We start from the raw sequence: 72,089 nt of genomic DNA on the forward strand, positions 1-72,089 counted from the left end.
AGACAGGAGGGGTGGGTGTGGAGTCCTCCCAGCAGTGCCCTGAGACAGGAGGGGTGGGTGTGGAGTCCTCCCAGCAGTGCCCTGAGACAGGAGGGGTGGGTGCCTATCACTCCCAGCAGTGCCCTGAGACAGGAGGGGTGTGTGTGGAGTCCTCCCACCAGTGCCCTGAGACAGGAGGGGTGTAACACATGTGTGTGAGGCCAGAATTATCCACATGCATACTGGCTACAAGGGAACATGTCCCCATGAACTCATGTCAACAGACTCCACACACAAGTACAGTGATCATCAAGGATGCCACGATTTTTGCAGGTGGAGACATGGCCCTGCATGCATGGCCAAAGTAGAAGGGCTCCGTCACACACACAGCTCATGTAGACACAGCTCTGCGCTAAACATTGGGAACACCCTGCAGGGAAGAAAGGTGGGTACACAGAGGAAGGAATACACCCTGGGACAAGTGCACCATGCAGTAACTGCTTACATGAACAAAGAAAGTTAGCCAACACCTTGTGATGGCACACAGATCCCAGGGTCCCACCAATGAGCAGTACACTACTACATATCCCACACACCCAAACCCTTACACACCACCAAAAACCATGTAGCAGCCCCACCAACACCAATACCAGCATAGCAGTAGTGTGATAATGAAAACAAAATTAAGCTTTATTCAGCATGAGCACAATGTCCGTGGATCGCAGGCAGTTCAATCTTCACAAAGCCCATAGGGCAGTCAATGATTCTCAGCTGGATGGGGGACACAGTGGGATGCGTGTCCCCTACCTTGCCTGCACAGTCAAATGGCATCGTCTTCCACACTGGTGAGGGCATCAGGGGGGGGGAAGCAACAGGCACCGCAGGGACATCAGGGCAAAGGGGCGGCGTTGTGGGTGCAGGGATGGAGGACTCCACCACAGGGGGTGGGTCAGTGCCAAAGGCGGAGGCCAGGATGGCACTACACACCTTTGCAAGGTCCTCCAGGGAGTCCCCTGCACCCGAAGGGACCTCAGGCCCCAAGGAGGGGGGGGGTCAGAGGGATGGGTCGCAGCGCCACCGGGGGAGGGTGGAGACAGGGGGGGAGACTCAACCACCCTGACCGGGGACCTCCTTGACCGCTTGCGTGGTGGTGTAACTGTGGGGCTCAGGGACAGAGCGGCCATGAAGGAGTCCTTGGGGGAGATGTGGCCAGGAGAGCTGAGGGGAGGGGATTTGGAGGGAGTGGACTGGGTGGAATGCGGACTCCCACTATGGCTGCGTGTCACACGTTTGCCCCCCGACCCAGTGGGTGTGCCTACCTCACCCTGTGTGTGCGTGTCAGGAGGAGTGCGGTGGACCTTCCCTGCTGGTGTGGTGCCCGTGTCCGTTGATGTGGGTGCATGCCGACGTCTGGGTGTACGTGGGACAGGCATGGGAGTTGGAAGTGTGGATGGGGCAGGGGTAGGTGGGGGGAGGTCACGCTGCAGGAGACCCACTGCTGCAGTCAGTGTGGAGTCGATGGACCTCAGCAAGTTGCGTTGGTCAGCCTGCGATGAATGAATGCCCTCCAAGAAAGCCTCGATGTTGGTGAGGGTTTTGCCGTGGGCATGGAGGACATTAAGGATCGCAGCCTGACCAACCTGCAGTTGCCGCTGGATGTCCACAGACTCTGCATTGGTGGCAGCAGTGGAGACAGGGGCAGGGGGTGCGGTGCCTGGCAGGAAGGAGACATGCTGTGACCGGGCACGCTGGGAAGGGACACGAGCAAGTGGGAGGCGGGTGGTGGGAACTGAGGGGGCGGTGCGAGGTGTTGTTCCACTGTCAGCTGCTGGTGCAGCCACCGCCCACTCGGAGACATCCTCCTTGGACCTGTCAGCTTCGTATTCTGACGTGCCAGTCGACAGGTCCTCGGCTGCACTATCCTCCACCTCTGTCCCACTCGATGTGCCAGCCCCGATGTCACGGCTGGCACTGGTGCTCGGTCCCTCCGCCTTGCCTGTGTCCATGTCTCCCTCTGTGTCCCCCGACGATGCTGTGGGCAGGGTGGAGAGACAGAAATTAATCAGACAGCTGTACACATCAGTCACATGAGTACAATCGACATAGGTAACACTGCATAGCCTGAAAAGGAAGATCCCTAACATCTACTGAACAAGGTACCGATGTAGGGCATGAAACACACAGTTGGTTGAGCCACCATGCCACTGAAATACCATGGAGAGCATGAGACAATAGCTAAACACAGGAAACGGAGTCTGACATAGCACCCAGGCCCTGGGGACAATCCAGCACTGCATCTGCACCACACAGCGTTGGCGAAAATACCGATGACCAGGGACCATATCCATGAACTTGAGACACATGCTGCATAGGTAATGCTGAAAACATGCCCAACATGACTCGGTCACTGCACATTGCGTGTGTGTCCAGACACATCACACACTGCCCAGACCCAGCAAGTAGAAATCAGGATTTGACACATAGGCATTGCCCGCACCAACAAGACCCTACACGAGGCAAATTGTTGAGACACAGGTGGCACCAACATCTCATAGTCTGGCTGATACACACAGGGGCAGGCAAAAAGCAAGAGTGTACGCCAAACAGCCAAGGTGCGCCTGTACAAATAATGAGGTACCAGTGCCCATCCTCAGATGAGTATAACAAGACACACAGGCACTGGCAACTGTGAGTATGAAGAAGGACAATCAGGTCAGGCTGCACAGTGGACACCTGTACAAAATAGCACCTCTATATACATGGTGACAGGGGACAATGGCACAGAGCACAACCTACGCTGTAGACACTGAGATTGTCCACGTTTATGATGACACATACACCACTGAGGAAAAGGTGCCCCAGGGGACAGTAGTGGGCACGCAACTACATGCTACTGAATGGTAATGACTGCAACACACGTCACCATCCCTGCACTATGTGTATCGCACACTCATGCACATCATGTCACAGGCCACTACATAGGACATGCGCGCAGTAAGGCATGACACATGAGAGACCAACTCCCATGTCTGGAGTCAGCATCAGTGCCAACTGACATGGAACCCACATGCAGTGAACTTGACAGTGCACAGGCAAGGTCCCACAACCTGTTACACACCACCCCCACACATGATGCTACAGTCATTGTTCTCGTGGACAAAGCGCCAGCCTACATCACCTTGTGAAGGAGTGACTACACACAGACCAGGGAACACATTGCAAGGAGGGGAAGGGTGGCAGGGGCACAGCGCTATACTGGGGCAAACAGGATCTGCACAGCACCTTTAAACCCTGCCAGTGAATTCATGCTACTGTGCCCTTACAAATGCCGGTGACACACAACAAATACACATGTACCTACCCCCTTCCGGCTGCTGCATCGCCTGTAAGCGCCTCTCCAGGTCTGGAAAGACCACCGGCAGCACACGCCTGTGGAGGTGGCTCAGACGGCGGCGGCCGCGGTTCTTGTGGCTCTCAGGTGAGTCCCCCAGCAGGAGCCGTGCAATCCTCCGCGTCCAGCACCGGATATCCTGCCAGCGTTTTCTCACCTGGGGCAGGCTCCGCCTCCGACCATCCACACCCCTCACGGCACTGACGGCGGTCAGCCAGATCTGCTCCTTGGCAGTGGCGCCTACCTGTGAGGAGGAACAAGTGACACCACATCAATACACCAGCCACATGTCACAGAGAGACATATGGCTACAAATTAGCTGGTTACAACAAGGCATGTCATGCAGCCAACGCATTGCACCTTTGTCATAGGGACATCATCCCCTGGTGAGGGAAAAAGCAGTACGTGCCACAGTGGGTACACAGGTGGAATGATGGCAATGTCACAATCAATGATCATGGCTCACACTGTGCATCACACCCACCCCTCCTGTCTCAGGGCACTGCAGTGAGTGATAGTCCCCCACCCCTCCTGTCTCAGGGCACTGCTGTGAGTGATAGGCCCCCACCCCTCCTGTCTCAGGGCACTGCTGTGAGTGATAGTCCCCCACCCCTCCTGTCTCAGGGCACTGCTGGGAGGACTCTGCACACACCCCTCCTGTCTCAGGGCACTGCTGGGAGGACTCCACACCCACCCCTCCTGTCTCAGGGCACTGCTGGGAGGACTCTGCACACACCCCTCCTGTCTCAGGGCACTGCTGTGAGTGATAGGCCCCCACCCCTCCTGTCTCAGGGCACTGCTGGGAGACATCTGGCACCCCCCCCCTGGGACCCCCCGACAGTACATGGCATGTGTGTTACACCTGGACGCAATGGCAGAAGTCACAGTCACAACATAGGGACAGTCTGTGGCAGTGGCCTATGCACTCACCTGATACCCTGGTCGCCCATACAGCATGGAGTACTGTGGGAGGATCACATCCAGCAGAGCCATGTTCTCCTCCAGGGTGAATGGCTGTGTCCTCTCCACAGCCCTTGACATGGTTCCAGGGAATCAGTAGCAGCAGCTGGGTCGACGAATGCAAAGATGTGCAGGCAAGTGCTCCCTCATGGGACCTGGCTGCCTTATATGTGCCCTTCTGCCCAGTCTCATGCACAGGAGTACAGAGTGATTGGTCACTCACATTTGCATCCTATGTTTCCACCAATCCCTTCAAACCTAGCAGTCTGTGGGTTCTCTATCGGTTTCATTCTCCTGCATGATGTCAGCCCCACAAACACATTGCAACAAAGTAGAAGAATTCCAACTGACTTCTGCTGTGCACCTTCCAGAACAATTTCTAAATTTGAACTTGGTCTCCATGACAACCAGCATGCATGTAGGCCTTAATACTTGTCCCCTATGTAATTTGGAGCATCACACACAGGTACGGTGCGTTTCGGGGCCCTAGGGCACCCCAAATGCATGGCAACGGCCCGTACATGCATGCCTACGTTCACTATCACTATGGGTCTGCACGCGTATGCGTACCCGTAGTGTTACGGACCGTACACACGCATGTACGCTCTCTATCACTATGGGTCTGCACGCGTATGCGTACCCGTAGTGTTACGGACCGTACACACGCATGTACGCTCCATATCACTATGGGTCTGCACGCGTATGCGTACTCGTAGTGATAGTGAGCGTACATGCGAGTGTACGGTCCGTACCACTACGGGTACGCATACGCGTGCAGACCCATAGTGATAGTGAGCGTACATGCGAGTGTACGGTCCGTAGCACTACGGGTACGCATACGCGTGCAGACCCATAGTGATAGGGCCGTACACACGCATGTACGCTCACTATCACTATGGGTCTGCACGCGTATGCGTACCCGTAGTGGTACGGACCGTACACTCGCATCTACGCTCACTATCACTATGGGTACACATACGGCAGCACTACCACAGTGATTTGGGAACATGCACAGGCCCTCTCAGCAGCAGTACGGCGGTTTTTACACATCACTGTGGTGATAGGCGACACACATGTAGGAATAGGGCGGACATACTTGTCCATGGATGGACATACTTGTCCAGGAATGGACATCAAGGCATCGTCTGTGCATTACTACATGTGTGGGGCACAGGTGTCACAGGCTGTGATGTGGAACATGCCTCCTGAGTGGAGAAGGCACCAGATGTATGATGAGATGTGTACATGTGTACTGTGTGAGGGTGCAATGTGTGCCAGGCATGCCCTTGACTCCTTTGACATGTGTGCATGTGGGACTGCGCACTTGGGGTGAGCGTCACTGGCATGGCACGGACACCAACACACGGAAGTGTCCCATGATGCCCGGTACAGGGGTCATGACACATGACTTGTCACTACCCACAGTGCACAATGTGACTATGTCATATATGTGTCCGGGATTTACATCAGGTTGATGTTGTAGCACCCTCAAAAGCTGCAGCCGTTGCAGCAACCAACATGTGGCTGTGTGTAGATTGTCATTGCACACTGTTCCGCACACCATGCCACATGTGTTATCGGATGTGAGGTGCACATGTATGCATGGGACACGGAGTAGCGTGACAAGGCCATGTCAGCATCCTCACAAGGAATGTGTGGTGAGTCATGACATGTGCACCTTCATGGCAAGGTGTGTGGGCTGGACTAGTGTAATGTCATGTGACCTGTGGCTCCAGTGTTCTGCTACCAGTCTCTGCAATCGGCATCCCACTTCTGCTGATGTGTGGGTGTATGTCACTCCTGTCTTGCGTCGGGCTGTGCACTTGCACTGGGACACAGCTATTTCCATGGCGTGGCATGGGGAGGTTCTCAATCACCGTGTGTAGCTGGGTCTTGGAAGGAGTGTCACCTTGCATCCATACGTGTCCTGGGCATGTAGCACATGCCTGACTCCCTATGTGGCATGTGTGTATTGCCAGATTTACATGTGCTCAGTAGACATGAGTTGTTCTCGTAGTGCACTCACTCTTCCTTGTCACTTCCAAATTACTGCAGAGCGCCTCCTGTTGCCCGAAGAATTCCAGACTTGGCTACCATGCAGGAGAATGACAGGATCCGGCTCTACCGCTTCACCCAACCGTTGATTCTGGAGCTGACGGCGAGACTGGCACCACACCTGCAACCGCAGCACAGGTATCCTACGGCACTGACACCCCAGCTGAAGGTAATGGCTGCCCTACATTTTCTTGCCACGGGTACCTTCCAAAATACCATAGCTCATGTTGGTGGCATGTCCCAGAGCATGTTCAGCGGTGTGCTGCATGATTTCTTGGAGGCCATGTTGATTCACCTGGATGACTTCATCAAGTTCCCAACCCCTGAACAGATGACTGAGGTCAAGCGTGGATTCTATGCCCTGGGAGGGATGCCCCATGTCATTGGGTCCATAGATGGGACACATGTAGGTTTGGTACCACCACACGCACGGGAGGTGGCGTACCGCAATCGGAAGCACTACCACTCCATCAATGCCCTTGTGGTGTGTCTGTCCAATATGGTGATTTCACATGTCTGTGCACGTTTCCCAGGATCAGCACACGATGCCTACATCATGAGGCGTAGCGGGATGCCTGACATGATGATGCAGCTGCGCAACGAACGGGCATGTGTTGTTGGTGGGTACAGTCTGTCTGTCCTGTATTCTGTATAGCCGACCAGCACGACCGCTACACCAGTTCTAACGATGTCCATGTGCTTCCCATGTAGGGGACGCTGGCTATCCCAACATGCCTTGGCTGCTGACACCTCTCCGCAACCCCATCACGCCGGCCCAGCTCCGCTATAACACCGTCCATGGCCGGACAAGGCGAGTGATAGAGAGGACGTTTGGCATGCTGAAGAGCCGATTCCGGTGCCTCCACAAGACCGGCGGTGCACTCCCTTATGCCCCGGCGAAGGTCTGCAAGATCTTCATGGTCTGCTGCATGCTGCACAACATGGCAGTTGAAAGAGCTGTGCCACTCATCCTGAATCTACATGACGAGGACCATCCACCCGTGGAGGACGAAGGGCTTGGCAATGGGGCTAGTGATGTGGAGGATGTGGAGCCGCAAGAGGACATCCGGACTCGGCTCATACGCGACTTCTTTGCTTAGTGGTGAGTACCAGGGTCTGAGTGTGCACGCATTGGTCCCCGTGTGGCATGCGTTGTGATGTGTGTCTCCACCTGCATGTATGGCACGTGGGTCAGAGGTGTGTGTGGGTGTGTCACTGGAGTGATGGTGGCAGTGATGGTAGTATTTCCCCAGTCATAATTGTGACCTAGCATGTTGTCATCCATACATGTGTCGAGTAACTGCACATGCAAGTGGCTGTGCTTTTTGTGGCTGACTTCTTGTGTGTCTCTCTTCCCCAGGTACCTGCGCATGCCGTTTGCTGGTTGCATTGTTGTGGCACTGCTATTCCTCATGGACATGACATCGTGGGCTGACTCAGCGTTACAGGCACGGACACGTTTGGAAGTCTCCATGGGGTAAGGGATGCATCTGGGGTGTATTGAGTGTGGCAGTTGTTCACGATGTGTGCACACTGCCCCGGTCGTGGTTTGGTTCCTCTGCAGACATGTGGCATCCCCATGGGACACGACATGCAGCTGGGTACACCTGAATAGATGGGCTGCCTGGTTGTCAGTCATCAGTGATGGGATAGTGGATTGTGATGATGGCATCAATGTGTGTGACACTGCCCTCGGACACATACGGTTAACATTGTCTTGACATGGCGTGGGACTTCCACATCAGCGGATCTATGGTGTATGGCAGGCTCTCCGTGAGCAGCTGTGGGTGTTTAGCTGTTAGCCGACGCTTGTGTGCCAGTTCCATGGCTATCACGCATTTGTGCTGCAGAAGGGGGGTGCCAGTGTTGGAGCCACATGTTACTCCACATGATGTGTTCATGTGTACTTCAAGTTGCCTCTGCAACCCCAAAAACATGACTAATAAAGGTGTCCCTATGCCTCCAAGGTGCCTCTTCTCAGTCAATGCTGGTGTGTTGGCACGGTGCATCCTGCATGTCTGGCATGGTATTCCCTGATTGTGGCTATGTGTCAATGTGTCGAGTGGCAAGATGCAAGCTTTGTGTGTGTGCTGAGACTGTGTATTGGGCATGATGTCCATGACTGTGTGGGTATTGTGACATGTGCCATCCCCATGCATCCAACGTTGTCCATGACCCCATTCTCTGCATCCACCGGACTCAAGCTTGCAGGACATGGTTCTGCCACCTGTCTACACATACCTGGGTGCCCCCCAGGACACTGGCCAGGATCCCTGACCTCTGCGCATGACTGTTGCTGTACTCAATGTGTCTGTCAGCACGGTTGTTCGGCCACCCCCTCAGCTGGTTCTGACCATCACGGGTGTGTATGGTGCTCCATGTCTGTCTTGCCTAATAAACTGTGACCCATGTGTCCTGTGCCAGACTCAGGCCCCAGGGTGTGGATGGTTGAAGTGAACAGATGACTCAGACATGTTTAGACTGTACAAGACACATGTTAGGTAATAATGCTACCAGCAGGCATCTACTCTTAATAGTGTGATTTATTATTGGGGGGGGGGATCAAAGTGAGGGGCTTTCCGGGATTAGGGAATCCAAAGTTCAGTAGGGGAGTTGGTGTCCTTGCCATTGGAAATCCTCAGAGTCCATGCCACAGTCTTTGTCAACATTGGTCAGCCAGTGACCAGCAGGGCCATGTGGCAGAGAATGTCTCTTGATGCTGTGATGCTGTTGCTCCAGTGGGCCAGGTGCCAGGCCAGGTGTCCTGGGAGATGGTGATGTAGCAGCCACCCTCACGGTCCTTTCCGTGGACGACCCGGCTTCCTACGGGGAACCTCAGCAGCAGGCCGTGACGACGTCTGGGATGCTCCGTCGGATGTTTCCTCCTCCTCCTGATCCCTCCCTGTGGGTGGTGATGTTCTCCGCCTTCTGGCACAGGGAGGGTCGGCCATGGTGTCGGCCATCCGACGGAGTGTAGCGTGAATCCCCTGGGACGCCGTCACTTGCTCAGCCTGTCTGTCCTCCATCCTCCGTTGGTGTACCTGTAGACAGGCTATTAGCTCCGCATGTTGCTGGGCCTGCTGGACCTTGATCCCCTCGAGGACGGACACAACCTGGGCCATGCCCGTGGTGTCCTGCCGGTATGAGTCCAGGATGTTACGGACATGGGAAAATACCGGATCCCCAGCCAACTGGTCAGGCTCGCGCCTCCGCCGTCCTCCACTCCCACCACCCCTGCCCACTTGCGTCTGGCCTGCACTTGTGGGCACATCGGGTCTCCGGGAACCCTGAGGGGTGGCATTGGCGTTGTCGCCTGCCTCCTCCTGGGTGCCCGGGACACCGTGTCCCTCCTGGCGAGCCTGGCTGCATTGTGGTGTTGGGGCAGGGATCCTGGGTGTCTCCTGGGATGTGGCAGGAGTGGGGGTGGTGGTTGGCACGGTTGTACCTGACGCAGGTGCTGCAGGTGGTTGGACACCAGAGGGGCCAGGTCGGTCGGGGTCGTCCGCAGAGTGGTGAGAGTGGTCGCTGCCGGTGGGATCGGTCTCCTGCAGATCTGGGTCCTGTGAGTGTTCCCCCCCAGTGTTGGGGGGTGCAGCACGACGTTGACCTGTGTGTGAGAGAGAAAATGTTAATTTTGGTCCATGCAACATCCATGTTTCATCCGTTTCAAAGTTGGCACATTTCCTCTTGGAATTAGGATCTGTCTTGCATTCCACTCACAGTGCACTTGTGCATGGGTGTGTCCCTTGGGCACCAATTTGGCCCCTTTAACTATGTGTGGCACAGTCTTACTTGCTGCGTCAAGTGTGACTGCAGTCAGCAGTGGAGTGTGCAGGTGTGGCGAGCCATGCATTTGCGCCTTCCTTGTAGCACTGTACATGTGCACATGGAGTGGATCCACACACTTATATGATGCAGGTGGCTGTCCTTGTGCTCGTGTACAGGTTGTGACATGGCCCTGCGTTTTGCCATGATGAAGAGGGGGGGTTCTGGCACTGGCCACCCTTGTCTACATGCACGCAGTCCACCTGCTGACGAGCAGACTTTCCCACACACCAGAGGACTGATTTGCTCTCCCTGTGTCTCCCTCCTTCTCTGTCCCCCTCTCCCTCCCTCTCTGTCCCCCTCTCCCTCCCTCTCTGTCCCCCTCTCCCTCCCTCTCTGTCCCCCTCTCCCTCCCTCAGTGTGTCAGCCTCCTCCCTCTGTCCGTCTTCCTGTGTCTCCCTCCTTCTCTGTCCCCCTCTCCCTCCCTCTCTGTACCCCTCTCCCTCCCTCTCTGTCCCCCTCTCCCTCCCTCTGTGTGTCAGCCTCCTCCCTCTGTCCGTCTTCCTGTGTCTCCCTCCTTCTCTGTCCCCCTCTCCCTCCCTCTCTGTCCCCCTCTCCCTCCCTCTCTGTCCCCCTCTCCCTCCCTCTCTGTCCCCCTCTCCCTCCCTCCGTGTGTCACCCTCTGTCACCTTGGCCCAGCTTCCTGGGCACACACTGTTGGCAGATCTTTGAGTGGCCCTTGGCCTGTTGATGTGAGTTTGTTTCTGATCTCCAGGCACCCATTTTGTCTGCTGTGTGTCTGTGCGCTGCTGCTGTGGTGGTGTGTGCTGCCACTCTTTCACAATGTTGGCTGTTCATTAGCTGCTGTCATGTGCAAAACAGTGCCTTCACCCCCATGTGTTGATGCAAGGCGTCCGCCATTTGCTGGCAAGTCATTCCTGTGTTGGGACACAGTGTTTGTCTGGCTGTGACCTAGGCCATATGGGCAGAGGGCATTGTTGTCTGCTTTGGAGTCGCACTATGTGATTTTTGGTGCCCAGCCTCCCGCCATCCGGGTTACCGTGTCATGTGTTGTTGTCTTCTGTGGCCTGTGACTTGACATTGTCCAGCTGGGTGCATGGGGCATGGTGGCAGCAGTGGCATGTGCCTGCTCATGGAGTGTGGTTGAGTCATGCGATGGCTTGTGGTGGTTGCGTGCCTGTTGGTAATTTTGGTTGTGGTTGCAGTTCCCCCCATGTGAGGTGCGTTGTTTGTGTACTCACCTGGGTCTCGGATTCCTTCTACTCCTTCAACTGCCTCCACCGGCAGTATGGCCATCACCCTCTCCTCCCAGGGATGGTACTGTACGGCTCTGCGGGAGGGCCCTCCTCCGGTGGCGTTGGCCTGGTCGTGTTCCTCCTGCCTCTTGGCTCTGACCCTCCTCCGCAGATCGTACCACCTGTTCTGGCAATCCTGCTTGGTCCTCCTGGTGTCCGCAACGGCATTCACAGCATCGACGATGGTCTGCCACATGGCTGTTTTGGCTGCCTGGCTGGTGCTTCTGACCAATGTTCCAAAGATCTGTGGCTCGACTCTGAGGATTTGATCAACAAGGACCTCCAACTCTCGGTGACTGAACTTTGGATTCTTGGTAGTGGGCATGGTGAGGGGTGTGGGTGGGGATGGTGTGGGTGTGGGGGGTGTGTGGATGTTGGGGGGGGTGTGGATGGTTGTGTGTGTGTGTGAATGTGATGAGAGGGTGTTTGTGAGGGTGGTCGTGTGAAGGTGTGCAAGTGTAAGGTGTGGTGTAGCTTGTAGTCTGGTTCTGTGGTGTCTGGCAGCAGTGAGTCTGTTGCAAAGGCTCATGGTTTGTGTGTGTGGGCCCTTTTCATTGGTCCATGGGTGGGTGTGGCAGTGTTTGAATTTTGGGTGGGTGTGTTATAAGGAGTGGTGGTGTATTGGGCCTCTGTTTGTTTTTGACAGTTGCAGGTCAGTGATTGTGTTATTTTAGTGGTTGTTGGCCATGTTTAGTGGCTGTGTGCCTTTCGAATGGTGTATTCTTGTGTTGTTTTGTTTTGTCCTTGTTGTGTACGTGCGTTTTGAGCGTGTGTACGGTGTGTACATGGGCCATTTGGTTGTACGATTATGTCCTTGTGTGTGGCTTTGTACGACTCGTACATGCGGTTGTGATGTTGGGGCATGGGGTGCGCTCCGTACTTAGGAGGTTGTGTTGGGGGTGCGCCAGGAACTACTGGGGTGTACATGGACGGTAGTACGACACGTATAGGGGTGGGGGGGTGTACATTGACGTTGGTACGACACGTACAGGGGTGGGGGGGTGTACATTGACGGTGGTACGACACGTACAGGGGTGGGGGGGTGACATTGACGGTGGTACGACACGTACTGGGGTGGGGGTGGGGCTCGAACGTACTGGGGTGTAGGTTCACGGTGGTACGACACGTACTGGGGTGGGGGTACGACTGGAACGTACTGGGGTGTACATGGACGGTGGTACGACACGTACAGGGGTGGGGGGGTGTACATTGACGGTGGTACGACACGTACAGGGGTGGGGGGGGTGTACATTGACGGTGGTACGACACGTACTGGGGTGGGGGTACGACTGGAACGTACTGGGGTGTAGGTACACGGGGGGTATGACACGTACTGGGGTGGGGGTACGACTGGAACGTACTGGGGTGTAGGTTCACGGTGGTACGACACGTACTGGGGTTGGGGTACGACTGGAACGTACTGGGGTGTACATGGACGGTGGTACGACACGTACAGGGGTGGGGGGGTGTACATTGATGGTGGTACGACACGTACAGGGGTGGGGGGGTGTACATTGACGGTGGTACGACACGTACAGGGGTGGGGGGTGTACATTGACGGTGGTACGACACGTACTGGGGTGGGGGTATGACTGGAACGTACTGGGGTGTAGGTACACGGGGGGTATGACACGTACTGGGGTGGGGGTGGGGCTCGAACGTACTGGGGTGTAGGTTCACGGTGGTACGACACGTACTGGGGTGGGGGTGTGGCTCGAACGTACTGGGGTGTAGGTACACGGGGGGTACGACACGTACTGGGGTGGGGGTACGACTGGAACGTACTGGGGTGTAGGTACACGGTGGTACGACACGTACTGGGGTGGGGGTACGACTGGAACGTACTGGGGTGTGGGTAGACGGGGCTATGACACGTACTGGGGTGGGGGTGTGGCTCGAACGTACTGGGGTGTAGGTTCACGGTGGTACGACACGTACTGGGGTGGGGGTATGACTGGAACGTACTGGGGTGTAGGTACACGGTGGTACGACACGTACTGGGGTGGGGGTACGACTGGAACGGACTGGGGTGTGGGTAGACGGGGCTATGACACGTACTGGGGTGGGGGTGCGACTGGAACGTACTGGGGTGTACATAGACGGTGGTACGACACGTACAGGGGTGGGGGGGTGTACATTGACGTTGGTACGACACGTACAGGGGTGGGGGGGTGTACATTGACGGTGGTACGACACGTACAGGGGTGGGGGGGTGTACATTGATGGTGGTACGACACGTACTGGGGTGGGGGTGGGGCTCTAACGTACTGGGGTGTAGGTTCACGGTGGTACGACACGTACTGGGGTGGGGGTACGACTGGAACGTACTGGGGTGTACATGGACAGTGGTACGACACGTACAGGGGTGGGGGGGTGTACATTGACGGTGGTACGACACGTACAGGGGTGGGGGGGGTGTACATTGACGGTGGTACGACACGTACTGGGGTGGGGGTACGACTGGAACGTACTGGGGTGTAGGTACACGGGGGGTATGACACGTACTGGGGTGGGGGTACGACTGGAACGTACTGGGGTGTAGGTTCACGGTGGTACGACACGTACTGGGGTTGGGGTACGACTGGAACGTACTGGGGTGTACATGGACGGTGGTACGACACGTACAGGGGTGGGGGGGTGTACATTGATGGTGGTACGACACGTACAGGGGTGGGGGGGTGTACATTGACGGTGGTACGACACGTACAGGGGTGGGGGGTGTACATTGACGGTGGTACGACACGTACTGGGGTGGGGGTATGACTGGAACGTACTGGGGTGTAGGTACACGGGGGGTATGACACGTACTGGGGTGGGGGTGGGGCTCGAACGTACTGGGGTGTAGGTTCACGGTGGTACGACACGTACTGGGGTGGGGGTGTGGCTCGAACGTACTGGGGTGTAGGTACACGGGGGGTACGACACGTACTGGGGTGGGGGTACGACTGGAACGTACTGGGGTGTAGGTACACGGTGGTACGACACGTACTGGGGTGGGGGTACGACTGGAACGTACTGGGGTGTGGGTAGACGGGGCTATGACACGTACTGGGGTGGGGGTGTGGCTCGAACGTACTGGGGTGTAGGTTCACGGTGGTACGACACGTACTGGGGTGGGGGTATGACTGGAACGTACTGGGGTGTAGGTACACGGTGGTACGACACGTACTGGGGTGGGGGTACGACTGGAACGGACTGGGGTGTGGGTAGACGGGGCTATGACACGTACTGGGGTGGGGTGCGACTGGAACGTACTGGGGTGTACATAGACGGTGGTACGACACGTACAGGGGTGGGGGGGTGTACATTGACGTTGGTACGACACGTACAGGGGTGGGGGGGTGTACATTGACGGTGGTACGACACGTACAGGGGTGGGGGGGTGTACATTGATGGTGGTACGACACGTACTGGGGTGGGGGTGGGGCTCTAACGTACTGGGGTGTAGGTTCACGGTGGTACGACACGTACTGGGGTGGGGGTACGACTGGAACGTACTGGGGTGTACATGGACAGTGGTACGACACGTACAGGGGTGGGGGGGTGTACATTGACGGTGGTACGACACGTACAGGGGTGGGGGGGTGTACATTGACGGTGGTACGACACGTACTGGGGTGGGGGTACGACTGGAGCGTACTGGGGTGTAGGTACACGGGGGTATGACACGTACTGGGGTGGGGGTGGGGCTCGAACGTACTGGGGTGTAGGTTCACGGTGGTACAACACGTACTGGGGTGGGGGTGTGGCTCGAACGTACTGGGGTGTAGGTACACGGGGGGTACGACACGTACTGGGGTGGGGGTACGACTGGAACGTACTGGGGTGTAGGTACACGGTGGTACGACACGTACTGGGGTGGGGGTACGACTGGAACGTACTGGGGTGTGGGTAGACGGGGCTATGACACGTACTGGGGTGGGGGTGTGGCTCGAACGTACTGGGGTGTAGGTTCACGGTGGTACGACACGTACTGGGGTGGGGGTACGACTGGAACGTACTGGGGTGTAGGTACACGGTGGTACGACACGTACTGGGGTGGGGGTACGACTGGAACGGACTGGGGTGTGGGTAGACGGGGCTATGACACGTACTGGGGTGGGGGTGCGACTGGAACGTACTGGGGTGTACATAGACGGTGGTACGACACGTACAGGGGTGGGGGGGTGTACATTGACGGTGGTACGACACGTACTGGGGTGGGGGTACGACTGGAACGTACTGGGGTGTACCTAGACGGGTGGGGGTATACATATACGGGGGGTACGTGTCGGACGTACGGGGGCTGGGGGGAGTGTTGGGCGCGTATGCGGGCACATGTCTCCATGGTTGCTATAGGTGTTCGGTGCGGACGGTGTTTTTTCCATACGGTTGTACGCTCGGACGCACGGGATGGATCGTGATTCCTCGGTCGGACTTGGATTTTCACGTTTGTACGGTAAATCGTCCGAGGACGTGTCGGACACATTTTCCGACCCGAGGACGTGTGGGGAATGATTCCCAGTGCGGTTCGTATGGACTTTTTACCATGCGAATCGTGATTGCCAGTTCGTACGGCACTTGTACGATTCGTACGGTAAAAAGACCCGATACGAGTCGCACGGGGGAATTTTTTACCGGATCGTGATCGGCACCTTAGTCTTTTAAATAATCACTTATAGAAACACATACTTATTCATACAGGCACTCTTCCAATCTCTCACTCGCACATATACTTACTTATATACACCAATAGTCATATATACTAGTTTAAAAAATATGTAGTTACTCATAAAGACACTATTGAGACAGTCATTCACTCACTAACACACCCATACACACGCTCATCCACCCATACGGTCCTACACACATGCTGTCTTCAACACATGCAAACAGTGAGTCACTCATTCATGCACCTATGCACTACATAATAACCCCCACCGAACCATGAAGACACTCAGACACTCATACTGATACTCAAAAAACCAACTAATAACCTATATAGACACTCATGTAGCTACTCACCAACCCATGCAGCCACTTATATACAAAGTGAGAGACTGATACAGGTATTTACACATTTAAACATTACTCACTTAGCCATGTATTCATAAAGATACACTTAATCAGTCAGTTAAACAATCAATTTTTAAAAAACAAATCATCAATTTAGACACTTATATACTCATTTATTCTTCCATCTACCTTGAGAAATACATATATTAAACATATTTAATTTTCAGAAAAACACACATTCACTGGATGATGTCATCAGTGATGTCATTTGAGATGTCATCAGTGATGTCATGAGTGATGTCACTGACCATGTCATGAGTGATGTAATATGTGACGTCATCAGTAGTGCATTGCGGGCGCGCGAGTTATAGTTAGCTGAACTAACTATAACGGGGGAATTTCAATGGTTTTTTACGAGTGAAATGTCCAGCTAACTATAACATGTGTGAAACCTTTGGTTTTTTCATTGAATATATATATATATATATATATATATATATATACAGTGAAAGAATTCATGCAAACAAGAAGATTTAAAGTCTAACCCCTGTGCCGGTGTCTAATTTCTACTGCGGAATTAGAACTGGTGTTCGTATCGAGCCGCTGACTGTTGAGAGCGGCTGCACCAACGCGCCCTCGACACGCTCTCGTTCAGGCGCCTCCTGATGTTCGACAAAATGGTGGAAATATGCGGTGCATGACACAAAAGCCCCCGTAAGAAGAAGTAAAAACAAGAAAGATGGCCATGTGAGGTGAAAAGCGTCTGGAAGCAGGGTGTCGGAGGACGCCTGTTATCGGGTAAGCACTTCACCACAGCAAGCGGATTTTCATATTTTCAACGGGGAGAGGTGCCGGGGAGGCTAACCTGCCAGGGCTCGACTTTTGCTTTAAGAGCTGTTTAATGAGAGTGAGCATTTCAGAACAGGAGGAGTAAAATGGATACCTGGCTAAAAGATAGAGAGAAGGTGGCAAACACAGTCTTTGTTGAAAATGCAGTGGGCAAGACTGATCAAGGCAGAGGGATGGGTACCTCTCACCTGAAATGAGTCTACAGTTACAAATGCACAGATTTGAGAAGCTGAAAAGAATGGCAATTTCTAAGTGGTGGGAATGTAAATCGTTGGAGAGGTACCTTGAGGTGGGGAGAGTCCCACGGGGTCCAAGAGTTTTGGTGGCTCCCACCTTTGAAAACCTGGTCCCTGATATGCTACAAGAGTGGGCTGTGAACAGTGCGGAATCCTTACAGAACATGATGAAGTTTCTAGTTAAATATGAAAAACAGGACTGAGAAAAGATATTGGATGAGATCAAAAGTTTGAAATTGTAAATGAGCAAAATGGCAAAATCTGAAATGTTAGCAAAATTTGAAAAAGAACTGGAAATTAAACTTAAAAAGCATGAACAAATAAGCTACGAAATTCACAAGGGGTAGGCTAGACTATCAGAGAGGCCAAATGCTTGATGCTTTGATACCATACGCCGACAAAGACTGCCAAATAACACTGTATTCGATAAGAGAGATCAAGAGCTGCGAACACCATTGGAATACAGCTCAGAAGTGAGTTTGAATCCGTGTTCGGAACAAGACACAGAATCTGAAGATGGAGCTGGGCTCACGAATAGAAGTAGGGGCTCACAGGAGCCCCCCCACAGTTATTGATGAATTGTGTTTTTGAAGTATAGACATGACATTGAATATCAAACAAAGACCACAAGGGAAAGGAAGAAACTATCAAGAAAATACAAAAAACAAAGGGAATGGCATGGAACTGCACTCAGGTGCCATAATCAAGGACCCGTGTCATCGTAAGTGAGCGAGAACACAGCCACTGAAATTAGTTTGACAGACTTAGAGCTCTCTGATGAAGAAGAAAATGTACTTTCACTTGGGTTGTCCTATTGCACAAGAACGAACTTTAATTACGGTCAAACACGTTTAGACTTTAAAAAATTTGTCAGAAAGTTAAAACGGAGGACATTTTTCGACAAGAGAGTGGAACAACCAGCATTGAGACAACCAGATTTAGGAACTGTTTCCAATTTGGTGGTCAGTGATTTGAACCTATTGCACGACTTAGAAGAACTGGAAAGGGAATGCGAGCAAACAGAACCACTAGGATCCTTACAAGAGACTGCTGAAGTCTTAGGATTGAACATTTTCGACAGCACAAAAACATCTTTAAGACCGAAGTCTACTTTTGTCCCCAATGTGCCAAAAGATGTGTTTTCTTATTTGGTCATTAAGGATTTGAAAGCATTATCTGTATGATCAAGTGAGGAATTTCTCAAGGGCAATAACCAACATGACAAAAAGTTTGCTCGCATTGTTAGCAAAATCAAGAGTAGAAAAGACATAGTGGTTCGCCAATCAGATTAAGGGGGTAACGTGGTGTTGTCACGACTGGGCATGTACAACGATGAAGCAAAATATCAGTTACAAGATACCAAATGTTATCATAAAGTTCTACAAACTAATTTGATGGCAGTAAAAATCAAATACCAAAAAGATTTGGCTAGACGGAGAGTTTTAGGCATGATTTCACAGGATGAAATCTGTACCTGAAGGTAGATGGTTCGATCATACCCATCTTGTATCTTATTCCAAAAATACATAAGAGCACAGTTATCCCTCCTGGAAGACCGGAAGATAGGGAGTCTATTTGAAGCTACCTCTAGATATTTAGATTAATTTCTAAAGGATTTTGTTAAAGATCTCCCAGCATACATACAAGACACAAGAGACTTCTTGAGGAAGGTTCAAAACATCACTAGGAGAGATTTATTTCTCCTAATTATGCTTGACGTAGCCTCATTATATACAAACACAGCCCACGAAGATGGGCTTAGAGCCATGAAACACTTCCTCAACGAACAACCAATAACTCTATATCATCACTCAGGGATGTTGTTGGAGATGGGAAGGCTGTACTTGGAGAATAATTTCTTCATGTACGGCAATGACACATTCAGACAGCTGAGAGGAATAGCCATGAGCACCTGCTTTGCCCCCAGATATGCTAATTTTCATATGGGCTTGTGAGAGGAGAAGGTGCTCTGGGTTAGACATGCTATGGAATGGAAAGACAATATTAGTGTCTGGAGGAGATTTATAGATGATCTCTTTATTGTATGGAATGGCACTAAGGAATCGGCAGAACAGTTTGTGCTGGAGTTGAATGATAACTCTCTGAACCTTAAATTTACTGACACAATCAGCAAAACTCGAGTTTGTTTTCTAGACCTGGAAGTTTATGTGAAAGACAATTTCCACGGATGGGAACTCCATTTTACACTCTCAGAGTTTCCACCCGCAGAAATTGAAAAACAGTATTCCCTATGCAGAACACCTTAGAATGAAAAGAAATTGCAGTGTTGTCATCCCTATAAAAAACACAGTGCTCTAACAAGAAGATTCACTGAGAGAGGCTACAGTCCCCAGGTATTGAATCAAGCATTGAACAAAGTTGATAAGATCATGAGAGATCAGTAAAACTACTCGAGTGGGTGATAGGAGTAGCAAACATTAGATATGTATGATCACAGGGTACAATGCCTACCATGCAAGGGTGAGAGACTGCTTGAGTAAACATTAGTACCTAGTGAAAAGGAACCTTATACTGATTGGTATAATCACTCGTAGACCCATAATAACTTTTAGGAAAGCCAGGTCCATGAGACAGGAGTTGGTAGTCAGCAGCCCGGAGACTGGGACCACTGAGGCCTGGCTGAGGGCCAGTCCTGGCTTTAGTAAAGGCTCTAAGTGCAAGGCCTGTAAATGTGGTCAAAATATGAAAGAGGTCATATCGCCCCTACTGAAAAGTCCATGGAAAATTAGGAACTTCTTTAACTGTAAAAGTGAATTTGTGGTTTACGTGTTGCAGTGCACTTGTCCGAAATTTTAGGTGGGCAGCACCATTCACAGGGTGCATGTAAGAATACTGCGGCGCCTAAGGGCGGTCAAAAACAAAGACAAGAGTTACCCTGACATATCAATGAAATACATGGGGGAATGTGAATGATCTCACCTACTTTGTTATAGACCAAGTTGTGAAAATGAGAAGAGGTGGAAATTGAGAGCAGAAATTGTGGCAGCTTGAGTCAAGATATATACTTCTATTCAACATGAAAATCCAGTTTGGTCTTAACTCTGATGAGGACTTGTTTGTTCATATATGATAACAATGGTCTCCATACCCTCCTTTTTAAAGTTTTTTTGAGAATTATATAAAAACAGAGGTATGTTGAGATGAGGAAGAGTAGGATTGTATTAATAGAACCAATGCATTGTAAGTCAAGTATAGTTGATTTGATTCACATTTTGAAGAACTAGCCATCAAAAAGAAGTCAAACGAATTCGAGCAACAATTGTAGCTTGTAATCATGGGTGTTGTTCAGGATCCCCAGCTAGATTGGTATGATCCAAACCTGTATATTCTCCTAATTTTCATTTTTTGTTAGTTTTACATAACATGTGCACAATATAATTGCACTTAAGATTTCATTATTTGTTAGAAGACTTTTGATGAATGTATTGCCCCCCCCCCCCCCCTTTGTTGGACTTTTTGGATTTTTTATTTTTGATGGCTTATTGTTGTTAGTGCATAAATTGTGATGGGATTAATGAATTTAAACAAGTGTTACAATGCATTGCATTTGTGCTAATCAACATGAGGGTGAGAAGAATACCCCACGAAAGAGACCACTTATGCCATACCGACACTTCCACTTTATACTTTGGATTCATATGTGTAGCTCCGCGTATAAGAATTCACCTTGAGATAGTTGGTCATTTATACTGCATCTGTCCTTCACTCTATGTACCATATATGAAATTTGTAATGGCAGTCACAGTAATTGGATGACTTCTGGAAGGTGGTTCTTCTGCTCTGGAAAGAACATGGTGAACAATTGAGCTGTTTTTCACTGTGCACTAATGCACTTATTTAAATGATGTCATCTTGTGGAAGTCATCCTATTTGTATTTTTCATATATTTATTGCACATGCACTTTTTTCTTGAATATTATCAGGAAAATTAAAGTTTACATTGGTTCAGTCGAGATTATGTCCCTCATTACTCCATTATTCTGTACATTGGTCATATGTGGCCAACACCTGAAGAATAAAATAGTCAAATGGTAATCAGACAGATTTGTGAATGCTTTCACAAAAATGATTTTCATCTTGAATATGCGGGAGATTTATCAATTGTAATAATCTATCTGACAGCTGTGGGTGTTGAGTATGTTTTCCATGGTTGTTGTGACAGTAAACCATATGATTTGTAGCTCCGATATTTTAATCTGACAAGGAAGTAACGCTCGTTGTGTGAGCAAGGCAAAGATGCCAAAATGTGTAAAAACAGCGAAAGAATAAACGCAAACAAGAAGGTTTGAAGTCCAATCCCTGTGCCGTGTCTAATTTCTACTGCGGGATTGGAACTGGTGTCTATATATACATATATATATATATATATATTACCTACTGGCGGTCGCCAGTAGGTAGTTATAGTTAGGACCACGTTTCCATAGGAAATCCGCAACATTCTATTTTGAATAACTTTGGCGCCGGTCGACGAATCCTCGCGAATTTTTCAAAATAGGTGGGGCGCTACGCTCCGCTCCTTCCCTGAAAGTCTCGGGGGGATTCGTCAAGCGGGGGCTAAGATAAAAGGGGGGTCCCAAAACGTGTTTTTCCCATGCATTTTTCTATAGGACCTTTAGACAGGGCTACAGCCCGAACGGCTGAACAGAATTACTAGAAATTTGGCAGAGAGGTAGTCCTCAGGTCAAGGAAGTGCCTTTTGTAGGTTTGGTGTAAATCTGTTCAGTAGATTCTGAGAAAATAGCCTTTAAATCAATATATATATCTGAGCCAGCTTACGGTGCGCTTACGGTACGCTTACCGTACGCGTACGGTGGCGTGCGCGAGCGCGATTCTGATTGGCTCTTAGATCTTAGTAAACATTCGAATCGGTCGAAACCAGGAAGCGGCGGCCGCCATTTCGTGTGTTTCACTCAGAAAAAAAAGAGTGATAACAAGAAAAGGGGGCAAGGAGGAGAGTTACAGACCCCCTAACATTTGTAAGGGGGTCAAAGAAGGACAGAAAAGTACAAAGAAAACATTTATTGATTTTAAAAAAAATCACGGGGTACGCGTACGGTAAGCGTACGGTAAAAAAAAAAAAAAGAAATGAAAATCAGATTTAAGTGTTTAGATATTAGGGGGCTCTAAAAAGAGCCGTTGTGTTTATGAAGTGATTTTTTTGTGGTACCTACAAGTAAGTACCGATGCAGAGTCTAAGGTTCAAGAGGAAGACTCTGTTCCCTTCATCATTGAAGTGTACACCATCTCCTCTATAAATGTCTTGCATGTCATAACGCAAGTTGTTGTGGTAAATGGAACCCATACCATAGTCACGGAGGAAAGCAGAAACAGATTTGTTGACGTGCTTTCTTGCTTTGTCAATCTGCGGACAGAAATGATTGGACCAGTTCCATTTTTGCCTTTGGCATATGTTAGAAAACACAAAGGCAGTTTTAGGGAAAAGTGAAAACAGTTGTGCAAAGGTCTCCTTCATAAGCATTTCCAGACCTACCCCAGTCAAAGTGCCTAGGTCATTGCCACCACAGTGCACTATTATGAGGTCAGGGTGTTGGATGTGCATGAAGGATTTCACCAATGGCATTAATTGGTGCCCCTTTAACCCTCTCTGACCAATCCATTTAATGTCTACATTTGGCAAAGCAAGGTCTCTCACCATATCTGTTTTCTCTGCATACTTTTCACTCCAGAAGACATAGCTGTGCCCTACAATCCACACTGTGAACATCTTCAAAGGAGAACTGGATGCACTCAGGAGGTGTCTTTCAGTAGAATGGCAATATGAAAAGAAAGACAGTTTGGAAATGGAGGCATACATATTTTTTTCAAAAAAAAAAGAACTGATTGGCTGTTTCATACCATTCTAGAATAAAAACTAGGCTGTATGTGTAAATTAATAGAAGCATGTTTTGTATTGGTACAGAAAAATGTGTTACCAAAGAACAGTACTATGGATTTGCTGTTAGGTTTGAAAATTCAAGCACTCTTGCTCTGTGGAATTGAAACATTGTTTGGCAAACTTCTGACCTGACTCCACACAGCAGTGTTCCATGAGCTGTTGCTATGGTAGCAGGCAGAAGTCAAGTTGGTGGAAGGGTACTAGGCAGAAGTCAAGTTGGGGGAAGGGTACTTTTGGAAAAGGGTTGGTTTTCAACCAATAGAAATGTGTGATTACATTTGAAAAAAAGGGGCAAGCACTGAGATTTGAAACTAACATGTATATGTGTGGAAAAAGAGAGGGAAAGTTTGCCATTATCTGGTTCTGCTGAGAGGAGAGAGGTGTAGAGAACAGAGATCCTGGCTCTGATAATCTGCTGTTCGAGTGCCACATTTCTTTCACAACTAACTAATTTTAAGGTGAGTTTAGAGTCTGAGAGGGGATGTATATGGTAAATTAAGAAATGAATAATAGAAATGCAATTCTTTTTGTTGAAGTTGTGTTTATTATTTTCTGTTTTGGGAGAAATTTAAATGTGAGGAACATGTAAAATAATATGGACTATGTTTTCACAATAGATTAAGGTGTACTGGTATAATAAAAGAATAGTTTAAGGGTTTGAGGTTGGACTCAGTAATGCAAATACATTCAGCATCACTAAGGCTGGTTGCCCTTGCTGGAGTGTAGGCAGACACCCAGGTTACAAATGATGCTGGTCTGAAAAAGCAGTTTGGACATGTGCTTTGTAAAAAATCTGAAAAGTGGATTCATAATGTGTCAGTCTGTAAAAGTGTTTATCACTTGCCAAAAAAAAGAGCAGTAAGTGTGCTTTCAAATTGGCAAAGAAATTTCGTTTTGTGACTAATGTGAAAACATGACTCTGTGTGCAAATAGGAATTACAGGCAGAGATTTATTGCGTATTGCTCTGGTGATTTCACAGTTGCATTAGATGGAAAGGGGGAGACATTTTTTGGTGCAGAAGCAGACTCTTAGCACACAGGTAGCTGCTTACCATGTGGAATCATGCACAGTATTCACAAGCGAGTGGGGTTTGAGGTTTCAGTCAGTAATGCAAATACATTCAGCATCACTAAGGCTGGTTGCCCTTGCTGGAGTGTAGGCAGACACCCAGGTTACAAATAATGCTGGTCTGAAAAAGCAGTTTGGACATGTGCTTTGTAAAAAATCTGAAAAGTGGATTCGTAATGTGTCAGTCTGTAAAAGTGTTTATTACTTGCCGAAAAAAAGAGCAGTAAGTGTGCTTTCAAATTGGCAAAGAAATTTCGTTTTGTGACTAATGTGAAAACATGACTCTGTGTGCAAATAGGAATTACAGGCAGAGATTTATTGCGTATTGCTCTGGTGATTTCACAGTTGCATTAGATGGAAATGGGGAGCCATTTTTTGGTGCAGAAGCAGACTCTTAGCACACAGCCAGCTACTTACCATGTGGAATCATGCACAATATTCACAAGCGAGTGGTATTTGAGGTTTCAGTCAGTAATGCAAATACATTCAGCATCACTAAGGCTGGTTGCCCTTGCTGGAGTGTAGGCAGACACCCAGGTTACAAATGATGCTGGTCTGAAAAAGCAGTTTGGACATGTGCTTTGTAAAAAATCTGAAAAGTGGATTCATAATGTGTCAGTCTGTAAAAGTGTTTATTACTTGCCAAAAAAAAGAGCAGTAAGTGTGCTTTCAAATTGGCAAAGAAATTTCGTTTTGTGACTAATGTGAAAACATGACTCTGTGTGCAAATAGGAATTACAGGCAGAGATATATTGCGTATTGCTCTGGTGATTTCACAGTTGCATTAGATGGAAAGGGGGAGCCTTTTTTTGGTGCAGAAGCTGACTCTTAGCACACAGGTAGCTGCTTACCATGTGGAATCATGCACAGTATTCACAAGCGAGTGGGGTTTGAGGTTTCAGTCAGTAATGCAAATACATTCAGCATCACTAAGGCTGGTTGCCCTTGCTGGAGTGTAGGCAGACACCCAGGTTACAATTGATGCTGGTCTGAAAAAGCAGTTTGGACATGTGCTTTGTAAAAAATCTGAAAAGTGGATTCATAATGTGTCAGTCTGTAAAAGTGTTTATTACTTGCCAAAAAAAAGAGCAGTAAGTGTGCTTTCAAATTGGCAAAGAAATTTCGTTTTGTGACTAATGTGAAAACATGACTCTGTGTGCAAATAGGAATTACAGGCAGAGATTTATTGCGTATTGCTCTGGTGATTTCACAGTTGCATTAGATGGAAAGGGGGAGCCATTTTTTGGTGCAGAAGCAGACTCTTAGCACACAGCCAGCTACTTACCATGTGGAATCATGCACAGTATTCACAAGCGAGTGGGGTTTGAGGTTTCAGTTAGTAATGCAAATACATTCAGCATCACTAAGGCTGGTTGCCCTTGCTGGAGTGTAGGCAGACACCCAGGTTACAAATGATGCTGGTCTGAAAAAGCAGTTTGGACATGTGCTTTGTAAAAAATCTGAAAAGTGGATTCATAATGTGTCAGTCTGTAAAAGTGTTTATTACTTGCCAAAAAAAAGACCAGTAAGTGTGCTTTCAAATTGGCAAAGAAATTTCGTTTTGTGACTAATGTGAAAACATGACTCTGTGTCCAAATAGGAATTACAGGCAGAGATTTATTGCGTATTGCTCTGGTGATTTCACAGTTGCATTAGATGGAAAGGGGGAGCCATTTTTTGGTGCAGAAGCAGACTCTTAGCACACAGCCAGCTACTTACCATGTGGAATCATGCACAGTATTCACAAGCGAGTGGGGTTTGAGGTTTCAGTCAGTAATGCAAATACATTCAGCATCACTAAGGCTGGTTGCCCTTGCTGGAGTGTAGGCAGACACCCAGGTTACAAATGATGCTGGTCTGAAAAAGCAGTTTGGACATGTGCTTTGTAAAAAATCTGAAAAGTAGATTCGTAATGTGTCAGTCTGTAAAAGTGTTTATTACTTGCCAAAAAAAAGAGCAGTAAGTGTGCTTTCAAATTGGCAAAGAAATTTGGTTTTGTGACTAATGTGAAAACATGACTCTGTATCCAAATAGGAATTACAGGCAGAGATTTATTGCGTATTGCTCTGGTGATTTCACAGTTGCATTAGATGGAAAGGGGGAGCCATTTTTTGGTGCAGAAGCAGACTCTTAGCACACAGCCAGCTACTTACCATGTGGAATCATGCACAGTATTCACAAGCGAGTGGGGTTTGAGGTTTCAGTCAGTAATGCAAATACATTCAGCATCACTAAGGCTGGTTGCCCTTGCTGGAGTGTAGGCAGACACCCAGGTTACAAATGATGCTGGTCTGAAAAAGCAGTTTGGACATGTGCTTTTTAAAAAATCTGAAAAGTGGATTCATAATGTGTCAGTCTGTAAAAGTGTTTATCACTTGCCAAAAAAAAGAGCAGTAAGTGTGCTTTCAAATTGGCAAAGAAATTTCGTTTTGTGACTAATGTGAAAACAAATGTAGTAATATATTTAAATAAAATAAAGGAATTTTTTTTTAGTTTTTTTCAGGTATTGCTGAAGAGCAGTGAACAAAATTTGAGATGCCTACAAAATCCAGAGTAAAAAAAGAGCAGAAAAAAAACCTATATTTGAAGACAACTGGAGGACCTAAGTTAGTTGAAGATACTCATGTTGGGAAGAAGAAAAAATCTTCTGGTAAGCAAACAAAAGATTTTCTAAGGAACATATTCAAAAAAAGGAAAAATGTACAAAATGTCTGTACTGGAAAGAATGATTTCAATCGAAAAGGACAGAAAAAAATTGAGAATTTAGTTAATGCAAATATACCTTCTGCAACTAAAAAGATAAACTTAAACAGAAAAACAGCGTTTAAAGAGATACGTAGAAAAATGTTTCAGAGGAGAGTTATGTCCAATTTGATAAAGGATGTGAAGAAATATAAGCAAAAGGCAAAGTTTTATAAGAGAAAAAAAGAAATTGAAGCCATTGCAGCAAAGGCATTAGAATTAAAAAGGAAACTATTCATTTTAATTTTGAATAGGATGCGTACATTAGACAAAATGGTTAATGTACTGAAATCACATAGCAAAAGGAAAAGAGTAGTGAACAGAACAAACTTTTGTAAAGTGTTTTTAGGAAAATGGATGCATAGTTCAAGTAGTGAACCTTTTTTTAATGAAGAGAGTTATTTTCAAAGTAATAGTTTGCTGCATGCAGTTGACACCAGAGGTCGTGCTTATGAAGTGAAAAATGGTTGCATAATGGAGAAGGAGATAATGGTTCCAAGAGATGAGGTACAAGTGATGGCGGATGAGGCTATGGGGAGACGTCCTAAAGCCCCAGTGTACACTTGGAATTGTAGTAGTATTTGCACTGTGCTTCAGGAATCTATTGATAAATTTCGTGAGTTTCTAAGAGAATATAGCAAAAAAAGTGTGAAACAGAAGATTAAGGTGCTTCAAAGTCTAGATCCATGCAGAGTGAGAGAGAATACTGGTTTGCAGGGTCATTCTCTGGCTTGTCTATCTAGAAAAGTGTGTAATAGTGTTTTCAATCATTTTAGGATGCTGACTGTCCATCATACTGAAATGAGAAAGTTTGTGAGACGGTTGTATTTTGCTAAAAGTCCAGCAATAAAGTTAGATTAATTGAATAGGGCTCTGTTCCGTGGAACGGTATCAGATGTAGAGAAGGTTGTTGATGAAATTCAGTTTTGTTACTTTGGTCCTGAACAAAACAGTGCAGAGAAGGACACAGTAAATGAGGAAGAAGTGGAAGAAAATGTAGAACCCTCTGTAAGTAAGACATTTAATGATCACATAACAAAATTTGCAATAATCTCTAATGAAAGACCAAATATTACTTGTATTTGTTGCCGCAGAACTCATTATAGAAAACAAACCAGGTATGTTGATCTCTACAGAAAGAGTGAAAATGAAGATAATTATAAGGGGAAGGATTTTGCCACCTATATATTTCTTGAAAATTGTTTTGAATTGGGTGAAGTTCAGCGTATTTGTAAATACTGTTACAACAAGTTAGAGGAAAATAGAATGCCGACCAGAGCTGTACATAATAATTTAGAATTGGATGCTATTCCTGCAGAACTTTCTGAATTAAATACATATGAGTCTATACTCATTCAATGTGTTCATCCGTTCCAGACCATAGTACGGATGGAGCCCAAAACTGGTAAATTACCTCCTTCAGATTTACTGAGAGGTTTAAAAGGTAGAGTGGTGTATTTGCCCTTGGATTTGAAAAAAAATATGGAAACTATTGATGCGGATACTTTGGAAACTGAACCATTAATTATTCTGGTTAATGGTGTACCTACAAAGAATAAGAAGATTTGGCAGGAGCTGGTAGATGTACGGAAAGTACAAAGAGCAAATTTGTATTTGAAAAGGAATAACAAATGGTATGAATCAATTTATATAGAAGAAGAAGAAGAAGAAGAAGATTTACAAGAAGACACAGAAACACCAACTGGACAAATTGAAAAAGTGGACAAGTCAAAGGAAGAAGAAATGTATGAACATTTTAGCATACATCCTCTTCATTCAAAAGAAGTTATGGGAGACAATATTGATCTATTTCAGATAAAGAAAGCAAAAGGAACTCCCGTGAGTGTATGGGAGGAGAGCTTGGAAGCTCAATGTTTTCCCCAGCTGTTTCCTAAAGGAAAAGGAGGACGATACGATGAACGTCCGGAACAGATTCCAGCTTCTGAGTATCGGACTACAAGACTATATGCTGAAGATCCCAGATTTCGACAAAGTATTCCTTATTTGTTCCATATTTTATTTGAAAGCGACTTGTCTGCACTGTCTTATGCAGTAAATCACATTTTAAAAAGTGGAGTACATTTACAAAATGTGTCTGCTAAGGATTTTATGGAGAAAGTGCAGCACCGAGATGATCATTTGGAAACACAACTGATCAATCTGATGGCTTGTCAGCGTGGGACAAATGAATATTGGTACCGACGCCATGGTGAATTAAAATGCATGTTACGGAATTTAGGAACTCTAACATGGTTCCTTACCCTAAGCTTTTCTACGAGAGGCAAATTCAAACATTAAAAACATCGAATACAAGACAGCAGGAGAACTGTGCTCATTGGATCCGGTTAATGTTTGCAGATATTTCAATCATAGATTTGAGGCTATGATGTCCTTCATCTGCAATAAAAAAAATCCACGTCTAGGAGAAGTCGTGGATTTCTTTTGGAGAAAAGAGTACCAGGCAAGAGGTGCTCCTCATATTCATATGCTGTTGTGGATCAAGGATGCCCCAAAGTTTGGAACAGATACTGATGAAGCAGTGTTATCTTACATTGAAGATTATGCAACATGTGCTATACCAAAAAGCACAGAAGAGAAAAAGTTAAAGGAGCAAGTTTTACGTTTCCAAAGTCATCGGTGTGGAAAATACTGTCGACGGAAATACAAGAGCAAAGATAAATACTACACTAAATGTCGATTTGGATTTCCTAGACCTGTTCTTTCAAATGGAAGAGTTAACAGTTTTATGTCAGCTGTGAGACATACTATCACAAGAAAATCACCTAAGAATACCTACAACCTTAAAAGAAAAGAAGAATCAAAAAATATAAATGACTACAACCCAGTGATTTTATCCATGTGGAACGCTAACATGGATATACAGTATGTAGCTGACAATTCCATTGCTGTTGCTCGATATGTAACGTCTTACATTACGAAATCAGAAAAACAGAATTGAAGGAAATGTGGGAAGAGATTTCTCACGAGAAAACTGTCAGTAAGAAGCTGTACAGTTTCAGTTTGAAGATGTTATCGCATCGAGAAATTGGATCCTACGAATGTTCAGGTTATCTTCTGCAAGTCTCTACTCGAAATCAAGAAGAATAATTTGGGCAAGTTTAGGCCTTGCAGCAATGAGAAATCGGGTACTGAAATCTGTTGGAGAAATTGAATATTTGGCCAAGAATGACCCAGAAAGTACAGATATTTTGAAATCAAACATGTTGGATACATATTACCCAAAGAGAAGTCATCATCTGGAGAACATGTGTCTCTATGAAGTGCTGCAGAACTACATTTATTCACGGAAAGCCGCAGAAGACATCAACAATGGAAAATATAAAGTCATTGGTGAGGAAGGATGTTTGGTGAAGCAAACAAAAGGAAGTTTGATAAATCACCGGAAGCTGAGTTGCGACACTACTGACAAAAAGGAATTTTACTACTTGGCTCTTTTACAGCTGTTTAAACCATGGCGTACAGAGGATGAACTACTGGGAGAATTTCAAAGCTATGAAGATTCATTTAATGCTTGCAAAGACAGCATACAATGCAGAACATTCACAACTTATCTGCAAATGTTAAATGAAGAAATTGAACACGAAACTACAATTGCAGCAGAAATAGCTAGAGACAGTTCTCAGGACAGCCAAAGTTCAGGAACACTCAGTCAAGATCCCCTAGGACAACCAATCGTTGAAAATGAAGCATCAATAGCCATGAATGAAGTGGAAACAGCTATGAATCAAGCTCAAGAAGAATTTATAGACTTACAAAATTTGGAAAGACAACTGAATCAAGAGCAGCAACAAATTTATGAAGAGATCAGAAACAAAATTGATCACGGATTTCTACATGAAAAAAAAGAGTGCTCATGCACATCATTTCATCCAATCAGGATGTATGTAAGCGGACAAGCTGGAACTGGAAAAAGTTTCCTAATAAAAGTCATCAGAAGCTACCTACAGCAAAAAACGGATTCTACTTTGTCTTGTGTGGTTACTGCTCCAACTGGGTTAGCAGCATATAACATAAAAGGAATCACTTTACATTGTTTGCTAATGTTACCAGTGGAGCATGAGAACAAAATACAATACAACAAGCTAACGGGAGAAGCATGCTTGGAAGTTTCAAGAGTATTGAAGAAGATGCAAGTTCTCATTATTGATGAGGTGAGCATGGTATCGAACTTAATGCTTGCCTTTGTGCATTTAAGAATGCAGCAAATTCTGAAGTCAGACTATGACGTGTTATTTGGAGGAAAACACGTCATAGTTTTTGGAGATCTTTTGCAACTTACTCCAGTTAAAGGACAACCAGTGTTTAATACTGTGACACATGAAGACACGAAGAAGTCATTGGGAAGCATAGGTAATACAAATATTTGGTCCTTCTTTGAATACAAGGAACTTACAACCAATATGAGGCAAGCAAACGATGAAGAATATGGAAGTATTCTGAAAGATATCAGGATTGGACTACTCACAGAAGCTGGCAAAAAAGCATTACAGACTCGGCTGCTACATAATTTATTTCCAAAGGAAGAAATAGTTGCAGAGAAGATATACAAGAACATTGCAGAAAACAAAAGTGTCATCTGCTTAATGCCAACTCTACGTGAATGCTCAATATTCAATGAGGAGCTTTTGAAATTGGAAAAGGAAGATATCAGGAAATTGGAAGCAGTGGACAAAATTGAGGATGGAAGAATTACTGTCACGTTAACAGGCACACTGAAAAATAAATTGGATTCACTAGAGAAGTAGATTTCCAAAACAGCTGGATTAGAAAAAAATCTATATGTTTGCATGAACTGTAGAGTATTTTTAAGGAGAAATTTGGATGTTGAAAAAGGTTTAGTTAATGGAGCTATGGGAAGAGTTGTGGGTTTTATTAATTATCAGAAAAAAGATGGAATTGAATGTTTAAAAATAAAATTTGATCAGATAGAAGAAGTTAAAGATATTTGTCGTTGTACAGTTCGTTTCATGCTTGTGAAAGACTTATATGTACGTAGGAAGCAGTTTCCGTTTTCTCTAGCATATGCTGTAACTATTCACAAGTCTCAAGGATTGACTGTAGATTGTACATTTGTGAACATTGGTTCAACTGTGTTCAAAGAAGGTATGGCATATGTTGCTTTGTCACGAGTGAAAACATTATCAGGTTTATTCATGATAGACTTTGATGATTCAAAAGTTAGTGCTGATACAAACTGTGTAAAGGAGTATAATAGATTAAGAAGAAGCTATGCTCCTCATTTAGGTCAGTATCCTGTGTTGGAGAAACGTGTAGTTTCTCGTAAAAGGAGAAATGAGAATATCTGTAATGAAGATGTAGAGAGGAGGAAAAAAAAGAGGAGTGATGTAATTGCAAGCAAAAAGAATAAGGAAAATGAAGAACAGGTTGTAGGATGTTATTTTGAAAATAGCTCTGGTGTCAACTGCTACGCTAATGTAGTGCTGAATGTTGCATTTTATCTGGAAAGTTTGCAAGAGCAGATAATAGTAAATCAGGGAAAAAGATTCTGTACTGTGCTGAGTCTCCTTTTTGAAAAGCTGAGTAATGATAAAACTCAAATAGAGAGTGCTACTGAAATTAGAAAAGTTTTAGATGTATGTTCAGGACGAACACAGTTTTCTCAAAATGTACAGCAAGACGCACAGGAATTCTTGATTTATTTTCTTCAGGTACTGGAAGAAGAAGGGGTTAACATTGAAAATGTATTTGGTCTCTCTTATAAATGGGAACATAGTTGTGAAAACTGTTATAATATATGTGGCTCTAATGTTGATTCTGAAAGGTTTATTTATTTAACATTGCCAGAGAGTAAAACAGTCACTTTTGCTAAATTAGTTAAAGATGCTAATCATAGCATGCAATGCAGTGAGTGTAAATCTGACATGTTTTCAACATTAATTTTAAAGGAATACAGACAGTATGTAATTTTAATGATGCAACGATGTAGAGCTGATGGTTCAAAATTGGATACTTTAATAAAGAAGTTTACAGGACAGCAATTATCAATTTCAGGAAAAACTTTTGTAACAGTTGCAATAATTTTCCATGATGGACCTACTGTAACTTCTGGTCATTACACAGTTTATCTTAAATGTGAAAAAGGCTGGACACTGTGTAATGATTCCCAATTGATTTTTAAACAACGTTTGCCTTTTGATTTAGCAAATTCCTATCTAATCTTCCTGAAACCTAAATTTTAGAGAGATTTGACAACATCTGGAGAAAACAATTTTACCATTTTATTGGATTACCATTTGGAATTTACAAATAAAAAGATTTAACAAATTATCATTTGGCCTAATGGAAAGGTAACCAATTGTAATGTGGAATTTTTCCATTTTTTAAGGAAACTTTGGAAAACCAAAAATTTAGAAAAAATCGGTAACATCTGCACAATTTAAATTTTGGAATGTTATTGGATTGCCATTGGAAATTTTTTCAAAAAAGATTTTTAACATTACTATTTGGCCATGCGGAAAAGTAAACAATTCTATTGTGGACTTATTTAATTATTAATTAATCTTTCGGAAACCAAAATGTTACAGAGAAACGGTGACATCTGTACAATTTAAACTTTTGTTTTTTATTGGATTACCATTGGAAATTAAACAAAAAAAGAATTTTAAAATTACTATTTGGCCTAAAGGAAATGGAACCAGATGTATTGTGGAGTTATTTGACATATATTATTGTGATTATACTTCTGAAACAAAAATATCAGACGGTATTTTAAAGAAATAAGTATAGATATTAGATGATATTTTTTTAGAATATTATGCATTTCTTTAAAGTTATGTTTATGAAAAAAGAGATTCTGGGCTTTTTTAAAAACAATCTTTGAGATTGTTAATTTTTTTTTGCCTGCTGTTAAATGATGAATGCAATTGCTTTCACAATTTATAGTGAAATGCAATATTTTCTGAAAACAGCAAAAAAAAGGCAAAAATATTTTTTAAAAAATATGTAAATATGTGTACTGTATTATTAAATGTTTTATTAAATATTAATACTTTTTTCTTTTTTTTCAGATTGAGATAGAAAATTTTCGAAAACTATAACCATTTTAAAAGCAATTAAAAATAAATTAAATTAATAAATCTTTTTTTGAGTGGGTATGGTAAGTCAATAATGTCATGGTCCCTTTTTTCCACTTCTCTACAATCACATTTGCAGTTTTTAATTGTAGTCTCTCAAGGACCTTGTAATGTGATAATTGATTTTTAGTGTTTTTAAAAAAAAAAAAAAAAAAATACGCGTACCGTACCCGTACGGTAAAAAAAAAAAAAAAAAAGTTTTTAAAAACATATATAAAAAATAGATGAAAGGTAAAGTTGGCTCTTAAAAGAGCCGTTGTGTTCATGCAGGGACAGAGGAAAGAAAGATTGGGAATATTAGACGGTACGACAAGTGTGCTGATCTATTTTACTGTTCACTAGGGAAACACTGGTCTCCCTATAAGTAATTAGATCGTGACAAGTGGCGCACCGTACTTCAACCCTCGCAAACCGAGGGTTAATTTCCAGAGGACCAGAAAAAGGAGATGCTCCCCCCACAGATGAAGGGCTCACCTGACCTGCAGAAGAAGGACTCGGCCCTGCAGATGATGGTCCAGGCTGAGCTGCTGTGGATGTGCTTGGTTGATTTACTGAAGGGTTACCTTCAGTAAGTCGAGCATGTGTCCTTCTGTGTACATCCTTAAGGTGTCTCATCATGGTGTGATTCCCAAAGGAATACTTCCTGTCAGGATTACCTCTTGAAAGTACACGCTTACACAGCTTGCAAGTCACTAAGGGTGCATTTACCTTTTGCTGGCCTTCTGGAAAAGTAAAATACTCCCATACGTAAGAGGTCTTTTGTTTCCTCGCTCTCTGCCTCAAGGTAGTGCTGCTAGCCTCACTCTCAGAAGAGCTCTGCTGTTCTGCCATCGTATCATAAAGACAACCCAGCTCCTTCTCCTAAGGGATCACAAGCAGAAATGAGGGGAATGGGTGTGGTTCTAGAACTGAAAGTAGTTTCAACCAATCAAAAGTTGTGTTTCATGATCACATGACCTACCGTACGCTTACGGTACGCTTACGGTACGCGTACTAAAAAAAAAATTTTAAAAAAAGGAAAAAATGTATTGCTAATAAATTTTACCTGTTTATTTTATAAAATATATTAAAAAAAACATATTATAGAATTTTAAAAATTTAACCATAGTCTTTAAAAAAGGATAGAAAATTAAAATAAAAATATGTAAAAAAAAATAGAAGAAAAAAAAAAATTAGCATTTAAAAAACCTTGCAAATTCACTGAAAAAACCATGGGTTTCACACACGTTATAGTTAGGAATTAGCATTTAAAAAACCTTTGAAATTCACTGAAAAAACCATGGGTTTCACACACGTTATAGTTAGGAATTAGCATTTAAAAAACCTTAGAAATTCAATGAAAAAACCAAAGGTTTCACACATGTTATAGTTAGCTGGACATTTCACTCGTAAAAAACCAATGAAATTCCCCCGTTATAGTTAGTTCAGCTAACTATAACTCGCGCGCCCGCAATGCACTACTGATGACGTCACATATTACATCACTCATGACATGGTCAGTGACATCACTCATGACATCACTGATGACATCTCAAATGACATCACTGATGACATTATCCTTGTGACAGAGTGGTAGACCTCCTCTCACCCTAATATAACCTTTGATACAAACATTCAAAAATAGACACTAAAATTTTCAAAACAATGGACATACCAATAACAGTTACAACAACCTATTCAGTAATTCTAAGATCCACATACACATCCACTCATCCACCAACAATCCTATACAGTCACTCATACATGTACTCACACATCATATGTACTCATACACCTAAACATCCTGTAACACAATCCCACTCATCCATAGAGTTACTCACACACATAGTCACTCATGCTAATAAAGAATCAAACATCCATTTACTTGCATATACAGTTATACACACACCAGCACACTTACTTTTACAGAAACTTACACATACTTAGGTGCCGATTACGATCCGTTAAAAACCGCGTACGAACCGTCGGTCGGAGCGAATTCCCCGTCCGACTCGTACCCGGTTGTAAAACTTTACAAACATAGAATTACGATTCGCACGGAAACACCATTTCCGTACGAATCGTAAAAAACACCGACCGACGAAAATATACATACGAATGTGATCCGGGAATGCTGCGACGTGACGTCGGGACGCTTTCAGGCAGAGTTTCACGAACCAGGAATTACGATTCGAACCGACAGCAGTCCGGACGGCAATATTTTCACGGCACCCAAAAAGTGCCGCAAAAGCGAAGTACGGCGCAAATCGACCAGAGTAGGTGGCCCGGTACGCGCCGACCCCCCCCCCCAGCCCCCGTAGGTACGCGCCGACCCCCCCCCAGCCCCCGTAGGTACGCGCCGACCCCCCCCCCCAGCCCCCGTAGGTACGCGCCGACCCCCCCCAGCCCCCGTAGGTACGCGCCGACCCCCCCCCAGCCCCCGTAGGTACGCGCTGACCCCCCCCCAGCCCCCGTAGGTACGCGCCGACCCCCCCCCCCAGCCCCCGTAGGTACGCGCCGACCCCCCCCAGCCCCCGTAGGTACGCGCCGACCCCCCCCCCAGCCCCCGTAGGTACGCGCCGACCCCCCCCCCCAGCCCCCGTAGGTACGCGCCGACCCCCCCCAGCCCCCGTAGGTACGCGCCGACCCCCCCCAGCCCCCGTAGGTACGCGCCGACCCCCCCTGTGTGTACACCCGTGTACGGTGCGTACCCCCCCGTGTACGTTCGAGTCGAACCCCCCGTGTACGCTCGAGTCGTACCCCCACCCGTGTATGTACGGTGCGTACCCCCCCGTGTACGCTCGAGTCGTACCCCCACCCGTGTATGTACGGTGCATACCCCCCCGTGTACGCTCGAGTCGAACCCCCCTGTGTATGTATGGTGCGTACCCCCCCGTGTACGCTCGAGTCGTACCCCCACCCGTGTATGTACGGTGCGTACCCCCCCGTGTACGCTCGAGTCGAACCCCCCCGTGTATGTACGGTGCGTACCCCCCCGTGTACGCTCGAGTCGTACCCCCACCCGTGTATGTACGGTGCGTACCCCCCCGTGTACGCTCGAGTCGAACCCCCCGTGTATGTACGGTGCGTACCCCCCCGTGTACGCTCGAGTCGTACCCCCACCCGAGTTATAGTTGCCTGCACTAACTATAACGGGGGAATTTCACTGGTTTTTTATCAGTAAAATTTCCGCTAACTATAACATGTGTGAAACCTATGGTTTTTTCAGTGAATATATATATATATATATTCAGTGAAAAAACCATAGGTTTCACACACGTTATAGTTAGGAATTAGCATTTAAAAAACCTTAGAAATTCAGTGAAAAAACCATAGGTTTCACACATGTTATAGTTAGCTGGACATTTTACTCGTAAAAAACCAATGAAATTGCCCCGTTATAGTTAGTTCAGCTAACTATAACTCGCGCGCCCGCAATGCACTGCTGATGACGTCACATATTACATCACTCATGACATGGTCAGTGACATCACTCATGACATCACTGATGACATCTCAAATGACATCACTGATGACATCACTGATGACATCATCCAGTGAATGTGTGTTATTCTGAAAATTACATATGTTTTATATATGTATATCTCAAGGTCGATGGAAGAATAAATGGGTATATAAGTGTCTAAATGGATGATTTGTTTTTGAAAAATTGATTGTGTAACTGACTGATTAAGTGTATCTCTCACTTTGTGTATAAGTGGCTGCATGGGTTGGTGAGTAGCTACATGGGTGTCTATATAGGTTATTAGTTGTTTTTTTGAGTATCAGTCTGAGTGTCTGTATGGTACGGTGGGGGGTATTACGTAGTGCATAGATGCATGAATGAGTGACTCACTGTTTGTATGTGTTGAAGACAGCATGTGTGCAGGACTGTATGGGTGGATGAGTGTGTGTATGGGTGTGTTAGTGAGTGAATGACTGTCTCAATAGTGTCTTCAGGAGTAACTACATATGTTTTAAACTAGTATATGTGAGTATTGGTGTATATATGTGAGTATATATGAGAGGGAGAGATTGAAAGAGTTCCTGTATGAATAAGTATGTGTTTCTATAAGTGATTGTTTAAAAGACTAAGTATGTGTTAGTTTCCGTAGAAGTAAGTATGGTGGTGTGTGTATTACTGTATATGCAAGTAAATGTATGTTTTATTCTTTATTAGCATGAGTGACTATGTGTGTGAGTAACTCTATGGATGAGTGGCATTGTGTAACAGGATGTATAGATGTATGAGTACATATGATGAGTGAGTACATGTATGAGTGACTGTATAGGACTGTTGGTGAATGAGTGGATGAGTATGTGGATCTTAGAATTACTGAAGAGGTTGTTGTAACTGGTATTGGTATGTCCATTGTTTTGAAATTTTTAGTCTCTATTTTTGAATGTGTGTATCAAAGCTTATATTAAGGTGAGAGGAGGTCTGCCACTCTATCACAAGGATGATGTCATCAGTGATGTCATCAGTGATGTCATTTGAGATGTCATCAGTGATGTCATGAGTGATGTCACTGACCATGTCATGAGTGATGTAATATGTGACGTCATCAGCAGTGCATTGCGGGCGCGCGAGTTATAGTTAGCTGAACTAACTATAACGGGGCAATTTCATTGGTTTTTTACGAGTAAAATGTCCAGCTAACTATAACATGTGTGAAACCTATGGTTTTTTCACTGAATTTCTAAGGTTTTTTAAATGCTAATTCCTAACTATAACGTGTGTGAAACCTATGGTTTTTTCACTGAATTTCTAAGGTTTTTTAAATGCTAATTCCTAACTATAACGTGTGTGAAACCTATGGTTTTTTCAGTGAATTTCTAAGGTTTTTTAAATGCTAATTCCTAACTATAACGTGTGTGAAACCCATGTTTTTTTCAGTGAATTTGCAAGGTTTTTTAAATGCTATTTTTTGTTTTTTTTCTTCATTTTTTTCAAACATATTTTTAATTTAATTTTTTACCTTTTATAAAGACTATGCTTAATTTTTTAAAATCATTAAATATTTATTTTATATAAATTTTTTAAAATAAACAAGTGACATTTATTTCCAGATTTTTTTTTTTTTTTTTTTTTTTTTATAGTACGCGTACCGTAAGCTCACGGTAAGCGTACGGTTTACGCACCGTCCGTAATCTATCTACGCTGCTTGCGTATAGTTGCGTACTTTGCGTAGCGCGCGTACTGCGCGTGGGACGCGTGCGCGCTTACGCAACACGCGCACGTTACGCGGAAGTGCCGGGAAATGACTGTTATGCGCATGCGCGCAAGCGCGTGTCTTTTTTACGCGCACGCGTACTTTTTGCCGTAAGCGTACCGTAAGCGTACCGTAAGCGTACGGTAGGTCATGTGATCTTGAAACACAACTTTTGATTGGTTGAAACTACTTTCAGTTCTAGAACTCTCCTACACCACACCCATTCCCCTCATTTCTGCTTGTGATCCCTTGGGAGAAGGAGCTGGTTTGTCTTTGGGATACGATGGCAGAACAGCAGAGCTCTTCTGAGAGTGAGGCTAGCACCAGCAGCACTGTCTTGAGGCAGAGAGCGAGGAAAGTAAAACCTTCTTATGTTTGGGATTATTTTACTTTTCCAGAAGGCCAGCAAAAGGTGAATGCACCCTTAGTTACTTGCAAGCTGTGTCAGCGTGTACTTTCTAGAGGTAATCCTGACAGGAAGTATTCCTTTGGGAATCACACCATGATGAGGCACCTCAAGGATGTACACAAAAGGACACATGCTCAACTTTTTGGAGGTAACTCTTCAGAAAGACGAGCCAGTACATCCACAGCAGCTCAGCCTGGACCATCACCTGCAGAGCTTACTCCTTCTTCTGCAGCTCAGGTGAGCCCTTCATCTGTGGGGGGAGAATCTCCTTTTGCTGGCCCTCTGGAAATGAACCCTCGATTTCGGAAGGTTGATATTCATTGCACATTTTGTAAAGCTCTAATTTGTTATAGGGAGACCAGTGTTTCCCTAGTGAATAACAAAATAGATCAGCACATTTGTAGCTTTGAATGATTTTCCCATGGTTCCTTTCCTCTGTCCCTGCATGAACACAACGGTTCTTTTAAGAGCCAACCTTATCTTTCATCTTTTTTTTACATTTTTTTTAAAAAACTTTTTTTTTTTTTTTTACCGTACGCGTACGGTAAGCGTACCTTTTTTTTTATTTTTTAAAAAAAACACTAAAAATCATTTTTCACATTACAAGGTCCTTGAAAGACTACAATTATTACTATTGACTTACCATACTCACTGAAAAAAATATTTATTCATTTGTTTTTTTAAAAAATAGTTTTTAAAATGGTTGTAGTTTACGAAAATTTTCTATATCGATCTGAAAAAAAAGAAAAAAGTATTAATATCTTTAAACCATTTTATAATACAGTACACATATTTACATTTTTTACCAAAAAATATTTTTGCCTTATTTTTGCTGTTTTCAGAATATATTGCATTTCACTATAAATTGTGAAAGCAATTGCATTCATCATTTTACAGCGGGCAAAAAAAAATAACAATCTCAAAGATTGTATTAAAAAAGCCCAGAATCTCTTCTCACTTAAACTTATCATTACAGAAATGCATATTATTCTAAAAAAATATCATCTAAAAACAATACTTTTTTCTTTAAAATACCGTCTGATATTTTTGTTTCAGGAGTATAATCACAATATTATATCTCAAATAACTCCAAAATACATCTGATTTTATTTCCTTTAGGCCAAATTGTATTTTTTTTTTTTCCCTGGAATAAATTTCCAAGGGAAAACCATTAAAATTCTAAAGTTTAATCTCTCCAGATCTCACCGATTCTCTGTAACATTTTGGTTCACAAAAATTTTTTGAATAATTTATTTAGTCCACAATAGAATTGCTTACTTTTCCACATGGCCAAATAGTAATTTTTTAAATCATTTTTGTAAAAATTTCCAATGGCAGTCCAATAGCATTCCAAAATTTAAAATGTGCAGAAGTTACCGATTATCTCTAAATTATTGGTTTTTCAAAATTGCATTAAAAATTTAAAAAGTCCACATTACAATTGGTTATCTTTCCTTTAGGCCAAATGATAATTTTAAAAAATATTTTTTCTACAAAATTGCAATGGTAATCCAGTAAAATGGTAAAAATATTTTGTCCACATCTTGCCAAGTCTCTCTAAAATTTAGGTTTCAGAAAGATTAGATAGGAATTTGCTAAATCAAAAGGCAAACGTTGTTTGAAAATCAATTGGGAATCATTACACAGTGTCCAGCCTTTTTCACATTTAAGATAAACTGTGTAATGTCCAGAAGTAACAGTAGGTCCATCATGGAAAATTATTGCAACAGTTACAAAAGTTTTTCCTGAAATTGATAATTGCTGTCCTGTAAACTTCTTTATTAAAGTATCCAATTTTGAACCATCAGCTCTACATCGTTGCATCATTAAAATTACATACTGTCCGTATTCCCTTAAAATTAATGTTGAAAACATGTCAGAATTACACTCACCACATTTCATGCTATGATTAGCATCTTTAACTAATTTTGCAAAAGTGACTGTTTTACTCTCTGGCAATGTCAAATAAATAAACCTTTCATTATCAACAATAGAGCCACATATATTATAACAATTTTCACAACTATGTTCCCATTTATAAGAGAGACCAAAAAAAAAGTCAATGGGAACTCCTTCTTCTTCCACTACCTGAAGAAAAAACAACAAGAATTCCTGTGCGTCTTGCTGTACATTTTGAGAAAACTGTGTTCGTCCTGAACATACATCTAAAAGTTTTCTAATGTCAGTAGCACTTTCTATTTGAGTTTTATCTTTACTCAGCTTTTGAAAAAGGAGACTGAGCTCTGAACAGAATCTTTTTCCCTGATTTACTATTATCTGCTCTTGCAAACTTTCCAGATAAAATACAACATTCAGCACTACATTAGCGTAGCAGTTGACACCAGAGCTATTTTCAAAATGACATCCTACAACCTGTTCTTCATTTTCCTTATTCTTTTTGCTTGCAATTACATCACTCCTCTTTTTTTTCCTCTTCTCTACATCTTCATTACAGATATTCTCATTTCTCCTTTTACGAGAAACTACACGTTTCTCCAACACAGGATACTGACCTAAATGAGGAGCATAGGTTCTTCTTAATCTATTATACTCCTTTACACAGTTTGTATCAGCACTAACTTTTGAATCATCAAAGTCAATCATGAATAAACCTGATAATGTTTTGACTCGTGACAAAGCTACATATGCCATACCTTCTTTGAACACAGTTGAACCAATGTTCACAAATGCACAATCTACAGTCAATCCTTGAGACTTGTGGATAGTTACAGCATATGCTAGTGAAAACGGAAACTGCTTCCTACGTACATATAAGTCTTTCACAAGCATGAAACGAACTGAACAACGACAAATGTCTTTAACTTCCTCTATCTGATCAAATTTTATTTTTAAACATTCAATTCCATCTTTTTTCTGATAATTAATAAAACCCACAACTCTTCCCATCGCTCCATTCACTAAGCCTTTTTCAACATCCAAATTTCTCCTTAAAAACACTCTACAGTTCATGCAAACATATAGATTTTTTTCTAATCCTGCTGTTTTGGAGATATTCTTCTCTAGTGAGTCCAATTTATTTTTCAGTTTGCCTGTTACTGTGACAGTAATTCTTCCATCCTCAATTTTGTCCACTGCTTCCAATTTCATGATGTCTTCATTTTCCAATTTCAAAAGCTCCTCATTAAATATTGAGCATTCACGTAGAGTTGGCATTAAGCAGATGACACTTTTGTTTTCTGCAATATTCTTGTATATTTTCTCTGCAACTATTTCTTCCTTTGGAAATAAGTTATGTAGCAGCCGACTCTGTAATGCTTTTTTGCCAACTTCTGTGAGTAGTCCAATTCTGATATCTTTCAGAATACTTCCATATTCTTCATCGTTTGCTTGCCTCATATTAGTTGTAAGTTCCTTGTACTCAAAGAAGGACCAAATATTTGTATTTCCAATGCTTCCCAATGACTTCTTCGTGTCTTCATGTGTCACAGTATTAAACACTGGTTGTCCTTTAACTGGAGTAAGTTGCAAAAGATCCCCAAAAACTATGACGTGTTTTCCACCAAATAACACGTCATAGTCTGTCTTCAAAATTTGCTGCATTCTTAAATGCACAAAGGCAAGCATTAAGTTTGATACCATGCTCACCTCATCAATAATGAGAACTTGCATCTTCTTCAATACTCTTGACACTTCTAAGGATGCTTCTCCAGTTAGCTTGTTGAATTGTATTTTGTTCTCATGCTCCACTGGTAACATTAGCAAACGATGTAAGGTGATTCCTTTTATGTTATATGCTGCTAACCCAGTTGGAGCAGTAACCACACAAGACAAAGTAGAATCCGTTTTTTGCTTTAGGTAGCTTCTGATGACTTTAATTAGGAAACTTTTTCCAGTGCCAGCTTGTCCGCTTACATACATCCTGATTGGATGAAATGATGTGCATGAGCACTCTTTTTTGATATGTAGAAATCCGTGATCAATTTTGTTTTTGATCTCTTCATAAATTTGTTGCTGCTCTTGATTCAGTTGTCTTTCCAAATTTTCTAAGTCTATAAATTCTTCTTGAGCTTGATTCATAGCCGTTTCCACTTCATTCATGGCTATTGATGCTTCATTTTCAACGATTGGTTGTCCTAGGGGATCTTGACTGTATGTTCCTGAACTTTGGCTGTCCTGAGAACTGTCTCTAGCTATTTCTGCTGCAATTGTAGTTTCCTGTTCAATTTCTTCATTTAACATTTGCAGATAAGTTGAGAATGTACTGCATTGTATGCTGTCTTTGCAAGCATTAAAAGAATCTTCATAGCTCTGGAATTCTCCCAGTAGTTCATCCTCTGTACGCCATGGTTTAAACAACTGTAAAAGAGCCAAGTAGTAAAATTCTTTCTTGTCGGTAGTGTCGCAACTCAGCTTCCGGTGATTTATCAAACTTCCTTTGGTTTGCTTCACCAAACATCCTTCTTCACCAACAACTTTATATTTTCCACTGTTGATGTCTTCTGCAGCTTTCCGTGAATAAATGTAGTTCTGCAGCACTTCATAGAGACACATGTTCTCCAGATGATGACTTCTCTTGGGATAATATGTGTCCAACATGTTTGTTTTCAATATGTCTGTACTTTCTGGGTCATTCTCAGCCAAATATTCAATTTCTCCAACAGATTTCAGTACCCGATTTCTCATTGCTGCAAGGCCTAAACTTGCCCAAATTATTCTTCTTGACTTCGAGTAGAGACTTGCAGAAGATAACCTATCTGAACATTCGTAGGATCCAATTTCTCGATGCGATAACATCTTCAAACTAAAACTGTACAGCTTCTTACTGACAGTCTTCTCGTGAGAAATCTCTTCCCACATTTCCTTCAATTCTGTTTTTTCTGATTTCGTAATGTAAGACGTTACATATCGAGCAACAGCAATGGAATTGTCAGCAACATACTGTATATCCATGTTAGCGTTCCACATGGATAAAATGACTGGGTTGTAGTCATTTATATTTTTTGATTCTTCTTTTCTTTTAAGGTTGTAGGTATTCTTAGGTGATTTTCTTGTGATAGTATGTCTCACAGCTGACATAAAACTGTTGACTCTTCCATTTGTAAGAACAGGTCTAGGAAATCCAAATCGACATTTAGTGTAGTATTTTTCTTTGCTCTTGTATTTCCGTCGACAGTATTTTCCACACCGATGACTTTGGAAACGTAGAACTTGCTCCTTTAACTTGTTCTCTTCTGTGTTTTTAGGTATAGCACATGTTGCATATTCTTCAATGTAAGATAACACTGCTTCATCAGTATCTGTTCCAAACTTTGGGGCATCCTTGATCCACAGCAGCATATGAATATGAGGAGCACCTCTTGCCTGGTACTCTTTTCTCCAAAAGAAATCCACTACTTCTCCAAGGGGTGGATTTTTTTTATTGCAGATGAAGGACATCATAGCCTCAAATCTATGATTGAAATATCTGCAAACATTAACCGGATCCAATGAGCACAGTTCTCCTGCTGTCTTGTATTCGATGTTTTCAATGTTTGAATTGGCCTCTCGTAGAAAATCCAGTAAATCATCCCAAGCGTACTCGGCGCAGCTTAGGGTAAGGAACCATGTTGGTGTTCCTAAGTTGCGTAACATGCATTTTAGTTCACCATGGCGTCGGTACCAATATTCATTTGTCCCACGCTGACAAGCCATCAGATTGATCAGTTGTGTTTCCAAATGATCATCTCGGTGCTGCACTTTCTCCATAAAATCCTTAGCAGACACATTTTGTAAATGTACTCCACTTTTTAAAATGTGATTTACTGCATAAGACAGTGCAGACAAGTCGCTTTCAAATAAAAGATGGAACAAATAAGGGATACTTTGTCGAAATCTGGGATCTTCAGCATATAGTCTTGTAGTCCGATACTCAGAAGCTGGAATCTGTTCCGGACGTTCATCGTATCGTCCTCCTTTTCCTTTAGGAAACAGCTGGGGAAAACATCGAGCTTCCAAGCTCTCCTCCCATACACTCACGGGATTTCCTTTTGCTTTCTTCATCTGAAAGAGATCAATATTGTCTCCCATAACTTCTTTCGAATGGAGAGGATGTATGCTAAAATGTTCATAAATTTCTTCTTCCTTTGACTTGTCCACTTTTTCAATTTGTCCAGTTGGTGTTTCTGTGTCTCCTTGTAAATCTTCTTCTTCTTCTTCTTCTTCTATATAAATTGATTCATACCATTTGTTATTTTTTTTCAAATACAAATTTGCTCTTTGTACTTTCCGCACATCTACCAGCTCCTGCCAAATCTTCTTATTCTTTGTAGGGACACCATTAACCAGAATAATTAATGGTTCAGTTTCCAAAGTATCTGCATCAATAGTTTCCATATTTTTTTTCAAATCCAAGGGCAAATACACCACTCTACCTTTTAAACCTCTCAGTAAATCTGAAGGAGGTAATTTACCAGTTTTGGGCTCCATACGTACTATGGTCTGGAACGGATGAACACATTGAATGAGTATAGACTCATATGTATTTAATTCAGAAAGTTCAGCAGGAATAGCATCCAATTCTAAATTATTATGTACAGCTCTGGTCGGCATTCTATTTTCCTCTAACTTGTTGTAGCAGTATTTGCAAATACGCTGATCTTCACCCAATTCAAAACAATTTTCAAGAAATATATATGTGGCAAAATCCATCCACTTATAATTATCTTCATTTTCACTCTTTCTGTAGAGATCAACATTCCTAGTTTGTTTTCTATAATGAGTTCTGCGGCAACAAATACAAGTAACATTTGGTCTTTCATTAGAGACTATTGCAAATTTTGTTATGTGATCATTAAATGTGTTACTTACAGAGGGTTCTACATTCTCTTCCACTTCTGCCTCATTTATTGTGTCCTTCTCTGCACTGTTTTGTTCAGGACCAAAGTAACAAAACTGAATTTCATCAACAACCTTCTCTACATCTGATACCGTTCCTCGGAACAGAGCCCTATTCAATTCATTTAACTTTATTGCTGGACTTTTGGCAAAATACAACCGTCTCACAAACTTTCTCATTTCAGTATGATGAACAGCCAGCATCCTAAAATGATGGAAAACACTATTGCACACTTTTCTAGATAGACAAGCAAGAGAATGACCCTGCAAACCAGTATTCTCTCTCACTCTGCATGGATCCAGACTTTGAAGCACCTTAATCTTTTGTTTTACACTTTTTTTACTATATTCTCTTAGAAACTCTCGAAATCTGTCAATAGATTCCTGACGCACAGTGCAAATACTACTACAATTCCAAGTGTACACTGGGGCTTTAGGACGTCTCCCCATTGCCTCATCTGCCATCACTTGTACCTCATCTCTTGGAACCATTATCTCCTTCTCCATTATGCAACCATTTTTTACTTCGTATGAACGACCTCTGGTGTCAACTGCATGCAGCAAACTATTACTTTGAAAATAGCTTTCTTCATTAAAAAAAGGTTCACTACTTGAACTATGCATCCACTTTCCTAAAAACACTTTACAAAAGTTTGTTCTGTTCACTACTCTTTTGCTTTTGCTTTGTGATTTCAGTACATTAACCATTTTATCTAATGTACGCATCCTATTCAAAATTAATATGAATAGTTTCCTTTTTAATTCTAATGCTTTTGCTGCAATGGCTTCAATTTCTTTTTTTCTCTTATAATATTTAGCCTTTTGCTTATATTTCTTTATATCCTTTATCAAATTGGACATAACTCTTCTCTGAAACATTTTTCTACGTATCTCTTTAAATGCTGTTTTTCTGTTTATGTTAAACTTTTCAATTGCAGAAGGTATATTTGCATTAACTAAATCCTCAATTTTTTGCTGTTCTGTAGGTTTTGTTACATTTTTCCGAGAACAGACATTTTGTACATTTTTGTTTGTTTTCAATATTTTGTTTAGGAATTGTTTTTTTTGCTTACCAGAAGATTTTTTCTTTTTCCCAACATCAGCATCTTCTACTAACTTTGGTCCTCCAGTTGTCCTCAAATATAGTTTTTTTTTTAGCGTTTTTTGAACTCGAGATTTTGTAGGCATCTTAAATTTTGTTCACTGTTCTTCAGCAATACCTGAAAAAAACTAAAAAAAAAATCCTTTATTGTATTTAAATATATTACTACATTTCTTTTCACAATAGTCACAAAACGAAATTTCTTTGCCATTTTGAATGCACACAAACTGCTCTTTTTTTAAAATTTATTTAAATGCACATGTCCAAGCTTTTTTTTTTTTTCAGATCACCACCGTGTGTATTCTCTGTGACTGCCTACACTCCAGCAGGGGCCACCAGCCTTAGTGATGCTGAATATATTTGCATTACAGACTTAAACCTGAAAACCCCACTCGCTTCTAATTACTGTGCATGACTATACATGGCAAGCACATGGGTGTGTGCTAAGCCTCTGCTTCTTCCCCCAAAAATTCGCTCCTCTTTTCCATCTACTGCAACTGTGAAATCACCAGAGCAAGACGCAATAAATTTCTGCCTATAATTCTTCTATGCACACAGAGTCATGTTTTCACATTAGTGCCAAAACGAAATTTCTTTGCCAATTTGAAAGCACACTTACTGCTCTTTTTTTTTCGGGCCAAGTGAAAATCTCTTTTTACACTTTGAAATCACTTTTACAGACTGACACATTCTGAAACCTTTTTTTTAAATTTATTTAAATGCATATGTCCAAGCTGTTTTTTTTTCAGACCACCACCGTGTGTATTCTCTGTGACTGCCTACACTCCAGCAGGGGCAACCAGCCTTAGTGATGCTGAATGTATTTGCATTACAGACTTAAACCTGAAAACCCCACTCGCTTCTAATTACTGTGCATGACTATACATGGCAAGCACATGGGTGTGTGCTAAGCCTCTGCTTCTTCCCCCAAAAATTCGCTCCTCTTTTCCATCTACTGCAACTGTGAAATCACCAGAGCAAGACGCAATAAATTTCTGCCTATAATTCTTCTATGCACACAGAGTCATGTTTTCACTTTATTGCCAAAACGAAATTTCTTTGCCAATTTGAAAGCACACTTACTGCTCCTTTTTTTTTGGGCCAAGTGAAAATCTCTTTTTACACTTTGAAATCACTTTTACAGACTGACACATTCTGAAACCTTTTTGTTAAATTTATTTAAATGCACATGTCCAAGCTGTTTTTTTTTCAGACCACCACCGTGTGTATTCTCTGTGACTGCCTACACTCCAGCAGGGGCAACCAGCCTTAGTGATGCTGAATGTATTTGCATTACAGACTTAAACCTGAAAACCCCACTCGCTTCTAATTACTGTGCATGACTATACATGGCAAGCACATGGGTGTGTGCTAAGCCTCTGCTTCTTCCCCCAAAAATTCGCTCCTCTTTTCCATCTACTGCAACTGTGAAATCACCAGAGCAAGACGCAATAAATTTCTGCCTATAATTCTTCTATGCACACAGAGTCATGTTTTCACATTAGTGCCAAAACGAAATTTCTTTGCCAATTTGAAAGCACACTTACTGCTCTTTTTTTTTCGGGCCAAGTGAAAATCTCTTTTTACACTTTGAAATCACTTTTACAGACTGACACATTCTGAAACCTTTTTTTTAAATTTATTTAAATGCACATGTCCAAGCTGTTTTTTTTTCAGACCACCACCGTGTGTATTCTCTGTGACTGCCTACACTCCAGCAGGGGCAACCAGCCTTAGTGATGCTGAATGTATTTGCATTACAGACTTAAACCTGAAAACCCCACTCGCTTCTAATTACTGTGCATGACTATACATGGCAAGCACATGGGTGTGTGCTAAGCCTCTGCTTCTTCCCCCAAAAATTCGCTCCTCTTTTCCATCTACTGCAACTGTGAAATCACCAGAGCAAGACGCAATAAATTTCTGCCTATAATTCTTCTATGCACACAGAGTCATGTTTTCACATTAGTGCCAAAACGAAATTTCTTTGCCAATTTGAAAGCACACTTACTGCTCTTTTTTTTTCGGGCCAAGTGAAAATCTCTTTTTACACTTTGAAATCACTTTTACAGACTGACACATTCTGAAACCTTTTTTTTAAATTTATTTAAATGCACATGTCCAAGCTGTTTTTTTTTCAGACCACCACCGTGTGTATTCTCTGTGACTGCCTACACTCCAGCAGGGGCAACCAGCCTTAGTGATGCTGAATGTATTTGCATTACAGACTTAAACCTGAAAACCCCACTCGCTTCTAATTACTGTGCATGACTATACATGGCAAGCACATGGGTGTGTGCTAAGCCTCTGCTTCTTCCCCCAAAAATTCGCTCCTCTTTTCCATCTACTGCAACTGTGAAATCACCAGAGCAAGACGCAATAAATTTCTGCCTATAATTCTTCTATGCACACAGAGTCATGTTTTCACATTAGTGCCAAAACGAAATTTCTTTGCCAATTTGAAAGCACACTTACTGCTCTTTTTTTTTTGGGCCAAGTGAAAATCTCTTTTTACACTTTGAAATCACTTTTACAGACTGACACATTCTGAAACCTTTTTTTTAAATTTATTTAAATGCACATGTCCAAGCTGTTTTTTTTTCAGACCACCACCGTGTGTATTCTCTGTGACTGCCTACACTCCAGCAGGGGCAACCAGCCTTAGTGATGCTGAATGTATTTGCATTACAGACTTAAACCTGAAAACCCCACTCGCTTCTAATTACTGTGCATGACTATACATGGCAAGCACATGGGTGTGTGCTAAGCCTCTGCTTCTTCCCCCAAAAATTCGCTCCTCTTTTCCATCTACTGCAACTGTGAAATCACCAGAGCAAGACGCAATAAATTTCTGCCTATAATTCTTCTATGCACACAGAGTCATGTTTTCACATTAGTGCCAAAACGAAATTTCTTTGCCAATTTGAAAGCACACTTACTGCTCTTTTTTTTTCGGGCCAAGTGAAAATCTCTTTTTACACTTTGAAATCACTTTTACAGACTGACACATTCTGAAACCTTTTTTTAAATTTATTTAAATGCACATGTCCAAGCTGTTTTTTTTTCAGACCACCACCGTGTGTATTCTCTGTGACTGCCTACACTCCAGCAGGGGCAACCAGCCTTAGTGATGCTGAATGTATTTGCATTACAGACTTAAACCTGAAAACCCCACTCGCTTCTAATTACTGTGCATGACTATACATGGCAAGCACATGGGTGTGTGCTAAGCCTCTGCTTCTTCCCCCAAAAATTCGCTCCTCTTTTCCATCTACTGCAACTGTGAAATCACCAGAGCAAGACGCAATAAATTTCTGCCTATAATTCTTCTATGCACACAGAGTCATGTTTTCACTTTATTGCCAAAACGAAATTTCTTTGCCAATTTGAAAGCACACTTACTGCTCTTTTTTTTTTGGGCCAAGTGAAAATCTCTTTTTACACTTTGAAATCACTTTTACAGACTGACACATTCTGAAACCTTTTTTTTAAATTTATTTAAATGCACATGTCCAAGCTGTTTTTTTTTCAGACCACCACCGTGTGTATTCTCTGTGACTGCCTACACTCCAGCAGGGGCAACCAGCCTTAGTGATGCTGAATGTATTTGCATTACAGACTTAAACCTGAAAACCCCACTCGCTTCTAATTACTGTGCATGACTATACATGGCAAGCACATGGGTGTGTGCTAAGCCTCTGCTTCTTCCCCCAAAAAATCGCTCCTCTTTTCCATCTACTGCAACTGTGAAATCACCAGAGCAAGACGCAATAAATTTCTGCCTATAATTCTTCTATGCACACAGAGTCATGTTTTCACATTAGTGCCAAAACGAAATTTCTTTGCCAATTTGAAAGCACACTTACTGCTCTTTTTTTTTTGGGCCAAGTGAAAATCTCTTTTTACAGTTTGAAATCACTTTTACAGACTGACACATTCTGAAACCTTTTTTTTAAATTTATTTAAATGCACATGTCCAAGCTGTTTTTTTTTCAGACCACCACCGTGTGTATTCTCTGTGACTGCCTACACTCCAGCAGGGGCAACCAGCCTTAGTGATGCTGAATGTATTTGCATTACAGACTTAAACCTGAAAACCCCACTCGCTTCTAATTACTGTGCATGACTATACATGGCAAGCACATGGGTGTGTGCTAAGCCTCTGCTTCTTCCCCCAAAAATTCGCTCCTCTTTTCCATCTACTGCAACTGTGAAATCACCAGAGCAAGACGCAATAAATTTCTGCCTATAATTCTTCTATGCACACAGAGTCATGTTTTCACATAAGTGCCAAAACGAAATTTCTTTGCCAATTTGAAAGCACACTTACTGCTCTTTTTTTTTTGGGCCAAGTGAAAATCTCTTTTTACACTTTGAAATCACTTTTACAGACTGACACATTCTGAAACCTTTTTTTTAAATTTATTTAAATGCACATGTCCAAGCTGTTTTTTTTTCAGACCACCACCGTGTGTATTCTCTGTGACTGCCTACACTCCAGCAGGGGCAACCAGCCTTAGTGATGCTGAATGTATTTGCATTACAGACTTAAACCTGAAAACCCCACTCGCTTCTAATTACTGTGCATGACTATACATGGCAAGCACATGGGTGTGTGCTAAGCCTCTGCTTCTTCCCCCAAAAATTCGCTCCTCTTTTCCATCTACTGCAACTGTGAAATCACCAGAGCAAGACGCAATAAATTTCTGCCTATAATTCTTCTATGCACACAGAGTCATGTTTTCACATAAGTGCCAAAACGAAATTTCTTTGCCAATTTGAAAGCACACTTACTGCTCTTTTTTTTTTGGGCCAAGTGAAAATCTCTTTTTACACTTTGAAATCACTTTTACAGACTGACACATTCTGAAACCTTTTTTTTAAATTTATTTAAATGCACATGTCCAAGCTGTTTTTTTTTCAGACCACCACCGTGTGTATTCTCTGTGACTGCCTACACTCCAGCAGGAGCAACCAGCCTTAGTGATGCTGAATGTATTTGCATTACAGACTTAAACCTGAAAACCCCACTCGCTTCTAATTACTGTGCATGACTATACATGGCAAGCACATGGGTGTGTGCTAAGCCTCTGCTTCTTCCCCCAAAAATTCGCTCCTCTTTTCCATCTACTGCAACTGTGAAATCACCAGAGCAAGACGCAATAAATTTCTGCCTATAATTCTTCTATGGACACAGAGTCATGTTTTCACATTAGTGCCAAAACGAAATTTCTTTGCCAATTTGAAAGCACACTTACTGCTCTTTTTTTTTTGGGCCAAGTAAAAATCTCTTTTTACACTTTGAAATCACTTTTACAGACTGACACATTCTGAAACCTTTTTTTTAAATTTATTTAAATGCACATGTCCAAGCTGTTTTTTTTTCAGACCACCACCGTGTGTATTCTCTGTGACTGCCTACACTCCAGCAGGGGCAACCAGCCTTAGTGATGCTGAATGTATTTGCATTACAGACTTAAACCTGAAAACCCCACTCGCTTCTAATTACTGTGCATGACTATACATGGCAAGCACATGGGTGTGTGCTAACCCTCTGCTTCTTCCCCCAAAAATTCGCTCCTCTTTTCCATCTACTGCAACTGTGAAATCACCAGAGCAAGACGCAATAAATTTCTGCCTATAATTCTTCTATGGACACAGAGTCATGTTTTCACATTAGTCCCAAAACGAAATTTCTTTGCCAATTTGAAAGCACACTTACTGCTCTTTTTTTTCAGGCCAAGTGAAAATCTCTTTTACAGACTGACACATTATGAATCCACCATGTGTAACTACAACAAAAACAATTCCCATTTCTATTATTCATTTCTTAAGTTACCACATACATCCCCTCTCAAACTGTAAACTCACCTTTAAATTTAGTTAGTTGTGAAAGAAATGTGTCACTCAAACAGCAGATTATCAGAGCCAGGATCTCTGTTCTGTACACCTCTCTCCTCTCAGCAGAACCAGATAATGGCAAACTTTCCCTCTATTTTTCCACACATATACATGTAAGTTTCAAATCTCAGTGCTTCCCCCTTTTTTTCAAATGTAATGACACATTTCTATTGGTTGAAAACCAACCCTTTTCCAAAAGTACCCTGCCCCCAACTTGACTTCTGCCTAGTACCCTTCCCCCAACTTGACTTCTGCCTGCTACCATAGCAACAGCTCATGGAACACTGCTGTGTGCAGTTAGGTCAGAAGTTCGACACACAATGTTTCAATTCCACAGAGCAAGAGTGCTTGACTTTTCAATCCTAACTGCAAATCCATAGTACTGTTCTTTGGTTACACATTTTTTTGTACCAATACAAAACATGCTTCTATTAATTTTCACATACAGCCTAGTTTTTTTTCTAGAATGGTATGAAACAGCCAATCAGTTCTTTTTGTTTTGTAAAAAATATGTATGCCTCCATTTCCAAACTGTCTTTATTTTCATATTGCCATTCTACTGAAAGACACCTCCTGAGTGCATCCAGTTCTCCTTTGAAGATGTTCACAGTGTGGATTGTAGGGCACAGCTATGTCTTCTGGAGTGAAAAGTTTGCAGAGAAAACAGATATGGTGAGAGACCTTGCTTTGCCAAATGTAGACATTAAATGGATTGGTCAGAGAGGGTTAAAGTGGCACCAATTGATGCCATTGGTGAAATCCTTCATGCAAATCCAACACCCTGACCTCATAATAGTGCACTGTGGTGGCAATGACCTAGGCACTTTGACTGGGGTAGGTCTGGAAATGCTTATGAAGGACACCTTTGCACAACTGTTTACACTTTTCCCTAAAACTGCCTTTGTGTTTTCCAACATATGCCAAAGGCAAAAATGGAACTGGTCCAATCATTTCTGTCCACAGATTGACAAAGCAAGAAAGCACGTCAACAAATCTGTTTCTGCTTTCCTCCGTGACTATGGTATGGGTGCCATTTACCACAACAACTTGCGTTACGACATGCAAGACATTTATAGAGGAGATGGTGTGCACTTCAATGATGAAGGGAACAGAGTCTTCCTCTTGAACCTTAGACTCTGCATCGGTACTTACTTGTAAGTACCACTAAAAAAATGACTCCATAAACACAACAGCTCTTTTTAGAGCTCCCTAATTTCTAAACTCTTAAATCTGATTTTCATTTATTTATTTTTATTTTTTTTACCGTACGCTTACCGTGAGCTTACCGTACGCGTACCCCGTGATTTTTTTTAAAATCAATAAATGTTTTTTTTGTACTTTTCTGTCCTTCTTTGACCCCCTTACAATTGTTAGGGGGTCTGTAACTCTCCTCATTGCCCCCTTTCTTTGTTTTCACTCTTTTTTTTCAGAGTGAAATACACAAAATGGCGGCCGCCGCTTCCTGGTTTCGGCCGATTCGAATGTTTACTAAGATCTAAGAGCCAATCAGAATCGCGCTCGCGCACGCCACCGTACGCTTACCGTAAGCGTACGGTAAGCGTACCGTAAGCTGGCTCAGATATATATATTGATTTAAAGGCTATTTTCTCAGAATCTACTGAACAGATTTACACCAAACCTACAAAAGGCACTTCCTTGACCTAGGGACTACCTCTCTGCCAAATTTCTAGTAATTCTGTTCAGCCGTTCGGGCTGTAGGTCGTTCTAAAGGTCCTATGGAAAAATGCATGGGAAAAACGCGTTTTGGGACCCCCCTTTTATCTCAGCCCCCGCTTGATGGATCCCCCCGAGACTTTCAGGGTAGGAGCGGAGCGTAGCGCCCCACCTATTTTGAGAAATTCGCGAGGATTCGTCGACCGGCGCCAAAGTTATTCAAAATAGAATGTTGAGGTTTTCCTATGGAAACGTGGTCCTAACTATAACTACCTACTGGCGACCGCCAGTAGGTAATATATATATATATATATATAGATATATATATATTATCTACTGGCGGTCGCCAGTAGATAGTTATAGTTAGGACCGAGTTCCCATAGGAAATCTGAAAATTCTATTTTGAATAACTTTCGCGCCGGTTGACTAATCTTCGTGAAATTTTCAAAACTAATGGGGCGCTCCGCTCAGCTCCTACCCTGGAAGTCGCGGGGTGATTTGTCAAGCGGGGGCTGAGAAAAAAGGGGGGTCCCAAAATGCGTTTTCCCCATGCATTTTCCCATAGGACCTTTAGTCGAAGGTACAGGCCGAACGGCTGAACAGAATTACTTGAAATGTGGCAAAGAGGTAGTCCTCAGGTCAGGGATGTGCCTTTTGCATATATGGTGTCAATCTGTTCAGTACTTCCTGAGAAAATTGCATTTAAAAGTACATAAATATCAATATGCGCGCACGGTGCTGTGCGCGAGCGTAATTCTGATTGGTGGTTAGATGTCAGTCAACATTCAAATCGGTCGAAATCAGGAAGTGTCGGACGCCATTTTGTGTGTGGCAGTGAAAAAAAAAGGTGGAGAACGTGAAAAGGGGGCAGGGTAGAGAGTTCCTGACCCCCTAGCCTTTGTCAGGGGGTCCCTGAAGGACCCCTAAGGGTGAAAAAAACATTTGTTTTTTTTTCAAAAAATCGCTGGGTGCGCACACGGTGTGCGCACCATGCACGCACGGTGAAAAACCCTTAAAAAAAAAAACATTTTAAACGAGCCACTCCATATTACAGGATACAGTCAATCTATAACTATATACATAGGTAGTTTATTGTAAAATAAATATATAAAAAATATAATAATACATACATAAATTAGCATTTAAAAATACCTTACAAATTCACTGAAAAAACCATAGGTTTCACACACGTTATAGTTAGAAATTAGCATTTAAAAAACCTTGCAAATTCACTTAAAAAACCACAGGTTTCACACACGTTATAGTTAGGAATTAGCATTTTAAAAACCTTGCAAATTCACTGAAAAAACCATAGGTTTCACACATGTTATAGTTAGCTGGACATTTCACTCGTAAAAACCATTGAAATTCCCCCGTTATAGTTAGTTCAGCTAAGTATAACTCGCGCGACCGCAATCCACTGCTGTGGATGTCACATATTACATCACTGTATTCACTAAGATACTGTTAATAAGTCAGTTATACAATTAATTTTACCAAAAAAAACATCCATTTAGACACTTATTTACCCATTTATTCTTCCATTAACCTTTAGATATACATATATAAAAAATATTTATTTTTCAGAAAGACACATATTCACTGGATGATGTCATCCGTGATGTCATTTGAGATGTCATCAGTGATGTCATGAGTGATGTCACTGACCATGTCATGAGTGATGTAATATGTGACGTCATCAGCAGTGGATTGCTGTCGTGCGAGTTATATTTAGCAGAACTAACTATAACGGGGGAATTTCAATGGTTTTTACGAGTGAAATGTCCAGCTAACCATAACATGTGTGAAACCTATGGATTTTTCAGTGAATATATATATATATATATATATATATATTCACTGAAAAAACCATAGGTTTCAGACATGTTATAGTTAGCGGAAATTTTACTGATAAAAAACCAATGAAATTCCCCCGTTATAGTTAGTGCAGGCAACTATAACTCACGCGACCGCAATCCTCTGCTGATGCTAATACTGTATTTAGACACTTATTTGCCCATGTCTTCTTCCATAAATTTTTAGCTATACATATATTAGAAATATTTTTTTTTCATAAAGACACATATGTCATCAGCAGAAGATTGAGGTCGCGTGAGTTATAGTTGCCTGCACTAACTATAACGGGGGAATTTCATTGGTTTTTTATCAGTAAAATTTCCGCTAACTATAACATGTCTGAAACCTATGGTTTTTTCAGTGAATTTGCAAGGTTTTTTAAATGCTAATTCCTAACTATAACGTGTGTGAAACCTATGGTTTTTTCAGTGAATTTGTACGGTTTTTTAAATGCTAAGTTACTTTACGCCATTCGTGGCGTGCACACCCACTTAACCGCGCGCCCCCTTTACACAGTTAGTGCCGTACACGCAAGGAGGGCACGCAGTGCGCTACGCGCACCGCGTGCCCACGTTACGCACCGTGCGCACATGGAGGACATATTATGCGCTTCCTTGTGATAGGTAATCTGTTAAATTGAATTTGTAAGTGATGACAATAATATGCCATGCACAGAGTGTTTTTTTTTTTATTAAAATTTTTAGCGTAAGCGCACCGTACGCGTACGGTAAGCGTAATCGGCGAAATTTTCAAAAAATTAAAATTTACAGTTTTTGGCCTTTGAGGACTCAACTAACATGGCTATGTGCATGGGCGCTGTCTAAACAGCCCCTTTATATGTTTTTTGCCTTTATTTACAGCCCCCCCCTCAGAGTGCGAGAGAGAAAATGGCGGCCGCCGCTTCCTGGTTTAGACCGATTCGAATGTTTACTTAGATGTAACAGCCAATCAGAATCGCGCTCGCGCACGCCACCGTACGCGTACGGTAAGCTTACGGTAAGCGTACCGTAAGCTGGCTCAGATATATATATTGATTTAAAGGCTATTTTCTCAGAATCTACTGAACAGATTTACACCAAACCTACAAAAGGCACTTCCTTGACCTGAGGACTACCTCTCTGCCAAATTTCTAGTAATTCTGTTCAGCCGTTCGGGCTGTAGCCCTGTCTAAAGGTCCTATGGAAAAATGCATGGGAAAAACGCGTTTTGGGACCCCCCTTTTATCTCAGCCCCCGCTTGACGAATCCCCCCGAGACTTTCAGGGTAGGAGCGGAGCGTAGCGCCCCACCTATTTTGAGAAATTCGCGAGGATTCGTCGACCGGCGCCAAAGTTATTCAAAATAGAATGTTGCGGATTTCCTATGGAAAAGGGGTCCTAACTATAACTACCTACTGGCGACCGCCAGTAGGTAATATATATATATATATATATTACCTACTGGCGGCCGCCAGTAGGTAGTTATAGTTAGGACCGTGTTTCCATAGGAAATCTCAAAATTCTATTTTGAATAACTTTGGCGCCGGTTGACGAATCCTCGCGAAATTTTCAAAACTAATGGGGCGCTCCGCTCAGCTCCTACCCTGAAAGTCTCGGGGGGATTCGTCAAGCGGGGACCGAGAAAAAGGGGGGGTCCCAAAACGCGTTTTCCCCATGCATTTTTCCATAGGAACTTTAGTTGCAGCTACAGCCCGAACGGCTGAACAGAATTATGTGAAATTTGGCAGAGAGGTAGCCATAAGGTCCATGAAGTGGCTTTTGCAGGTTTGGTGTAAATCTGCTCAGTATTTCCTGAGAAGTTAGCATTTAAATCAATATATATATCTGTAAGCGCGCAGCGTGCGCGCACTGAGCAAGTACTGTGCGCGCACCTTGCCGTGCGCGAGCGCACTTCTGATTGGTTGTTAGATGTCAGTAAACATTCGAATCGGTGGAAATCAGGAAGCGGCAGCCGCCATTTTGTCTCTCGCATAAAGAGGGGGTGATAAACAAAGGGGGAGAACTTGAAAAGGGGGCAGAGTGGGGAGATATTGACCCACTAGGCATTGTAAGGGGGTCACAGTAGGACCTTGTAGGGCAAAAAAAAAGATTTATATTTTGAAAAAAAATATCGCCGAGTGCGCGCACCCAGCGCGCATCCGAAAAAAAACTTTTAAAAAAAATAATAAAAAATCGCATTTATGTGTTTAGATATAAGGTGGCTCTAAAAAGAGCCCTTGTGTTTATTGTTTGTTTTTTGGTACCTACAAGTAAGTACCGATGCAGAGTCTAAAGTTCAAGAGGAAGACTCTGTTGCCTTCATCAGTGAAGTGTACACCATCTCCTCTATAAATGTCTTGCATGTTGTAAAGCAAGTTGTTGTGGTATATAGAACCCATAAAATAGTCTCTGAGGAAAGCAGAAATAGATTTGTTGACGTGCTTCCTTGCTTTGTCAATCTGCGGACAAAATTGTTTGGACCAGTTCCACTTTTGCCTTTGGCATATGTTAGAATATACGAAGGCAGTTTGTGGAAAAAGTGACATCAATTGCACAAAGGTGTCCTTAATAAGCATTTCCAGACCTACCCCAGTTAAAGTGCCTAGGTCATTTCCACCACAGTGCACAATAATAAGGTTAGGCTGTGGGAGATGTAGAAAGGTTTTCACCAAAGGCATTAATTGGTGCCACTTTAACCCTCTCTGACCAATCCATTTAATGTCTACATTTGGCAAAGCAAGGTCTCTCACCATACCTCTTTTTACTGCAAATTTTTCACTCCAGAAGACATAGCTGTGACCTACAATCCACACTGTGAACATCTTCCAAGGAGATCTGGATGCACTCAGGAGGTGTCTTTCAGTAGAAAGGCAATATGAAATGAAAGACAGTTGAAAAATGGAGGCACACATAGTTTTTTTTAATAAAAAGAACTCATTGGCTGTTTTAAACCATTCTACACTAAAAACTAGGCTGTATGTTTACATTTTTAAAAGCATGTATTGTATTGGTTCAGAAAAATGTGTGAACAAAGAACATTAGTTTGGATTTGCTGTTAGGTTTGAAAAGTCAAGCACTCTTGCTCTTTGGAAATGAAACATTGTCTGCTGAACTTCTGACCTCTCTGCTCACACCTGTGTTCCATGACCTGTTGCTATGGTAGCAGGCAGAAGTCAAGTTGGGGGAAGGGTACATTTGGAAAGGAGTTGAAGTTTTCAACCAATAGAAATGTGTGATTTCATTTGAAAAAATGTGGGAAGCACTGAGATTTGAAATTAACATGTATATGTGTGAAAAAAGAGAGGGAAACTGTGCCATTAACTGGTTCTGCTGAGAGGAGAGAAGTGTTCAGCTCAGAGATTCTGGTCTGATAAACTGCTGTGTGACTGCCACATTTCTTTCACAACTAACTAATTTTAAAGGTGAGTTATGAGTTTGAGAGGGGGTGTTTGTGGTTAATTTAGATATAAAAAAAAGAATTGTGATTATTTGTTTAAAGTTGTGATTTACATTTTCTGTTTTGCAAGATATTTAACTGTTTTGAATATGTGAAATATTATGGAGTATGTTTTCACCATAAGTTAATGTGTACTGGTAACAATGAGGAATACTGTTTTGTGCCTACCATCAAACTATGAGTCTGTGTGCAGAGAAGAATTGTTGACAGAGATGTAATTTGTGTTGCCGTTGAAAAGTAAGACTTGCAGTTGAAAGAAAAGGACAGCTTGTTTTTAATTGTGATGGTTAGCATTTAGCAGAAATAACTTTGAAAGAAAAGAGAGGAAAATGGCAGCACATTTGAAAAAAGCATTAGTTCTGTAAGAATTTATAACTCAGGAAAGGGGCAGCCTGTGTTTTGTGCCTACCAACACAGCATGAGTCTGTATGTATATAGGAATTGTTGCCTGAGATTTAATTTGTGAAGATGTTGTTCAGTAAGAAATGCAGTTCCAGGAAAGGGGCAGCCTGTGTTATGTGCCTAAAATGATGGCATGACTCTGTGTGCACACATGAAATGTGGGCAGAGATTTAATTTATGAAGTTGTTGTTCAGTAAGAAATGCAGTCCCAGGAAAGGGGCAGCCTGTGTTATGTGCGTAAAATGATAGCATGAGTGTGTGCGCACAGGAATTGTGGGCAGAGATTTAATTTGTGAAGATGTTGTTAAGTAAGAAATGCAGTCCCAGGAAAGGGGCAGCCTGTTGTGATTACACAAATTAACCCTTAGCACACATGCACTGTTACATACATCCCTGCAGTCTTCATGCAGTTCTGGAAGTCTCTTTGCTCATCTGTCTTGCACCAGACAATACACAGTCTTCAGAAACACACTCTTGGCACACACGCAGCAGCTTCTCCAACACTCTCATGTGTAGTACTCAGCTCTGTGTGCTGTTTCAGATAGCACTGTGTAATGCAAACACATTCAACGTCAGCAAGGCCTCATTTAAATTGATCTAGTCTAATCACTCACCCTGTAACACATGGTCATTGTCTTAAGGAGCTGTTAGGACATGTGCTGTTTTCTGCTTCTGTAAATGATAAGGGAAATGTATCAGGCTGTAACAGTAATTTGGTACTATTCAGGGACACTGTTTTGTTCCAAAAAACATAGCATGAGTCTGTGTGCGCACAGGAATTGTGGGCAGAGATTTAATTTGTGAAGATGTTGTTCAGTAAGAAATGCAGTCCCAGGAAAGGGGCAGCCTGTGTTATGTGCGTAAAAAGATGGCATGAGTCTGTGTGCACACAGGAATTGTGGGCAGAGATTTAATTTGTGAAGATGTTGTTCAGTAAGAAATGCAGTCCCAGGAAAGGGGCAGCCTGTTGTGTTTTCACAAATTATCCCTTAGCACACATGCACTGTTACATACATCCCTGCAGTCTTCATGCAGTTCTGGAAGTCTCTTTGCTCATCTGTCTTGCACCAGACAATACACAGTGTTCAGAAACACACTCTTGGCACACACGCAGCAGCTTCTCCAACACTCTCATGTGTAGTACTCAGCTCTGTGTGCTGTTTCAGATAGCACTGTGTAATGCAAACGCATTCAACGTCAGCAAGTCCTCATTTAAATTGATCTAGTCTAATCACTCACCCTGTAACACATGGTCATTGTCTTAAGGAGCTGTTAGGACATGTGCTGTTTTCTGCTTCTGTAAATGATAAGGGAACTGTATCAGGCTGTAACAGTAATTTGGTACTATTCAGGGACACTGTTTTGTTCCAAAAAACATAGCATGAGTCTGTGTGCGCACATGAATTGTGGGCAGAGATTTAATTTGTGAAGATGTTGTTCAGTAAGAAATGCAGTCCCAGGAAAGGGGCAGACTGTGTTATGTGTGTAAAAAGATGGCATGAGTCTGTGTGCACACAGGAATTGTGGGCAGAGATTTAATTTATGAATTTGTTGTTCAGTAAGAAATGCAGTCCCAGGAAAGGGGCAGCCTGTTGTGTTTACACAAATTATCCCTTAGCACACATGCACTTTTACATACATCCCTGCAGTCTTCATGCAGTTCTGGAAGTCTCTTTGCTCATCTGTCTTGCACCAGACAATACACAGTCTTCAGAAACACACTCTTGGCACACACGCAGCAGCTTCTCCAACACTCTCATGTGTAGTACTCAGCTCTGTGTGCTGTTTCAGATAGCACTGTGTAATGCAAACACATTCAACGTCAGCAAGGCCTCATTTAAATTGATCTAGTCTAATCACTCACCCTGTAACACATGGTCATTGTCTTAAGGAGCTGTTAGGACATGTGCTGTTTTCTGCTTCTGTAAATGATAAGGGAACTGTATCAGGCTGTAACAGTAATTTGGTACTATTCAGGGACACTGTTTTGTTCCAAAAAACATAGCATGAGTCTGTGTGCGCACAGGAATTGTGGGCAGAGATTTAATTTGTGAAGATGTTGTTCAGTAAGAAATGCAGTCCCAGGAAAGGGGCAGCCTGTGTTATGTGCGTAAAAAGATGGCATGAGTCTGTGTGCACACAGGAATTGTGGGCAGAGATTTAATTTATGAAGATGTTGTTCAGTAAGAATTGTAGTCCCAGGAAAGGGGCAGCCTGTTGTGTTTACACAAATTATCCCTTAGCACACATGCACTGTTACGTACATCCCTGTAGCCTTCATGCAGTTCTGGAAATGTCCTTGCTCATGTCTCTTGCAGCTGACAATACATAGTCTGCAGAAACACACTCTTGGGACACACGCAGCAGCTTCTCCAACACTCCCATGCGTACTACTCAGGTCTGTGTGTAATGCAAACACATTCAACGTCACCAAGGCCTCATTTTCTTTGCTCTACTCTAAACACTCACTCAGGTTGCAGATACTTATGGTATGAAGTAGCTGTTAGGAAATGTGCTCTTTTCTGCCTCTGTGATTTTCCAGGTAAAATGTGTAAGGCTGTAACAGCAATTATCACTTGATCTACCAGAGTAGTAAATGTGCTTTGAATTTGCAAATCAAATTCTGTTTTCTGCTTAGAAGCACACCATGAGGCTGTGTGTGCACAGGAATTGTGGCCACAGATATAATTTGTGTTGCAGTTGTTCTGTTAAAAAATGCACTTGCAGGAAAGGGGTAGCTTGTTTTTTTTCAACTGTGGTGGTTAGTACTGTGCACAAATTAGTAAATCACAAATGAGAGACAAATGGAAAAACATTTGAAATAAATGAAAAGTAAAAAAAAATATTTTAATGAATTATATTTACAAAAAGGATTTTTTTTTAGTTCCTTGCAGGTATTGCTGAGCAACAGTGAAAAAAAAATGCCTTTAAGGACAAGAAAAAGGAAAGAAAAGCAACAACAAGTATATCTGGACAAAACTGGGAAAAAAAAAATAGCAGGAGAAGCTGGTGATGGCAAAAAGAAAAAGTCTACTGGTAAGCAGAGCAGAGATTTCTTAAAAAAGATTTTCAAAAAACAAAAAAATGGCAAAAATAACTGTAAAACAAAGAGAGCTTTATGTACAAAGCAACAACACAGTCAACAGCAAAAAAAAAAGCTAATGTACAATCAGAAGTATGTCAAACAGATTTAACACGAAAATTAGATTTTAAAAACATTCGTCGAAAAATGTTTCAGAGAAGAGTGATGTTAAATTTGCTAAAGGATGTGAAAAAATATAAGAAAAAATCAAAATTTATTAAGAAAAAAAAATGTATAGAAAATATTGTAAGTAAGGCTTTGGAAATAAAAAGAAAACTTTTTATTCTAATTTTGAATAGGATGCGTAGATTAGAAAAATTAGTGAATGCAATGAAGTCACAAAGCAAAAGGAAAAGAGAAGTGAAAAAAAGTAACTTTTGTAAAGTGTTCTTGGGAGAATGGAAACACAGTTCAAGTACTGAACCATTTTTTAATGAAGAGAGTTATCTTCAAAGTAATAGTTTGTTGCATGCAGTTGACACCAATGGTAGAGCATATGAAGTTAAGGATGGTTGTGTGATGCAAAAAGAGAAAATGGTCCCAAGAAATGAGGAAGAAGTAATGGCTGCTGAGGCTATGGGGAGACGTCCAAAAGCCCCAGTGTACACTTGGAACTGTAGTAGTATTTGTACTGTGCGTCAGGAATCTATTGATAAATTACGTGACTTTCTAAGAGAATATAGTAAAAAGAGTGTAAAACAGAAGATGAAGGTGCTTCAAACACTAGATCCATGCAGAGTGAGAGAAAATACTGGTTTGCAGGGACATTCTCTGGCTTGTCTATCTAGAAAAGTGTGTAAAAGTGTTTTTCATCATTTTAGGATGCTGGCTGTTCATCATACTGAAATGAGAAAGTTTGTGAGAACATTGTATTTTGCTAAAAGTCCAGCAGTAAAGTTGAATGAGTTGAATAATGCTCTGTTCCGTGGATCTGTATCAGATGTAGTGAAGGTTACTGATGAGATTCAGTTTTGTTACCTTGGTCCAGAACAAGAAAGTGCAGAAAAGGACACAGTAAATGAGGAAAATGAGGAACAGAATGTAGAACTCATTATTACTAAAAATGTTGAGGATGAAATGACAAAATGTACTATCACCTCTAATGAAAGACCAAATATTACTTGTATTTGTTGCCACAGAAGTGATTATAAAATTCAAACAAGGAGTGTTGATCTGTATAAAAAAGTGAAAATGAAGATAATTATAAGTGGAAGGATTTTGCAACGTATATATTTCTTGAAAATTGTTTTGAATTGGGTGAAGATCAGCGTATTTGTAAATACTGTTATAATAAGTTAGAAGAAAATAGAATGCCGACTAGAGCTGTACATAATAATTTAGAATTGGATGCTATTCCTGCCGAACTTTCTGAATTGAATACATATGAGTCTATACTCATTCAATGTGTTCATCCGTTCCAGACCATAGTACGTATGGAGCCCAAAACTGGTAAATTACCTCCTTCTGATTTACTGAGAGGTTTAAAAGGAAGAGTGGTGTATTTGCCCTTGGATTTGAAAAAAAATATGGAAACTATTGATGCAGATACTTTGGAAACTGAACCATTAGTAATTCTGGTTAATGGTGTACCTACAAAGAATAAGAAGATTTGGCAAGAGCTGGTGGATGTACGAAAAGTACAAAGAGCAAATTTGTATTTGAAAAAAAATAATAAATGGTATGAATCAATTTATATAGAAGAAGAAGAAGAAGATTTACAAGAAGACACAGAAACACCAACTGGTCAAATTGAAAAAGTGGACAAGTCAAAGGAAGAAGAAATTTATGAACATTTTAGCATACATCCTCTTCATTCAAAAGAAGTTATGGGAGACACTATTGATCTGTTTCAGATGAAGAAAGCAAAAGGAACTCCCGTGAGTGTATGGGAGGAGAACTTGGAAGCTCGATGTTTTCCCCAGCTGTTTCCTACAGGAAAAGGAGGACGATACGATGAACGTCCAGAACAGATTCCAGCTTCTGAGTATCGGACTACAAGACTATATGCAGAAGATCCAAGATTTCGTCAAAGTATTCCTTATTTGTTCCATCTTTTATTTGAAAGCGACTTGTCTCCATTATCTTATGCAGTAAATCACATTTTAAAAAGTGGAGTACATTTACAAAATGTGTCTGCTAAGGATTTTATGGAGAAAGTGCAGCACCGAGATGATCATTCGGAAACACAACTGATCAATTTGATGGCTTGTCAGCGTGGGACAAATGAATATTGGTACCGACGCCATGGTGAATTAAAATGCATGTTACGGAATTTAGGAACTCCAACATGGTTCCTTACCCTAAGCTGTGCCGAGTACGCTTGGGATGATTTACTGGATTTACTAAGAGAGGCAAATTCAAACATTAAAAACATTGAATACAAGACAGCTGGAGAACTGTGCTCTTTGGATCCAGTTAATGTTTGCAGATATTTCAATCATAGATTTGAGGCTATGATGTCCTTTATCTGCAATAAAAAATATCCACCTCTTGGAGAAGTAGTGGATTTCTTTTGGAGAAAAGAGTACCAGGCAAGAGGTGCTCCTCATATTCATATGCTGTTGTGGATCAAGGATGCCCCAAAGTTTGGAACAGATACTGATGAAGCAGTGTTATCTTTCATTGAAGAATATGCAACATGTGCTATACCTAAAAGCACAGAAGAGACAAAGTTAAAAGAGCAAGTTTTACGTTTCCAAAGTCATCGGTGTGGAAAATACTGTCGACGGAAGTACAAGACGAAAGATAAATTCTACACAAAGTGTCGATTTGGATTTCCTAGACCTGTTCTTTCAAAAGGAAGAGTCAACAGTTTTATGTCAGCTGTGCGACATACTATAACCAGAAAATCTCCCAAAAATACCTACAACCTAAAAAGAAATGAAGAGTCAAAATTTATAAATGACTTCAACCCAGTCATTTTATCCATGTGGAATGCTAACATGGATATTCAGTATGTGGCAGACAATTCTATTGCTGTTGCTCGGTATGTCACATCTTACATCACTAAATCTGAGAAAACAGAATTGAAGGAAATGTGGGAAGAGATTTCTCACGAGAAGACTGTCAGTATGAAGCTGTACAGTTTCAGTTTAAAGATGTTATCGCATCGAGAAATTGGATCCTACGAATGCTCAGATAGGTTATCATCTGCAAGTCTTTACTCGAAATCCAGAAGAATAATTTGGGTAAGCTTAGGCCTTGCAGGAAAGAGAAATCGGGTACTGAAAGCTGTTGGAGAAATTGAATATTTGGCCGAGAATGACCCAGAAAGTACAGATATTTTGAAATCAAACATGTTGGACACATATTACCCAAAGAGAAGTCATCATCTTGAGAACATGTGTCTCTATGAAGTGCTGCAGAACTACATTTATTCACGGAAAGCCACAGAAGACATCAACAATGGAAAATATAAAGTCATTGGTGAGGAAGGATGTTTGGTGAAGCAAACAAAAGGAAGTTTGATAAATCACAGGAAGCTCAGTTGCGAAACTACTGACAAAAAGGAATTTTACTACTTGGCTCTTTTACAGCTGTTTAAACCATGGCGTTCAGAGGACGAAATACTGGGAGAATTTCAAAGCTATGAAGATTCTTTTAATGCTAGCAAAGACAGTATAGAATGCAGTACTTTCTCAACTTATGTCCAAATGTTAAATGAAGAAAATGAACAGGAAGCAAAAATTGCAGCTGAAGTAGCTAGAGACAGTTCTCAAGACAGCCAAAGTTCAGTAACACTTAGTCAAGATCCCCTAGGACAACCGATCATAGAAAATGAAGCTGCAGTAGCCATGACTGAAGTAGAAACGGCTATGAATCAAGCACAGGAAGATTCAATCGACTTACTAAATCTGGAACAACAACTGAATGAAGAACAAAAAGAAATTTATGAAGAAGTCATCAAAAAAATTGATCATGGATTACTACATGAAAAGAAAGAGTGCTCATGCACATCATTTGAACCAATCAGGATGTATGTGAGTGGACAAGCTGGAACTGGTAAAAGTTTCTTAATAAAAGTCATCATAAGCTACCTACAGCAAAAAACAGCTTCAAATTTGTCTTGTGTGGTAACTGCTCCAACTGGGTTAGCAGCCTATAACATAAAATGAATTACCTTACATCGCTTGCTAATGTTACCAATGGAGCATGAGAACAAAATAGAATACCACAAGCTAACTGGAGAAGCATGCCTCGAAGTTTCAAGAGTGTAGAAGAAGATGCAAGTTCTCATTATTGATGAGGTGAGCATGGTTTCAAATTTAATGCTTGCCTTTGTGCATTTAAGAATGCATCAAATTCTTAAGAGAGTCTATGACGTGTTATTTGGAGGTAAACACGTCATAGTTTTTGGGGATCTTCTGCAGCTCACTCCAGTTAAAGGACAACCAGTGTTTAATACTGTGACACATGAAGACACGAAGAAGTCATTAGGAAGCATTGGTAATGCGAATATTTGGTCGTTCTTTGAGTACAAAGAACTCACTACCAATATGAGACAAGCAAACGACGAAGATTATGCAAGTATTCTGAAAGATATCAGAATTGGACTACTCACAGAAGTTGGCAAAAAAGCATTACAGAGTCGGTTGCTACATAACCTATTTCCAAATGAAGAAATAGTTGTAGAGAAAATATACCAGAACATTGCAGAAAAAAATACTGTAATCTGCTTAATGCCAACACTACGTGAGTGCTCAATATTCAATGAGGAACTTTTGAAATTGGAAAAGGAAGAGATTAAGAAAATGGAAGCAGAGGACAAAATTCAGCATGAAAGAATTACTTTTACATTAACAGGCAAACTGAATAATAAATTGGATTCACTAGAGAAGAATATTTCCAAAACAGCTGGATTAGAAAAAAATCTATATGTTTGCATGAATTGTCGAGTGATTTTAAGGAGAAATTTGGATGTAGAAAAAGGTTTAGTGAATGGAGCTATCGGAAGAGTTGTGGGTTTTATTAATTACCAGAAAAAAGATGGAATTGAATGTTTAAAAATAAAATTTGATCAGATAGAAGAAGTTAAAGACATTTGTCGTTGTTCAGTTCGTTTCATGCTTGTGAAAGACTTATATGTACGTAGGAAGCAGTTTCCGTTTTCTCTAGCAGATGCTGTAACTATTCACAAGTCTCAAGGATTGACTGTAGATAGTGCTTTTGTAAACATTGGTTCTACTGTGTTCAAAGAAGGTATGGCATATGTTGCTTTGTCACGAGTGAAAACATTATCTGGTTTATTTATGATAGACTTTGATGACTCAAAAGTTAGTGCTGATACAAACTGTGTAAAGGAGTATAACAGATTAAGAAGAACCTATGCTCCTCATTTAGGTCAGTATCCTGTGATTGAAAAACATGTTGTTTGTCGGAAAAGGAGATTTGAGAATATCTGTAATGTGGATGAACAGAACAAAAAAAAAAAGGACAGTGATGTGATAGCAAGGAAAAAGAAAAAGGACAGTGTTGAAGAGGTTGTTGGTTGCCATTTTGAAAATAGCTCTGGTGTCAACTGCTATGCAAATGTAGTGCTGAATGTTGTATTTTATCTTGAAAAGTTGCTAGAACAGATAATAGTAAATCATGGAAAAAGATTGTGTTCTCTGCTGAGTCTCCTTTTTGGAAGCTGAGTACTGATAAAACTGAAATAGAAAGTGCTACTGATGTTAGAAATCTTTTAGATGTATGTTGTGGTTCTACACAGTTTAAAGAAAATGTCCAGCAAGATGCTCAGGAATTCTTAATATCTATTTTGAGTGTACTAGAAGATGAAGGAGTAGAAGTAGAAAACTTATTTGGTGTCTCTTACAAATGGGAACATTGCTGTGAAAACTGTATGAACACATGCAGTAGTAATGTTGATTCAGAAAGGTTCATATTTTTACCATTCCCACAAAGTAAATCAGTGACTTTTAGTAAATTAGTTAAAGATGCCAATCACAACATGGAATGTTCTGAATGTAAATCAGACATGTTTTCTACATTATTTTTACAGAAATATGGTCAGTATGTAATTTTAATGATGCAACGTTGTAGAGCTGATGGTTCAAAATTGGATACTTTAATAAAGAAGTTTATAGGACAACAATGATCAATTTCTGGAAAAACTTTTGTTACAGTTGCAATAATTTTTCATGAAGGACCTACTGTAACTTCTGGACATTACACAGTTTATCTTAAATGTGAAAAAGGCTGGACACTGTTTAATGATTCCCAATTGATTTTCAAGCAACGTTTGCCTTATGATTTACCCAATTCTTACTTAATTTTTCTGAAACCTAAATTTTGAAAACTAAAATCTGCATCTGAAGAAAGCATTTTTTGTAATTTTAAAGGATTATAAATGAAGATATCACTTAAAAAGGATTTTGAAATTACTATTTGGCCTAAAGGAAAAGTAATAAAAACAATTGTGGACTCCTTTGACAGAAATTATTTTGGCATGTGTGCTTTTGCGACAAGGTTTAAAAACGGTTTGCCTAGAAAATTTTTAAACATCTAGAGAAGTACTTGTAATATATATGTAATATTTCTAACAAGGTATATTTTAGTGAGGAAAGTTTTAGGGCTTTTTTTAAGCAATCTTTCAGATTGTTTTTTTTTTGCCCGCTGTTAAATGATGAATACAATTGTTTTCACTATTTTAAGTGAAAAATAAAAAATTCTGAAAACAGCAAAAAAAGGGTAAAAAATTGCTTTGTAAAATATGTAAAAACATGTAATGCTTTTTGTAATGTATGATTGAATATTAATACTTATTTTCTTTTTTTGCAGAACTGGAATGAAAAAATAAAAAAAAAATTCTGTTCCTTTTCAAAATATATTTTTTTAAAAATGTTTCGAATTTTTTTTTTTTTTTTTAAATAAGTGAAAAATATTAGTATTACTCAATCCTCCCTTTTCATGCTTCCATTTCTTCACCTCTTTTTGTATATTAAATTAAAAAAAAAAAAAAAAAACAGTTTTAAAAAATAAATTAAAAAAAAATCCCTCAAAAAAAATGTTTGGGGTTAAGTTTATAAGTGGCTCTTAAAAGAGCCCTTGAGTTAATGGAGGGAAACAGGAAGAGAAAAACGAAAAAAAAGAAAAAACATCTATGGCCTACTGCACTCATGGGCATCAAATTTTCTCTGAATGAGATCAAGACTGGTCTCACACACAGAAATAAGTTTACCACAATCAGTGCAGCGTGTGGACAACCTAGCAAAACAAGGTGGTCCAAAACGAGGTGTGGAAGAAGGCAAAGGCACCACTGCAGAAGAAGTGCTCGGCTGAGCTGCCGAAGATGTGCTCGGCTGAGCTGCTGCAGATGTCGTCGGTAGAGCAGGTGGAGGGTTTGCTCCAGAAGCTCGACGAAAAGTCACTGGATGCATTTTGTCAACATGCCTCAACATAGTGTGAATGCTAAAAGAATATTTCTTGTTAGGATTCCCACGTGACAAGACTTTTTGACAAAGTACACATGTAACTTTAGGTGCATTTACCTTTTTTTGTCCCTCTGGAAAAGTGAAAAACTGCCATATAAAGCTGTCTTTCTGCTTCCTGCTCCTCTGCCTCTCAAGAGTGTCCTGGTCACTGTCTGAAGATGGTTGCTGTTCAGCCATTGTCTCTCAACAACAGAATAGCTCCTTCTCCAAAGGAATCAGAACTAATAATGAGGGGAGTAGGTGTGGTTTGGGACGAATCTGGAACTGAAAGTACTTCAAAACAATCAAAAGTGATGATTCTTGATCACATGACTTGCCATGAGGGGATTGGGTGTGGTGTTGAAACAATCAGAAACTGAAAGTAATGATAACCAATAAGA

Source organism: Triturus cristatus, chromosome 1_1, assembly GCF_964204655.1.
Source record: "Triturus cristatus chromosome 1_1, aTriCri1.1, whole genome shotgun sequence".
Classification (NCBI taxonomy): domain Eukaryota; kingdom Metazoa; phylum Chordata; class Amphibia; order Caudata; family Salamandridae; genus Triturus; species Triturus cristatus.